At 42.9% G+C, this 60,948-nt stretch overlaps 4 protein-coding genes across 5 annotated transcripts; all 4 read right to left on the bottom strand.

Annotated features, from left to right (window-relative positions):
- Positions 1-26,818: 26,818 nt before the first annotated feature.
- On the bottom strand, positions 26,819-38,693 carry LOC132972959 (bromodomain-containing protein 1-like). Of its 2 annotated transcripts, XM_061036120.1 has the most exons (12): positions 38,182-38,693; positions 33,977-35,360; positions 33,725-33,881; positions 33,507-33,635; positions 33,151-33,279; positions 32,248-32,560; positions 30,919-31,671; positions 30,692-30,821; positions 30,382-30,512; positions 29,643-29,737; positions 29,181-29,338; positions 26,819-28,486 (listed from the first exon to the last, which is right to left on the bottom strand). In XM_061036120.1, exons 2-12 carry the CDS (start codon positions 35,347-35,349, stop codon positions 28,297-28,299), a joined length of 3,558 nt encoding a protein of 1,185 aa, XP_060892103.1. In that variant the 5' UTR covers positions 35,350-35,360; positions 38,182-38,693; the 3' UTR covers positions 26,819-28,296. The 2 variants fall into 2 exon arrangements, with proteins under 2 accessions (XP_060892103.1, XP_060892104.1); XM_061036121.1 differs by lacking the exon at positions 29,643-29,737 and having other exon boundaries at positions 28,332-28,486; positions 38,182-38,691.
- A 492-nt stretch (positions 38,694-39,185) lies between these two features.
- Positions 39,186-46,000, bottom strand: ftsj1 (FtsJ RNA 2'-O-methyltransferase 1). The gene is made up of 11 exons (XM_061036122.1): positions 45,869-46,000; positions 45,025-45,153; positions 44,760-44,829; positions 44,545-44,665; positions 43,912-43,990; positions 43,747-43,799; positions 43,616-43,669; positions 42,695-42,797; positions 41,938-42,021; positions 41,682-41,785; positions 39,186-39,943 (listed from the first exon to the last, which is right to left on the bottom strand). Exons 2-11 carry the CDS (start codon positions 45,143-45,145, stop codon positions 39,770-39,772), a joined length of 963 nt encoding a protein of 320 aa, XP_060892105.1. The 5' UTR covers positions 45,146-45,153; positions 45,869-46,000; the 3' UTR covers positions 39,186-39,769.
- Positions 46,001-46,923: 923 nt separating this feature from the next.
- LOC132972961 (serine/threonine-protein kinase pim-3-like) lies at positions 46,924-53,327 on the bottom strand. The gene is made up of 6 exons (XM_061036123.1): positions 53,024-53,327; positions 52,131-52,240; positions 50,873-50,923; positions 49,525-49,888; positions 49,071-49,247; positions 46,924-48,947 (listed from the first exon to the last, which is right to left on the bottom strand). The coding sequence occupies exons 1-6, from the start codon at positions 53,100-53,102 to the stop codon at positions 48,757-48,759; spliced, it is 972 nt and encodes a 323-aa protein (XP_060892106.1). The 5' UTR covers positions 53,103-53,327; the 3' UTR covers positions 46,924-48,756.
- Positions 53,328-54,807: 1,480 nt separating this feature from the next.
- On the bottom strand, positions 54,808-57,157 carry kbtbd13b (kelch repeat and BTB domain containing 13b). Its single transcript, XM_061037142.1, has one exon. The coding sequence runs from the start codon at positions 56,989-56,991 to the stop codon at positions 55,552-55,554; it is 1,440 nt and encodes a 479-aa protein (XP_060893125.1). The 5' UTR covers positions 56,992-57,157; the 3' UTR covers positions 54,808-55,551.
- Between the last annotated feature and the right edge of the window lie 3,791 nt (positions 57,158-60,948).

Below are 60,948 nucleotides of genomic sequence, written 5' to 3' on the forward strand. Positions count from 1 at the left end.
CTAACATAGTTAGCTCTAGCTCACTTTGCACATTAATTGACACAGAATGAGCGGGATCTAAAAACGTTTATGTGACATTCAAATAATCAGTGAGTATGTTCTTCTTCTTCTCTCTAGTCCTTCACTAAAACAGCTTTTATACTCAAGGGGAGGAGCCGGCCGTCCCGTCCATGTAAACACGACTCTGACAACAACACAGCCAGCGGGACTCGAGCTTCTCACTCATAGAAGAAGAAGAAGAAGAAGAAGAAGAAGAAGAAGAAGAAGAAGAAGCATATATACTTTAAGGGGAGCAACTCAGTGCTTAGGAAGTGAACTGGCCCCTCTCCAGCTACCAGACCAATTTCCAGACTTGGACCTTGAAGACGAACATTGTCTTCAAGGTTGAGGAATTTCTTGCTTTTTCACAGCAATCTCCTCAGTTAGGGTTAGGGCTTCAACTTTTTGCTCTCATCAGAATCACCTTTTTTACCAACTTGTGAAAACAATCAGTGATCTTGACTTCTTTTTGGATGTTGTTCTCTCTCTCATTGTCGGAGTGACACTACCACAGGATAGTCTTTTTTTTTTTTTTTAAATGCAGGGGGGCTGAGGAGAACAACGGGACGATCCGCGGTGAAGATCCAATATGGTGCAGCAGAGTGTAATGAAAAGCTCTGGTGTGTGTGGAGGAGGGGTAATGGAGCGTGATATTGGCCTGTTAAAGTTAAGTTCCCTGTAGCGCTGCAGGACAAGTGTCCGAGCGTCCGCTGAACAGATTGTGAAGGTGATGTCAGATTACCAGACGTCTCACATGTCGGGATGACGGACAGCTGACTCCTGTCATTACGATGTCATCATTTAGCAGGAAGTGACATCAATTTTAAATCACAGTGTAATACATTCTGAAATCATTAACCATGACAACATCGTATTTTGTACATATTGGTTTCAATTAGATCAAATTTCCCTTTTTTAATTTCTCACTAGTTATATTTTATTGTTGATATTCATGGTGTAGCTAATCTTTTTCAGCTTTACGCTCGGGTTGTTGAGATTTTTCAAAGTGAAGCCAAAATATTCTGAGCTCCCCCTGCTGACTGGCTGCAGTATAGGTCATAAGCTTCCGCCTCCTCCATGTTAGTAGATGGGACTTTGATCAAACTATAAAATCAAAATACACGTCAAACATCTTATCGATCTGTAAGGTAGACGTGTGCGTTGGTTCACAGAAGGAGCAAGACGTCGATTCCTTGGCTCCACCAGGACGCATTTTTGTCCAATGGAAAGAGATGTAGATGCACCGTCCATATTTATACACTGTCAATGTTTGAAGCTCAGAAAAGAAAGCTTTTAACAGCTGTTATAACCAGAGCAGATTTGAAAAGCTTTACCCAGAAGTTCTTAATGATGGAGAAGAAAAAAAGTCCTATTAGGACAAATCAGGCGCGTGTCCAGATCGGTCTCAGAATCAGTTTGGCCACCCCAAAATCCAAATCTATGATTGGCTATTTGCCTGATTAGAGGCGGGACTTGAGAACAAATCAACTATTCAGTGTTTTTTAACAGGCTAATGGTTGTACTTTCAGTTTTAATTAAATCATTTTCTCTTTCCTTAAACATTTCTAAAGAAGAACTTTTGCACTGTCTAACTTGTAATTGACTTAATTGCCAATAAATGTAATTTTGCAAGTTAGACAGCGTACAAGTGTTTACATGAAATTTTCAGTACCTAAATATTGTTTCTATATTTCATGAGGGGTAAAAGATTAATTCATTTTCATGCATGTGCCCACAGATTTCATGCCACCCCTGCATGAGCTAGGACATATGCAAGTGAAATATTTCTGTGACATTAAATGTTGTTGTTTAAATTGAGTGGAGACGTTTTAAGTAGTTTTGTTCTATAATTTAAGGGTTTAAGATGATCTAATGTTCTTCGCTTCATCATTTCCTGTCCATTAAAAGTCAGTGTGAGTTAAACGGAGGACAATGAAAGTCTTTTCTCCGTTCCCTCCCTTTGTCTCCTTCTCTAATAGATTTGTCTCCTTTGGGACTTTGGCTCTGATGTCTGATTTCATCCTCTCCGCTCCGTCTGTTGGAGTTGACGGACTGTATCCCTCCATCACCTGACCTCTGACCTCTGCAGCCGACCTGCTCGATCACAGGCTGCCCTGGACAGAGGTGTGTGTGTGTGTGTGTGTGTGTGTGTGTGTGTGTGTGTGTGTGTGTGTGTGTGTGTGTGTGTGTGTGTGTGTGTGTGTGTGTGTGTGGAGAGGTGGAGGGGGTTAGAAAAGCATTTATCTGTCAGTCAGTGTTCAGAGCTGCAGCAGACAGAGAAGGAAAGAGACTGACCGTTGATGTGGAAGTTTGAATTGAAAAAAACTCCATCAATAAAACAGTTTATTTATTATAAAACAGGAATTTAATTTTGTTTTAAGAAGTCAGTTTTAATGCGATTAATCTCATTCTATTTTGTCCCTTAAGGCTCACCGTAGATAGTCGTCCTCAGTGTCTCCCTGTAGTCTCAGTGATGTAAAAGAAGGACACTGCTGCGTCATTTCACTTTAACAAACTCTCAGACAGCTCAGCTGACGAGTCCAAAGTAATATCCACCTCATGACATCACACATTGACCTTTGTTACCGTTCTTTTGAGCTGTTTAGTTTGGGATCCCTAACCACTTCCTGTTTCTGTTCTTAAGTGAATGTGTAACCTTCGATCCACCAGAGGGTCCTTACTTTATTTCAAAATAAAAGCATGGTGGAATTCAAGCAGCAGGTAAAGTACTCTCAGCTCAAAACAGTATAAAACTTCAAAATAAAAGCCTTTTTACAAAAAAAAAAAAAACATTTTTAAATGTGAAATAATAAAATTTCAGTGTGACAGCACACTACAGCTAGCTCCATGTTTAACGTTACCAGTAAAGAAGTGTGGGAGATTTTCAGGCTTATCCTTAGAAAAAGCCGACTCGAGGACAGTTTGCAGAAAGGGCTGAGAAAGTCTGCAGGAAAGCTTTGATGCACTTCATGATTTGAATGTGGGGGAAACATAACCTCCGCAAACTGACTGTGAACGCACCACGAAGTCTGTGGATGTGAGTGAAAAAACACGCTCAACTCCCGTTCAACGTAAAACAACTGGGTTCTAAATCCCCCCCCCCCCCCCCCCAAAAGAAAAATCACTCAAGAAAATCAATAAGGACAGTGCTCCAAAATTATATTTTAATTGCCACACAGACGTTTTGTGCAGATGCTCTTCTTCACGTGTCAATGTGGGAGGGAGGACATTTTACAAAACGGTGTACTCTGTAAAATGAAGGATGCAAAGCAGCTGTTTTTTTTCTTGGTCTTTTGGAAAAACATGTTGCAAGAACATCAGCTAGACGTCAGAGTTTAGTCATTCACATCACAGGTGTTGGATTGCTCAGAATCGACACAGCTGAAGAGTCACCTCCGTTCCTGTATCAATAAAAAAATAGACTTTCTGTTTTAATCGTTTTACTTTAATAATCCAGACAAATCTTCCAAACGCTAAATGTCTAATAAGTTAATAAATATCAACACAAATTTGATCTTTAACAAACTTTTATGAATCTTTGATGGAAACGTTTCCTCACTAATCAAACACGTCCAAAAAAATAATCATTAAAAAGCCGACGGCACAAAACATGTCACACTGACGCCCGACGAAGCCAACTTCTATTACAATATGAAAAGTGAAGTAATGAGCAGATTTACGGGGTGGTGCTTATTTTCTCTTCACTTTAAGTAGGCAGGATGAAGGTTTGACAGGCGGCTGAGAGGAGATGATGAAGGGTTGGAGGAGGAGGAGGGAGAGGGAGATTCGACAGAGAAAGTGTTGCACAAATACGACTCGCTGAAGGTCAGCCTGAGGCCGAGTGGCTGACAGCGCCTTTTTAAATAATGAAGATATGAAAAATTGAAAATGAGCAATTTGATTATCCTCTCGTCAGCGGCCTCGGTGATGCATGGAGGACGGCCGGCCTGTTTGCACTTCATTTCATTACAGAGGAGGAAAAAATGAAAGCAGATAAAGCGAGCAGGTCACCGATTGAAGATCGAAAAGATGACAGCGGTCGGCGCTCAATTCAGTGACGGGTGTCGTCCTCTCTGGAAGATTGTTGTCTGACCTCGAGGTCCAAGAGAGTTTGTTTTTTTATAAACACTGTAAAGGAATAAATAAAATATGACCTCAAAAATGTTCCAAAATTATATTTACAGAAACAAAAGTTGAAATGCTTCTGCAACAGGGCGAAGCACTGAGTCACATAGGTCCAAATGGTGTCATATTATAAATGTTAATTTTATGCTAAAGTCTTCCATGATAAAGATGTATGAGGAGGCTTTGTTGAAGTTTGAATATTTCCTCATATAAGTAGCAGATAAGCCAGTGGTGGAAGAAGTATTCCTGTTTCAGAGAAAAGGAGGATGACTCATCGTGGTCAAAGATGACAAAATGTGAAACTGTGTTTGGTGCTCTTTGAAAACAGGAAAAAGTGATTCACACAACAAAGTCAGCATACCACGTCTGAGATTACGCCAAAAACTCGTATTTTGACCTTAAAAAAACTTTGCTGAGGTTTAGTTTGGACGTCCGACATAATATGTACGTATTTAAAAACATGGATCAGCATTATGGATCTTCTTTAATAATCCTAGACAACATGTGTGGACAAATTTTTTTTTTTAGGATTCAGTTTTTAGGTTTTGTCTTTTTTTGATAGGACAGTGGATAGAGTGGGAAAAGGAGCCACAGGTAAGATCAGACCCCGGATGGCCCGCTTGGAAAACTATAACCTCCATACATGAGGCGCGACATTACAGCGAGGCCACCAGCACCCGCATGAATTTGTTAAGTTTCCTTAAGCATGATTTCCTTTAGTGAGGTTGAGGGGAACATTCAGTGAATCGAGTTCAAACATGGCAAACAACCGCTGTGAGGTTAAGGCTTATCTACCGACTGTATAGACCATCATCTCCAAACCTTCATTATGACATGTGTCAACCTAACATAGCCACAGTGTTCACCTCCCCCCCTCCCTCCCTCCCCCTCTTGAGATGCTATCAGGCTTTCAGCGACCTGCCTCACAGTCATACATCACCTGTAGGTGTCAAGTCATTATCAGACCCGCGGTTGGGAGGGATGGGGATGGGTTGCTCATAAAGCTGTCTCAGCTCCGTCAACAGCTGCATTCGTATCTGCTGGGGTTGGTTGCTCCGGCTCTTATATCTCTACAGAGCTGCCCTACATGCGGGGAACAGACGCATGCTGGTTGGGTGTTGATGTGTTAGTTTGGGGTTGTTTAAAAAAAAGGTCAAAACTGTGGAGAATATTTTTGTAAGAAGCATGGTCCAACCTTCTGTGAAATTGTTTTTTTTTTCATATAATAGTTTATTCATTTGTGTAATTTGTCACAGTTAATGTTTCACTTCGATATGATTCTAATCAAGGCAATTTTATTTATAACGATGACAAAGAGAAAAAGCAACACATTCGAAGAAAACATCTAAACAGGTATTAAAACAGCCATTAAAGGGGTCACATTATGCCCTTTTATGGGTTCATATATTTAATTTATGTGCCTACTAAAGTACGTTCACAATCGCAAATGTCTAAAAAATGTGTCTGTTTTCACGTACTGCTCGTCCTTGCACCCTCTCCGCTCTGACACTGTCTGCAACATTCTGTCGTGCCCACACTGCAAGTCCCCACGTGGGTGAAGTCTGATCTGATTGGTCGGCCAGTCTGCTCTGTTGCAATTGGTCAGTCGCTCAGCACAGTTCTCGGAAATGTCACGCCCCTTTTACCATATTGGGAATGCAGCGAGAGCAGCAGGTAAACAAGCAACAATGACGGCGGTTTTCAACTTTACCAATCTGACAACGGAGAGGAGGAACAACCACCACAGCATTAGCATGATGTTTCGGTGTTGCAGGTATTTATTTTGCAGCCTTTTCAGATGTAATATGTGTGTAATTTGTGCTCATCGGGTAGCTTCATTGTTGTGGTGTACTGTATGTGTGGAAACTGCAGCTAACTGCCTACCCAAGCAGAAAATGTGTGCTGCAGAATACTAGAACCGGGATATAGCAACGTAGCCTATGTTACGTTTGTATCAAGTCTTTTTTATCATAAAAATACTCACTGTTATTGTGTTGAAAAATACGTTAGCCTCTTTCAATTTCACTGACTGGAGCTACCAACATATTTACCTAATCAATATATATCTTACTCGTGGCTTCACAAAGTTTGGCTTCAGTACAATATGATTATTGGCCACAGATGTGTTCTGTACAATACAATTTTTTATTGTATTTACATTAGTACTGTACATTGTTTATTGCAGCGACTCACCTTGTTCTGCATTGTGAATCTTCCCCTTGCTGTGATTAAAAATTAAATGAGCAATTGTAAGTATCAATGACATCATAGACTGTTAGTTACTTTGACTACAAAAGCCCAGGTGATAATCACGTGTTTGTTGGATCAATATCTCATGCAATAATGTTTCCTCCTCTGTCATTATTTTACTTCTCATTGAACATTATTTCATTTTAATCAGTTTCTTCTTCTTTCATCAGGAGAATAAATCCGCTGCCTGTTCCTTGTGTCAAAAACATCCATGACTGTTTAAAGCCATTTACACTTCAAAACATCCACAACATCTTCAGAAGAGAACATCACGGAGAACTGCAGAAGAGTATGTTCATTATAAATAATGATTTACATCTTCAATCAAATTCATTCTAATCAAACAGTTTCACTATTTCAGAGGAATAAAAGTAAACAAGTGAGAAAATCATTTGTTGAAAGTTCTTTATTCTCAGCTAAGGTTAAAAAAAATGTTTAAATAGGTAAAACTATAATTTAAACTATAATTTGTATTTGTCATTTGAAAGGTTTAAAAATAGATTGTGCTTTTGGGTTTAAAAAATAAAATAATTTGTAACTCACTGTATGTTGTTTCTGGCTTTTTTGGATTCGAGGAATGCCTCCTTATAGACCATCTGTCCTGTAGAGGTTGTTGCTTTATCACGTTCAGCATGTTCGTTGTTATGCATCACAGACAGCAACAAGCTACAATACAAAAAGCTAAAATCAGCAATCATGTAATGAAATCACAGTTTTCTGATATTCTTGCTCACATTTCAGCAGTTGGACAATTTTTTTAGGTGTGTGCGTACCTTTGCTTGTCCCTTAGTGTACCCCAGGCCAACTGTGTGTGGACTGATGACCCCTTTGGAGGTAGGTATGTCTGTGTGGCCTTTGAGACTTGTGGGGAGTCTGTCTGCCACCCAACCTCATCATGAAACCTTGGTACACTCGTTAGGATACTGGAGCTCGTGTTCTGTGTAATCTGCTGTGATGTACTCTGAAAAAAGAGACAGAAAAATAGCAAATTTAGCATAGCAATCTAACATGATTCAGAAATGCACTGTCTTCTTGTTCATAGCTAAATATTTAGACCACACATATCTTTCAAAACAAAGTGCCTGCTGCACACATCTTTACGTTTCTCGTGTTATTGAATTTATAAATGTATTATATATGGGTTAACCCATTATTTTGCAGTCAGTGCTATGATTAAACAACACCACCTGAACACTGGCCGAGCTGTTTAGATCAATTATCAATATTTTATCAATGGTCCGGCTTACTACATCGATAAAAAATCACCACGTAACAAAGCAGTTTTACACAGAGGTGGATAAGAGAGTAGAAAGAGGATAACAGAGAAGTTAGCAGAGTCTTACAAAGCTCAGATACTGTAACAAAGTGGATTTTACATTCATTAGACCGTCTCAAACCACCAATAAACAAATGCAAAGTAACAAAACTGTTTTATGAAGAAGTGGAGACACAGCAGAGTGGAGAGAGGCTGACCACAACAATGTCAGCCATTTGCAAAGTCCAATAATGCTCCTAATCTGTAAAAAGCTGATCTGGACCCCCAAAACACTACTTACATGTCTGAGGGTGGTTAACAATGCTATACCTGTTACCGCTTTAGGTGAAAGTTGATAAATAGTTTAGCCGAGGCTTACAGTTCAGCTACAGACAACCTCCACAGAACTAATGTTTCCGTAGCAGCTCAAAAGTTGTTTTCAAACAAATAAAAAAGACAATAAATGACACGTCCTTACGTGTTATGGTTGTGAACTTCCAGAAGCATCAGAATCTCCATAGCTGCCACAGAGAGTAGGAGCTGAAACTTCTTTCCAAGTCCGTTTTTTGCTCAAGCTAACGTGCATTAGCACCTTAGCACTACTGTGCTACCGCCGGCTACGGCATATCGTGGGCGTGCTACAGAAGTTTAATGGGCGTACAACATGAGCTGCTGGGCTTGCCACGACGAGCCAATGGGCTTGGATCACTAACATCACACTGACAAGACGTCACACTGGCAAAACATTTTTGATGGGGGCTAGAACCGAGCGTTACATGCAGCTACTGCTACAGCTAACAGGAGGACGTAGGCGACTTAACATTTTTGCTCATAGATGTGCCTAAACATGCACAGGACACATGGAAAACACACTAAAGAGCATGTAAAACCAGAAAAAGCATAATATGACCCCTTTAAGGGGGTGCCGGTGGCCTAGTGGTTGGAGTGCGTGCCCTGTGTGCGGAGGCTGGGGTCCAAAAGGGCGGACGACCCGGGTTCATATCCGGCCTGTGGCTCCTTTCCTGAGTGTTGTTCCTTACTCTCTCTCTCTCTCTCTCTCTCTCTCTCTCTCTCTCTCTCCCTGATTTCTGACTTTGTTCACTGTCCTGTAGCTAGACCAGCGGCAACAAATCCCCCAAAGGAAATAAAAAATAAAGATAAAAACTGGGGAACAAGAAAGAGATGTTTTGCAGTTTTTCTTCCTGGAGTCCAAAGTTTTTTTTATTCCTGTTGTATTTTTATATTATTGCAAACTGACTATCTTATACCTTACTTTTCAGTTAAAAGATTTAAGCTAGGTGTTAGCTGATAACTGTTTGGTAACCCCGAGCTTCAATCCGCCTTCTCCTTCTTTCTGGTCCAAAAAAACGTATATGACGACGTCCAACAAACACATTTAAGCCCCGTGTCCACCAAGCGGTCCGGTTCAGTTCGCTCCAGTCCATTTTACGGTGTTTCCACCGTCAAAAGTTGGGACTGGTACCAAAATAAGGGATCTGTGCCATCCTACTTTTTTGGTAACTTTCTGTTGGTGGTAACTTTCTGTTGGGGTGCCAAGGGTACAGATCAGACCTTAAAGGGTGCATTTTGTTTACTGTGTCCCTGTTCTTCTTGAACGTTGAACTTAATTAATAGCGGGCTACACTATGTTGGGCTGTCATGATGTCACACTATTACATAGTTGACGCAGCTATCTCCATCTGGCTTACACTCCGCTTACCAAATAAGGGAACTGTTGGCTGTGGAAACTCAAGCAAGCTCAGGGTTTACCGTACTAATCTAAACCAAATCGGACCGCTTGGTGGAAACGGGGCTGCCCCAGGAGAGCCGGTTTAGCCCGGTGCTTAGAGCATGCAGAGTCTACAGACCTTGCAGCCATTCGGGTTTCTCAACATCTCCTCTCTCTATTCCCTGTCCTTTCCAAATAAAGGTAAAAACCGCTCAAAAATGAGACATACATTCTATATAAGTAATAATTCATCAGGATTCATGTTCATATTACCTGCTGGGCGGGGCCAGCCTCATTGCCTGTACAGTAGTTTGTTCAGTTTGTGTGAAAGCCCAAGTGGTCTATTAACAGCGCTGTCAATCACACACACACACACACACACACACACACACACACAAATGACTTATTGATTAGCTGATTAATAAACACAGCAGGAAAATATTCAGCTGTAGCAAATTTACATGATGGAATGAACATTGAGTATCTGTCAGCCTGCACACACACTCATTAGCATATCTCACACCTTCAATTAGCTCTGACACAAGCGGCTACTGAGCATGCAAAAAATAAATCTTTGTACAAGGTTACCGACTCTGTGTGTGTGTGTGTGTGTGTGTGTGTGTGTGTGTGTGTGTCAACAAACTGCAGTCTAAGCAGGTAACATGCAAAGCAGCTGGTTCAATGAGAAAGTGACGAAAAGCGAGGTTTGACATTTTGTTTTTAATTTTAAACTTTTTTAATTAGATCGAACGAGATGAGGAGAGACATGAAGCCTAAGTTTAGGGTCGTTCCAGTTCACAGTCGGCTCTTAACCATCAAACCACCTGGGCCCAGGTGTTCAGAAATATTCTGATTTGATCAAATCTCCAAAATGGGTTCATCTCAAGCGGCAACCACCGGTCTTGGAAAATGAAGTGAATGATTGAATGATGTGGAAGTGCAAAATCCTGCAGCTCATCGAGTGTCCACGAGAGGCTGGCTCCAGAAGTCACATACACACCACAGGCAAAAAACTGTGTTTTTTACAGCGTAAATAAACATGTTTACAGCCTGCTACTAAAAACTGATTAGTTATTGTAATCACTGATCACACTGTACGGTGGTGAATTTTAAAAATTGGCTCTGTTTTGATTTTATGATGATACATGTTATCCATAGTTAGGCGTGTAGCTGACATGATGGACAGGTGGGCGGGGTGTAACGGTTTGTCAGGAGGCTTAAAACCCGCCTCAGCTCCAGCTCTCAGCCTGTCGTTAGGTTGACTGAAAGTTAGACTGAGACAGCATTTCCAACATGGCGGCTGCTGCCGATGAGCCTCCTGACACGTATCGGCTTGCACCTTCTTCACTGCAGAAGAAGAAGGCGCAAGCTGACACGCGTTGATGTATTTTAATGTTTGTATCCCAATGAATTAAAGGCCTTTTATTTTTGGTCTTTTTCCAACCATCCTCAGTACCTGGACCTGGATTATTTATACCGATGTTTTTTGGTCTCAAGTTTTCCTCCACTTTTGAAAAGTTTTCCCTTCCATGAGCACCGGTGGTTTGAGGGATACCAGAAGCGCTCCTGTTGTCCTGTTGTACCATGGAGAAGTGAAAGCTCTCCATGGTTTTGCATGTTACTTTATTTTTTCTGTTTCTGTGATTTTATAGTTTTCAGTAGAAAAGGAAAAACTGGACCTTCTCTTAAGCCTTAAATATTTCTGCATGAAAAAAAAATACTTTTCTTACATGCAAGAGAACCACATCCTGATTAGATCCTGCAACCTTATTTAGTATTTAGTGTGGAAGGTGTTGGTGGCAAAGTTACATCTCTTGTGGTTTGAACATTTCTGAGCTGAAAACAGAGCTGCATTAGTTTGACTGATGTGTGAACCACCATCTTGAGTTCAGCCATTACTGGAGTTCTGGCTTCTTTACAAGCTCGAGTGCAGACATAAGTGAACACCGAGAGTCGTTCTGATCTGCACGGGCGGACTCATCGATCCCTGCCTGTGGGGGTTTGGACAGAAAAGACTCGAGTAATTGGCGATTGAACAGCACCTCCATTCTCCCACCTGTTTAAAGGTTATTTTGTCATCAAGTTGAGCGCTAAATACCAACACAGTGCACCGCTCACTGACAGCTCTGAGGAGACTCTTTCAAAATGACATTTCAAAGTGTGATGATGCTCAAAGAGGATTCAGAAATCTTAGTGTGTGTCTGTAATGATGCAGGTTAAATTGACAACACAGTAAACATTTACACCTGCTCTAAACCAGACACAGGACTTCTAAACATACTGACTTTCATTTCTAAAGTAGAGCTGGTTTGTATGTAACCTGTAACAAGATGCTGTTTTTCAATTGGAGTAGATTTTTACATGTTTTGGTTTTGGTTTCATATCTGAGGATGAAGGTGCAGCTTTTGTTGAATATTTTTAATGGTTTCTCACAGAGTGACACGCCCACTGCACACAAGATGATGATTTTTCAGTGATGTTTATGGTCCTGGTCTTGTCTCGGTCTAGTCCTGCCTTGGTCTTGGTCTTGGTCTTGACTCGTCTAGATCTCTAAATGTCTTGGTCTTGTCTTGGTATCGGAGCACTCTGGTCTCGATTATTGTGGTCTTGACTTAAACACTATCTCACAGTCTTGTCTGATCCTGAGCTAGTCCCCCTTTCTGAAGAAGACATTAAACGCTGATGAAACCTCACAAAAATGGAGCCAATGAAAGATTGTGGTTTGATTATTTGTCACCAGTGTACTCGAGTCACTCTTCTTTTTCAGGAATTGGTTAGACAATCTTTCCAGGCAATCCAGAGCTTCACACGCAGGACAAAATAATAACATCCAATCAAAATCTAATGAAAGCTAATTGAATTATGGGACCACCTTTTTTCTCATGCGAAGTGAGCAGGGAGATGATTATGATTTGAATAATTCGCCTGGTATTTCTCCAGGAAACAGGTCCCTGTGTGCACACTCGTGACTCAAATCCACTCTCATAAATCACTGCTGTGAGGGCCTTCAAGGTAATTCAGTTCAGAGATAAAAAATACGCACTCATGCTCTAAACTCAGCTGGAAATACTTCAGAAAGTTTGGTTGCAAAATGTTGAACTGTTGAAGATTTGTTCCTAATTTAAGTACATCTTCAAGTAAGTGAGAAAATTCAAGACAACGGAGAGCTCATTCTAAAGAAATGGTGATGTTTGGAAAAGTTTTATTTACACTTTTTGAACTCAAAAACAACAACATTATATCAGAACCTGTGGCCGCAGTTCACAAAGGCTGCAGTCCTTCAAGCGGTCGACATCTTTAATTCCCCAAAAATTAATCTTAAAAAAAGAAGATAAATTATGATTTCAAATCAGTGCAGATGTCAAGATGTCCTTCCGAGCAGAGAGATCACTTTTAACACACCTCACACCACAGGAACATCTGGCAAGACAATCAGTAGAACCATCAAAAAGTTGTGACTTTGAGAGAGTCCGGCTTGACATTATCCTGATTATCTTGTCGTGTTTACCTTCTTATTGCATGCAGAATGAGACAAACGAGAGCATGTAGGCTTGTGAGTATTTGGTGTGAGGTTCTTCGTCGTGTAATATTTATATTTGGGTAAATCTCTGCAGGATTCACTGTCAGCAGAAGCGTTGAAAGTCTCACTTCAGAGTGCCGGTTTGACTTTGAGCAAACGAGAGAGAGGAGGACCTGTTGGGAGGCAGAGATGAAGTGAGAGGGAGAGGAGGAGCGGTGAAGTGAGCAGCAGCTTTTCCTTTCATGCGGTGAAACGTATCGCCTCTCGGCTGGTAATGTCTTGTCACAGTTAATGTTCGCTGCAGTCTGCTGTCATTTAGCGGCGGGGTGGAGGTTATTGTCGTAGCCTTCCCACAATCCAATGCTCCAGAAATAGCCACCAAACAATTGAATCAAAACGGAGTTTCATTCTTTTTTTCCCCCCTGACTGCGGCTGCTGCTCTCCGCGCCGTCGTCCTCCACCCCTTCCTGTTTTGAATCAGTTAACCTTTCTGTTCAGGGCGGCGCGGCGGGGTCTTGCTCCACAGATTAGCCACTGACGCATTTATCAAGGGATGACAAATGAGCTGTCCTTCCAGATGCCTGATTACTTGACCTTTATTGCATAGGAGCTGGGCGGTTAGCAGAGAGGGGCGGGGTGGGGGGGGGTCCTGATGGGAGCTAAGTGGTGCCAGTCTCGTATTCGCCGGCCCGTCGTGAGAGGAAACGCCTGGATGCAACACCTCGCCGCTGACGTGAACAAGAATTAAGAAAGAGGTTATTAAGATTGGCCGCCGCTGAGGCAAGGTAATTGAAACTCCAGCATTCTCCAGAAACAGGCAGAGACCCGGCACATCAGTTTCTATTTGAGGCCGAGAGGCTGATGAGCATCACACATTAAAGCCCGGGGAGGAAAATTGTCCTTTTAGCGGCCTCTGATTTGAGATCATTACACGAGTGGGACTGCTTCGGTCCCTGAATGTGCCATTTCTCCTTTTTCCTTCTGCCAGCTCATTTCTGGTTTTGTCTTGCAGCAGATTGTCATTTACTCCTATAATTGAGTTTTTTTTCTCTCAGCTGTTTCCCTGTTTCTGAACACAGCATGCACACCTGATGGTTTGAGGTTTCTTAAGGTGTGCTCCTTCACACAGACTGCTGCTCCAGCTGCAACCTGCAGAACAAAAACCTGCTGAATATCAGTGTAGCGGGATACAGCTTTTAAACGATTTCATTATGTGCATTAAATGTCCAAATGTATTCATTATTCTTTCTTTTGCAAACTGAAGGTTGCTTTAATTAGAGCCCGACCGATGTGGATTTTTTTGGGGCCGATATCGATATTAGGGAGTAAAAAAAATCACATATATCGACCGATATCTTTCTTTGATTTATGTTCAATCTGTAGAGATACATATAGATATGCACATTTACTGTGCTGATACCTCACTTGTGGAAAAGATATATAACAAAGAAAAGATGGTCACCCAACTGGAAAGTAACTGTGCATGTTCGTGCACCATCGCTCGACACTCTGGAGAGTGATGATGTTTGTTGTAATCCATATAGCGCCCTCTGCTGGTGAAAGAGAACTGCAAGTTTAATACAATGGAACTCAAATTAAATGTTTTTTGACTGGTGAATAAATCTAGTAATATCGACGCATATCTGATATAAAACTAGCCGATACCGATAGTCACTGGATACGCTAATATCGACTGATTTTATCAGCTGCCTGATTTATCGGTCGAGCTTTACTTGCAATATTAAAAACTTTTAAAAACAATTAAAAACAGTCTTAGGTCAGCACTTGGAGCAGTTTTTCCATATAACCATGAAGGAGAGGCACTGATCATCCAAACCTGAAGAAGTAGAAGAAGAAGAAGAAGAAGAAGACTTTATTATTCCCTGAGGGGAGTTTCAGTTTTTCACTCTGTCACTGGATACAAACACAAAGGACATGACTAAATATCTCTGAAAATGATCTGCAGATTAATGGAAAATAAAAACAACCTGACTTCTCAGTCTGCACACACAGACACTTTCACTGCAAGTCTGTAAGTCCTGCACTGCTCTTGCTGTAAACAAGTTTGGGTAACTTTTTCATATGAAAAGAGGGTCCAATAAAACACAGAGGATGTTGTTAAACAGTACCGAAGCCCTAAGAGGACATGCATCCATACTTTTGATTTACTCTGTTTTTCTACGCACTAACAAGTTAATTTAATTGCAGTTTCTTGAGGTCATGAGAAACTTACTCATCATAGTGGGAAAAGCAGTGTTGTATCTCAAGATAATAAGATACAGATCTCAAGAAATGACCCAGATTTACTTGTTGTCAAGGTAAATAAAAGGTGTAGATCTATGTCCTCTCAGGGCTTCCGTAGAGCAGATTGTCGAGCAGCTAAAGGGATTATTTGAGTTGTGTGTTGGGGCTGAAAGTTCACATTTTCTTGACTGTATTTGTGCAGCTGACATCATTAAAGGGGGGGGGGGGGGTCTTAATGTCTGTACTCACAAGCTACTGACGCGATTTGTTGTTGTCTTTTTCTTGTGTTTTTGTGTCCGTGAGAGAGGGGGAAAAGGGGATCACAGTAACCGTGTTTGAATGCAGCTGAATATAAGATCTCATTTACATGCTCTTTGTTTCTGTTGTCAGACAACAGGGCGAGTATTACATCTGATGGAGGCTCATAAATATCATGACGGCCAGCCGGCAGCACAGAGCTGCAGGGCTGCAGATAAAACGGTAACCTGACGACAAAGACAGAATAAACACAAACACAGGTTAATGAAAGCAGCCGGGCTCTGAAATCAGCTGAGTGACATTTTCAATGTGGAGACGACTAAAGGTTAACGCACAACAAAAGATGATCTTATTCACTGCCGAAAAGAATCCGTCAAATGAAGTGCTTAATATGTTCTTTTAAAACAAATGAAGAAGAAAAAGTTCACAAAACATCTCTGGACCGGGATAGAAATCTACTTTCATGCTCCATAAAACCAACAAAAAGCCTTTTCTTAAAGGGATACTTCAACCGTTTGCATTAAGCTTTGTTTCATTAGAAACCTGGTAGTCATGCATCCCGCCCTCATTTTCCCCTGAGACGGGAAGTCTCTGTATTTCTTGTCTGATTAGGAGCCTCTGATGACGCATGATTTTGCGTCATCAGAGGCTGCTTTGGTTAGTGGGGGTGAAACAACATCGCTAGTTCCTCATGTTTTCAACCCGTCCATGGGGGGGGGGGGGGGGGGGGGAGCTGCAGACCTATTACAGATCAGTGGGTGGGACCTCACTCCCAGAATCGAAACTCAACGTCCGCCATCTTGCTAGGAAGCTATGCTAACAGGCTCTGTGGAGAAATCTGAGAAGAACTAAAGTATGATAAAAGGATGTTTCAACTTCAAACTGATATGGATGAATGAGATTTTGAAGGTCTTGTGCTCGAATCGGATGTTCGTGGCTATCTCTACGAGCCGCAATATAGCGACGAGGCGGCTGCTGCCTCCTACCTCGCTGCTGCAGCCGAGGCAGAAGACCTGCCTGTCGGCGGCGGTGAGGACGAGGAGCGGCTCGAGCTGGGGCGGACTGGTGGTGTCAGTGCTCTCACTGTTTGCCTGTGGACACAAACATAGAGCCTGTTTGCTGCCAGGAATTTCCGGGCGTTATGAGACCGTCGTGGCGATGCTAGAAGACGAGGACACATTCCACCTCCTGAGCCTGCGCCTCCTCTGGGAGCTTCAATGGAGTCCTGCTCCTTCTAGCTACACTCTGCCCGCTCAGCTTCACTTCACACACCAGCGGTTCTGTTTCTTCAGCAGAAAATGTAATGTTTGCTCCTCCGACTTAAAGAACCCACCGATTAGACTGAGTGTTGGATTCTGACAGAACTGACTTTGAAGGAATTTGGAGATTTTATTTAATTGACTCCAAACAAACCTGTGATTAATTGAGAAACTAATAAGTCGAACAGGCACACATGGATTTGCACATGCCATCATACACTGAACATGTTGCACTGTTTAAATGGAGACTGCAGTATTTAAATGTGCTTCCTCTCATGTTTCTGTGCGGTCCACTTTCTTCAGATTCACTTTTTTTTTTTTTTTCATGAAGTCCATTTCTCATCTCTGCACTAAAACTTTCCAATTTGTCCATCCACTAACTTGAGCAGCCGTCTTCACTCCGAGCAGGAGGAGTATTTTTTTAATCCTGCGGGCTCTGAAAAGTGAGGTCAGGACTTCATCAGGGGCCTCCGGGGGCCCGCGGAGCCCCTCTCTGGTCTGTGTAGCAGATGAGGGGATCAGCAGGGTGTGAAATGGCCGCGGTGATTGCTCCGAGGCCACGAGGCCTCCAGCCCATTCACAGGCCTGTCAGCTCTCTAATAGAGCCGGTGGAGATTGGAGACGGACTCACGGTTACTGAACCCCCACCACCTCCAACGCCCCCCCCCCCATCATACTGTTAGAGGTACAGTGAAGCATAAAGATTGAAAAACTTGTGAGCACTGAGCTTCCTCATTCTGCTGCCTGCCGTGTTCAAGCCTTTCTTTAAGTTTCCAAAAATGTATATCTTGCACTGATAGCAACATATACGCTTTTATCTGCCTCGATTGGCTCTTACAGATTGGATATTTACGCCCCAGGTAAGCCACATGCTGCAGTGTGTTACACGTGGAGGCGAAACGGGGGGAACGCACTGGCAATGTGTGACGCAGGAGCCGGTGTTCTGTTGAGATGTGCTGCCTTACTGAAAAGATGCTTCCATGACAGAAAACGGTAGCAGAGGCTGTTCATATCTCCTATGAAATAATGCTAACAGAACAAAAGAACTTTATAATTATTCACTCCTCACTCATGCATAGTTGGAGTATGAGGAGAAAGTTTTGATACAGAGAGGCATTAGGGTGCGCTCTGATCAATCAATCAACCAACCAATCAAACCTTTATCTCTCGAAAGGACATTGAGATTTTCCCTCCATTGCTCCCTGCCTTGCTCAAGGGCACCTCTCCAGCTACCAGACCGACTTCCATATTATGGTTATTGGTAATGGACTTGAGCTTCTGACTGTGTCTTCTGACTACTCAAAGTGCTTTTACACAGCAGGTCACACCTCCACATTCACACCCTGATGGCAGAGGCTGCTGTGTTGGGAGACCATCAGAAGTAACTAATCCCATTCATACACATTCATACGCCGCCGACGAAGGCAAGGCAAGTTTATTTAAATAGCATCTTTCAGACACCAGGCAATTCAAAGAGAGCAGGGGGAGCAATTCAGGGTTAAGTATCTTGGCCAAGGACACATCGGACTTGTTGCTTCAGGAGCTGGGGATCGAACCCTCGACCTTCCGTGTGAGAGACGACCGACTCTACCAACTGGGCCACAGCTGCCCCTGATCCGCATCAGGACTTGAACCGGCGACCCTCCCTATACGGACTGAGCTACTGCCGCTTAAACAGTCGAAGCTTCAACAATTCTTTTTCTGCACAATAATGGAAAACCAGGTTTTCCAGAAACTAAAAAAGATGAAATGTAAACGTTCTTCCCAAAATGTTCAACTTCCCAAAATGTTCAACAAACCGGCTGCCTCAGTAGACATCCAATATTTACTGTGGGAACTAATATGTGAAATGATTAAGAATCTCCTGCTTTGTTTCTAAAAATAGTTCTAAACCCAGAGTCAGGATTATAATAATAATAATAATAATAACAATAGAATAAAAAGTATATGAAAGCAGATTTAAGATGCTCCTCTCCGACTGAAAGGGAGCTGTGCGTGGCCCTCAGTAAAGTGGGCCAGGCAGCTTTTTGATGTGTGGAGTGTAAATATAGCCCTCCGCCCTCCGTCTAATTGTAGCTGTAGTGTTGTTTTCATATTGTTGAATCTCAGAGATGTATAATTCATCACGCAAATAATCTGGAACAAAACAAACTCTCCTCCAAGCTCCCGAGAGGCCGAGCGTCTAATGAGTTCACTCCATAAAATATTCATACCTCTGCAAAATATACTGTCACTTCCCCAGCAACACACAGACACACACACACACACACACACACACACACACACACACACACACACACACACACACACAGACACACACACAGACACACACACACACACACACACACACACAGACACACACACACACACACACACACACACAATGTACAATATCCCATTAAATATAATAGCAGGTTGTGGGACTGTGACTGCCCGTTGATCACTGTCAACCAAAAACACTTCAGACTCTCACTGTGTGTGTGTGTGTGTGTGTGTGTGTGTGTGTGTGTGTGTGTGTGTGTGTGTGTGTGTGTGTGTGTGTGTGTGTGTGTGTGTGTGTGTGTGTTGACTGTTCAGTTGTTTTTTTATGTTTCATGTAGAGATGCGCTTGAAAACAATCCTGGTGAAGAAAGTATCAACTTTTACTCCTTTTAAAAATAACCAGATCTAAATGTAAAGGTAGTTTTTATGAATAATGATTTGCAGAAGAGTGGCGCTACTGTTTTTTGTTGTTATTACACTGGTGATGGCTGAGTTTCCCATTTGACAAAGACTTTTAGACGTTCAAATGAAAATGAATTTGGACACGTAGTTACGACTGGGAACTGAGGGACTTTTATTCATGTTTGTCTTGTCTCCTCTCGATAAGGCATAACCAAGCAGCAACCTCCGGTCTTGAAAAATGAAGCCAATGCAGAGGTACAAAATCCTGCAGTTCATCGAGTTTACACTAGAGGCTGACTCCAGGACCACCGGAAGTCACATACACACAGCACTGGTGAAAAAGCCTTTTTTACAACATAAATTAACATGTTTACAGACTGGTACAAAAAACAAAATAGGTCTGATTAGTTATTGTCATCACTGGCACACACTGTGCGGGGGGTGATTTTTGTAAACGGCTCGGTTTTGATATTATGAATCAATCAATCAATCAATTTTTATTTGTATAGCGTCAACTCATAACAAGTGTTATCTCGAGACACTGTACAAGAAGCAGGTAAAATACCTTACTCTTTGTCTGTTAACATTACAAAAGAGCAGGTAAAAATACCTTACTCATTGCTATGTTACAAAAAGCAGGTAAAAGACCTTACTTATTGTTATGTTACAAAGATCCGGCCTATCCATCATGAGCACTTTAGCAAAGCAGCAAAAGTTACAGTGGTAAGAAAAAACTGCCTTATTAAAAGGCAGAAATCTTCGGCCGGATCCCCGGCTCATGACGAAACAGTCTTCACAGCCGGTGAATGATCCCTGTTATCCATAGTTAGGTGCATATCTGACATGATTGACAGGTAGCTCATACTTTCAGGAGCTTAAATCCAATATTTTTTTTCTATTTTGTCCTTAAAAATCTGAAACCAGATCTTAGTTTCTTCCTTATTTTTCAGCTGAGAAATGAAGATTTGGACATTTTGAGCGACACACTTTTCCCTGATGTGATCAGTCTCCAGGCTGCGGGGCAGACAGGTGGAACCCGGAGCTTCATCCAATCACGGCCGATAATGACCTGTGGATCGAGAGATGAGAGGGAAAAAAAAAAAATCAAAGAGCAGGTTTTTCATTTTATGCTGAGACGCCGCCGCCGCCGCCTTCCTCCTTTGATTCACTTCTGTCTCAGAGGAGGGAATTAAGTCCAACGGCCTCTTCAGGAAATCATCTCTCCTTTTTTAATATTCTCCAACGCCGCGTGGAGCCGAGGTCGAGTACCGGGTTCACGATCGGCGGCCTCACAGAGAGCAAGGCGAGGAGGAAGGGGTCGGCTGATTTTCATTAAGATGGACTCCGGAGCGCTTGTCTTATTAGCGGGTCATTAGGCTCTCCGTGGTTGACAGATTGGCTGAACAGGAAGCAGGGGAGCAGGTAGAAGGTAATTGCACTCGGAGTGACCACACAGGTGCCTGCGCGCCCCGCGCTCCTTGATTGGTTAATTAGCGTGATGTCAATCAGCCCCCTCCAGCAGCTCGCTGTCGCTGTAGTTAAAAGGTGTGAGTTTGTAATGAAGCCTGAAACTTCTTCTCTTCCAGCTCGTTATGGATCCAATTAAAAGAAACATCTCGAACAAATAGAGAGGACACACAAACACCGGTCACACGTTTCAAAGTGTGACTGAGTTACAGGATGTTGGTTATTAAGCATCAGGATTTTTGTCATCAATAAATGCAGATTAATTCTCTTTCATTTTGTAACACATGTAGCATCTGCTCCTTCATTCATAGGCTTACGACTTAAAAATGTTCTAGTTTGAGATGATATTCCTCATGGGGTCTACTTTCTGTAGCTATGATAAATGGGATGCTTGCCATCTTGTGATATTTTATAGATTTTGTAGAAACTATGTCGGGGTAGAGAGCGGCGAGCAGGGAGACGGGGAGGCATCTGATTGGTTTATCAGATTGGTACCTCGTGGCAGACATTGGTTGACGTTTTTACAGACTTACAAACTGCTACAGATGACGGATTTTCCTCGTTCCTTTTTCAGAGAACATGAGTTATTAATTTCTGTCAGGACCTAAAGACAATTTCAACTAAAATCTTAAAAAGAAAATTACCAACCCTGCCTTTAATGTATATATAAAGATATGAGGAGGATATTTGTTAAACTTGAAGATTGTCTTCAGTTCAAAGACTGTTTTACTCCAGTGCTGTGTTCACTTCCTCTTAATCTCCGGGGCTCCATGATTAAAGAATATAATAACACTAAGACCACCATACATTATACAAACACTAAGTGTTTTTTCCCACCGCCCCTGCAGCTCCTTGAGGCAGCCGGCGTTCGTGCCCTTTTTTTTGTTTGTTCTGAACGATTAACAGCAGCTGAAGGCGGGCTGAGAACGGCGTTTTCTCTCTCCATTATGAAGCCATAATTGCTGTGTAATTACTCCTCCATTGTTGTTTAAGCAGCTGAGAGACCTCTTGTGCTAATAACATCAAAACTTCAAAAGGTGACACAATGACGCTGTCGTGCATGAATATTCACGAGGACGGAGATGGGGCGGCGTCGAAACAAACACACAGACCTCGTGTTTGTTCTCGGAGAGATGATGTTTTGTTTTGGTGTGTGACTGCAGACGAACATGTTTATTAAAGCGTCTCATTACAGGTAATTACTGTAAAATAAAACAGTCTGCTCTGTGTGGACCCGTTTGTCCCCCGACTGCTTCACGCCCTCATGATGTCAGAGAACACCTGTTTAGGGGTCAGACTCAAGACTGCTCCGGTTAAGATAGTAACGGTACCAGAACGTTAAACTTCGTTATGATACCAGTAAAAATCAAACAATATGGATATCTGCTTTCATACCATGGCAACAACAATAGAAGTCCTAGGCAACCCAATATTGGGTCATTTGTTTTTTAAATTATCAAAAATTACAATGAAACTCCGGCACACTGTCTCTACTTTACAAATACACTGGCAACTTTTTTGTCTATAATGTCACTATTTGCTCAAAGAAACAAATACAGCACGGTGCAAGAGTCTCAATCCAGTGTTAGATTTTAAAAATACTGTAATTCATCATACAGTTCATACAGACAGAGGTGCTGCTTGTCAACAGGCAATGCAGGCAACTACTTTGGGCCCCTGAGGACTGACCATATTTAAACGATAGCAATTGATCAGAATGTGCAAATTTTACACTGACGGAAACCTAAGGGGGCCAAATCTGACTGTTGAAGCCATTTTCTGTGTATGTATTAATTGTCATGTTGATGTATTTATTTTTGTATCTCAAGCTCAGACTTCAGGACACGATCATCCTGAAGTCTGAGCCAGACTTAATGCAGTGGAAACATATTTGGAGAGAAAATAGAGAGACAGGACCTAACCTTCACAGAGTCTAGACCTGAATATTACAGAGGCACTATGGGACCATATGCACAGAGAGAGAAATTAAAAGCAGCCAACATCTGAAGAGGAACTCTGAGAAGAAGCCTGGTACGATAAAAAAGAAAACTTCAAGACAGTCCAAAAGAGTTCAGGATGTGCAAAGAGAGGTCACACTACATACTGAAGAAGTCGTTTTGTTCTCTTGTTTTGATCTGATAAACATATTTTCTGGTTGTATCTTCATGAAAAACATTGAGTAATAAACATGGATAGTCTTAGGGCGCGGTCACACTGGTCATCTGTACCGTGCTGTACTCAAGCACAATTGCCCCCCCCCCCGCGTCAATCCCACGCTGGCCGGCACGGCCCGCGGTCATACTGGCCAGGACTAACCGTGCCTAAAAGCACGATTACCTCTTGTACATAACGTCGTAATACAACACATGCACGCTTTATGTTATTATGAAGCGTGCTCAGTTTATAAACAGGCGGACGAGAGAGAGAGAGGAAGAGAGAGAGAAAAAGAGACGCGCAGTCGAGTCCGTGTCTGCACATCAGAGAAAAACACAGAGAGCATGACAGCTACTTTACTGACTTTGCGGCTTATTTTAAGCCATTTTAATCAGACACAGCCATAAATAAAAAAATTTTTTAAATAGACACCCGCACATTGGAGAACAACACAGAGAACATGACAGCTACTTTGTGTCTTATATTGTGTCATGTTAGTCAGATACAGACATGAAACTCTGGATTTCTCCATAATGAAGGCTGTCAGCGTTGTTTACCCGCGTGCTTGTGCTCGTGCATGAAGTGTACCGTGCTGAAGCACACCTCTCCGAAGTGTGCCAAAGCCAAGGAAGTGCACCGTGCCTGAGCACGATACGGAGCGGTCACACTGGCCAAACGAACTGGACGTTAGCGTTGAAGCGTGCTTGGGCGCGGTACGGATGGCCAGTGAGACCGCGCCCTTAGAAAACCTCAGTAAAACAATCAAGCTAGAGGTGGCCACGACTTCTCCACAGTACGTAGAGGATGGATTACTAAACACATCCTCCGAGTGTTCAGAACTGATCTGACCCAAAGCGACTTCTCCATCTGCAGCCTCCGACGGGCTGATCCAGCTGCTGTATTAATGGAGACTGTGCAGAGGAAATGTGTTTATTTATGAGCTGGACACTGTTAATTACCCGCTTGCATGGGTAATTATATCCAACTTCAAAGACATTTTAACCCCTAGAGACCCACAAAGAGAGAGAGTGTGCGTGTGTGTGCGTGTGTGTGTGTGTGTGTGTGTGTGTGTGGCTAAGCCGACACGGCGAGCTCAGGACGCCCAAAATATCTGCTTGCTGCTAATTAGCAGGAAGTGATGAGTCATCAGAGAGATATTCAGAGAAATACACAAAATTCAGACTGAACACACGACCTGCAGCGATCCTGGACCACCAACAGCAAACACACGTAGCTGAATGAAAGTACAATCGTTAACAGACTGAGAACACACACACCGCCTTATAGGTCCGTTTTCTGCTGCTCATCCAGACTTTTCTGTAGGCAGGCACCAGGGATCGACTGATATGGGATTTATGGGGCTGTTACTGATACCAAAATTAGGGAGAGAAAAGATTCAGATACCGATAAAATGGCCGATATCTTCCCGAGATCTATGTTTGATAGAGATGGATTGATATTGACAGTTCTTTCACTGATCCCTTGAATGCTGTTCTCAAACACTATGAAGACAAGACTTCTTGATTTTAAATTGAGCGATTTTACGCCTTTATCGGCCAGAATACCAACAGCACACTGAAAAACTAATTTTTAATTAGAAATGAACAACTTTAAATAAAAACAATATAAAAATAAATAATAAAAAATAGAATAAACCTCTTTTTTAAGGCACATATCGGAGATAAAATGACCAGATACTGATGGTCGAGTGATATGCTAAAATCGGCTGCCGGATTTATCGGTCGGGTTCTGAAGCGGCACTGATACTAAACTGGGGTTTGACCAATACCTGGGGGTAGTTTTGGAGTCAAGACCACACTAACAGAGACCAAGACATACCCGAGACCAGAGTGCTCCAAGACCAGGACAAGATCAAGACATTTAAGGATCGATACCGATCATTATCTTGTGTGCAGGGTGTGTGTCACTCACTAAGGCCCGGGAAGGTCGCAGCCGTAACCGCGGGATAAAAATGAAATTATGAATGAATTAAAGTTATTTGTTCTTTTAGAAAGAGGAGCTTTCATTCTAATCACAGTAATGACGTGTATATATAGCCTTTCAGTGGTGGTCTTGATCGATCTTGATTTGAGTCTTGCCAGTCCGAGATGGAGACAAAAAAAAAAAAGGAGAAATGTCGAGAATAAAATTTAACTTTCAAGAAATTGAATTTAAAATTTATCTACGAAATTTCCGACGTTTTTCTCCCAACATTTAAATTTTATTCTCACAAAAAGCCCTGCTTTATCTCCCGTGTATTTCAAATTGATAATCAAAACTGCGCTCCAGTGATGCAGGGGACGTAACGGGGGCTATGCAGTTTTGAAAAGCGTCTTTAAGCTTCCCTTAGACCCGGTGCAGCGGCGTGCTTGCTCTGTAGGTCATCCATTCAAACATATTAACGCAGGGGAAATAAAAATCAAACATTTGACCGAGGGGAGAGACAAGTGAAAGAACATGACACCCTTTGAAAAGTTTCAGGAACGCTCCGGAACACAGGACCGCGGGAACATAGATTCACAGAGCGCAGACTGAAAATAATAAAAACACAGTCTTTAAGATACACTCACTGTCTTCACCTCGGTCAGAACTACAGACCACAAACAGGACAAGAAAAAGAAAAGGCCCGGGATGTTGTGCTGTGAGAAGATCAAAGGACACACAAGGCACTTTGAAGACAGCTTGAGGAAGACTCTGCAGTCTCTGCATCCAAACAGATTGTTATATTACTAATCATAAAGATAACATCCTGTGTTGGAGGCATGGCAGCTGAAGCATCGTGCTGGCAGAGATAAATCCCCTCAGCAGACTCTTTGAAAGAAAGGCATGTGAATGATGAGAAACACAGGAGGGAAAACCCTGATGCGGTCTGAGAAGAGCGTGCTACACCAGAAAAAAAATGGAGGTAGATATTGATATCACAATCATGTAAAACGTCACCACATCAAGGTAGAGGGAGAACTTCTGCTTTTCCTTCCTGCTCTCTCCTCACTGTCAGGTGTGAAATAACAATAAAGATATTTGAAATATGACCATGTCTTCCAAATCTTCCTGCGGAGCAACACCTGAAGCCAGACAGCTGTTTCTAATCTGAAAGAACAACAGCGCCACCCTGTGGTCAGCGGATGAAGTGCAGGAATTCCACAGAATCCATCAGTTTGTTGTTGAAGCTTTGTGTTTTTAATGAGTTTGTTTGAAGACTTTCTATTAATTTGTGACTTTTTTTTTTAATCAGTTATGTCTTGATTTTAAACTTCAGATACTCTCAGGATATTTTGGTTGGAGGTCAGATCTACTGAAGATGGAGAAACAATGACCTAGGTTCATCTTCACCTGAGAAAAGTTTGTGCTTCAGATTTTAAAAAAACACACCAGGGGCCGTGTTCACTAACATCCTGAGACTAGATTATACGATTGACTTTTTTTTCTAAATTTTTTAGATTAACCAATCACGGCTTCTGAAAAAATGTGTCATACCTAGCAACAGGGTCGAAACACCTCCTCACTAAAATAAAAGTATCAGTCTGTTACTGGCTCAGAGTCACTCTGAGAATATTCCTAAATCACTCCTAGGCTAAAAATCCTTGCTAGGATTTTTTTTGTGAATACGGCCCCTGGAATTTAAAATAAGCAAAACAGCCTAGACAAGATAAAGGTGTTAAAAAACAGTATGATATCAAGGTTTATATGGAAAGCCAAATTCAAAAGATTTTAAAAAGGTGGAAAAAATTATGCAAAAAAAACCAAAATGAACAGCTGATAAAACACAGAAAAGATAAAGAAAGAAAATAAGCTACAGAAAAATAAAAAGAGATAAAAGAGTCATTAAAAAGAATAAAAGCAGGACACTTGGATCGTGATTCAATAACATATTTTAATTTTCAGTGTTTTAGTATAAAAATCCCAGCGGCCTGCCGTCGGCTGGTTTCCGCTCCCGTTGGCTATAACTGTGGTTTTTTTCCCAGAGAATCAGCTAAAGTACCAAATCTATTTACACACAACATCCACATCCAGAGGGGCCAAACAAAACCTGACATCTACCCATCGCTACCCCGTCAAAAAAAAAAGAAAACATCAAACACTATCACCTCACCTCTCAGATTTAATGCTATCGATCAAAATGTTTTAAAAAAAAGTCACAAAACAACAGAAGAAGAGGCGCCTCTACACGCGGCTCCTCGTGTGCCCGTAGTATCTTCTTACAATACTCTCTCTATAAAGTAATGCATATACATTTTCTGCTTTACAATAAATTAGTACAGGCACATTCTCTTCTCTCCTACAGCTGACTGTAGCTCCGGTCAGGTGGAAAAGATGATTCTGTGACGCTTTACAGAAAGACTCAAACTCATCACAGCACGCAAACATGAGAGGCTGAAAAACAACCGTTAAAAACACATTTAGTGGGAACCTTGTGGGCAGCAGATTTTTTATTTTTTTTGGTTTCGGTGTGAATGATGCACTTTCGGCATTTTTAAACTTTTTGAGAGCATCTATATAGATTTTATATAAATATGTACAAACAAAAAAAAGTAGTCCAGTAAAAACATTCAGGTAAAAAAAAAAGAAAAAAAAAAAGATGCAAACACACAAAAACGTAATGCCAAAGACGAGAGAACTTTGAAGCTTGAGAACTCAATAACTTACAAAAACCGTAAAAAAAAGAAAAAAAAGGAGCTGAAATCAAAATGTTCATTACAGTATGCATGTTTGTTTTCTCTGTGTAGAGATAGCACCAGCAGAAAGGCCGACAGCGTCAGTGCCGGCGACGACGTGGATCATCACCTCCGACTGTATAAATATGTGAACACCATGTACCAAAACAAACTGAGGGAGTGAATAAATTAGTGTCAGGCCTTGTACAGGATATTTACAGGAGCTGCTGCAGTCGCACTGCTGCACGCTGATGGGTGTTTCTCCGTGGCAGTGGGACTGTCGCAGCAGTCTTGCAGCACATTAAAGGAGGTCAGAGGTCAAACTCTGACACATTCAAACTGGTTTAGACCCGAGACTTCTCGGTCCTCACAGCCCAGGTGTGATTTTTCTCACGACTCCTTGCACCCGCTAACCGAGTCGTTTACGTTGCATAGCTCTTTGACAAAACAAGATGGCCATCACAAGCTACAGTATTTCAGACGGAGGGGTCGATGTGAGGGGGGACATGAATCCAGTTAGCAGGAAATGGTAAACATGACAAGTGTGTGTGTGTGTGTGTGTGTGTGTTTGTGCGTAAGAGGCAGAAACTGAGCGTCTCGGCTGTGATCAAAACAAAAGGCTGAAAGGACAAGAAGGAGAGATGGATGATGGGAGGAGGAGGAGGAGGAGGGAGAGTTCAGTCCGTGACTGCGAGGGCGCCACTCAGCTCGTGCTCACTGCTAACACGGTTCAGGTGGTCCATGGCTCGTTCGAAGGCGAGCAGCACAGCTTTTCGGATGGAGGAGCAGCGAGCCTCCTTCAGCTTCATTCTGTCCAGCGTCTGGTTGATCCCGAAGGGAGCCATCTTGGATCTAGGAAGCCATTGCCTGAGGAGAGAGGAGACAGTGTGAGTGTGCAACAGTTATAAGATGTTGCTAATCCGTGCACAGATTGATGAGCTCTGGGTAAAGGAGTTTGCATGAGTCAGTTTTTTTCGGATTTTTCAGATCTGTAATCAAAGGGGAAAAAAACTACAGAAACTACAGAAACATGCACAAGGGGATCGATGCAAAAAACCTTTTCCAGAAAAAATAATCACGGGTGAAAGTCAGTGTGTAAACATGATCGACATAACATGAGATCGTATTTCTTTTTTTAACTTGCGTCAATTTGGGACAAAAAAAAAAAAAATCGGACAAAATAAAAGGTACACGAGTCAATTCCAACTACCAAACTGTTTTGCTTCCACAAAATCAATCTTCAACCCCCTTCTATCCAATCTGCACCGACTCTTATCAACATGCTGATGATTGGTTGGACTTTCCACTGAGGATGACAGTCCTATACCATGAGAGAGCTTTTAACAATGACGGGATGATCTCACCATGATAGAAAACACAGAAAGACATCACACACTTGGTGATCGATGGATTTTTGATGATGTGATTTCTTGGCCTCTGATCTAGAATTAATTTTCTGTATTAGATCAATCATCAAAAGTTTAGATTAAAAAAAGCAGGAGCTACAAAAAGCATGTCGCTGCAGCTTCCTTTTTCTAACATGAGTTGGTGATCTCCTCACCAGCTGCGCCTGCTGTCGAAGAAGTGGACGAGGAAGAGTTTCTCTGCGGACCTGAACTGCATCCGCTCTCCGGCTCTGAGGACGTCCTGTGGCGGCCGGGGAAGCTCCACCCCGTTGGGGTGCAGACGCGTCCTCCTCCGTGCTCTGGGATCCATGATCTGTGAAGGGCAGAAAGACAAAGAGAGGCAGAGACTAAGTGAAGGGGCCGCCTCGCAGTGAGAGAAGCCGGAGAGAAGAAGCCCGCACTCAAGAGACACAAACATGCAAGGCTGAGTCGTGCCGTGACGCTCTGAGCGAAGCGGCCAACTACACACACACACACACACACACACACTGAGCGGTCCATCATTGGCTGGCTGGCAGCTGCTGCATGGCTGTGAGCACGAATCACGAGCTACGGCACGCACTATGGCAGAGGGGCAGATGGTAGATGAGAAACAGAGGGCACTGACACTCACTCACCAGGGCGGGGTAGGAGGGATATCCACTACATTTAGCCCAAACTAGTTTAAGAGGCTCCAGAACAAATGGAGAAGCAGCGGAGGGTTTCCACACCTCTACAGAAACAACAACGAGCAAGTTATGAAGTGTTCACTGCAACAGACACAGAGCACAGTGAGAACATAGCCAGGCACACAGAGGGTGAGCTGAAGACACACACAGACTACTTTTTAAAGCTGGGTTGGTAACTTTGGAGAAACCAGGAAGGAGCACAAACATGACATTATGAAATAACAATACTGTAGCAATTTCCCTCACATCCCCTTACAGTGCAGGAGGAGTCTGTGAGAGAGCTTCAGCCTGAGCGTCAGTCTGTGGCTCTAGGAAATAAAGTGATTTTAACGGCCCACCAGACAGAGCCGTTTCATTTAAAGACACTAGCTGCTAAATAAAATACAGCCTGATCTTTAGAAGAAGATATTTATAGGAGGACAGGTTGCGCTTAAGAATTTATGGGAGTGGTTTTTTTTAAAAGGAAGAGCCTTTAAATCACCGATCCCACTGAGAAAACAACAGACTTCACTTCCACCTTGTCAATCAAAGGTTTCCTGTTCCTGCATTTCTTGCTTGTTTGCACTTCATAGACAGGAAGTAAGCCTTTCATTGCTGCAGTGGTTCGCTTTAGCCTGCGGCCGTTAAACAGTCTGTAATGCTTCATGCATGGTCAGTAGATGACACAAGAGTCACATGGTTCAATCACCTGTAGAGATCTCGGCAGAAGCGGTAAACTCGCCGTTCTCGATGCAGGTCATCAGAGCGCTTTTGTCGTCCACAGTACTCCGTCTGGCTGCGGCCGGCCGCCCTTTCCCACTTTTAGACACAGTGACGGTGCTGAAAGAGATGAGGGAAGCGAGGAAAGCATTTAGTTGCAGGGTTGGAAAAATCTTATGTCAGGTGTAAAAAATAACCAATGTCCGCTTAGTGCTGCAGCAAATAATTTTGATTTGTTAAAGAGGGAGACAAAATCCTCTGCAGTGTGCACAGCTCTAAATCTTCCCTTCTGGTCTCACCTGGTGCTGGAGGGGACGCTTGCACCGGAGGAAATGCTCGACTCAGAGGCACATCGCCGGCGAGGCTCCAGCAGACGAGGGGACGGTGAGATTTCCTCCTCCTCCTCTACCACAAAACCGTTAGCTATACCTGAAGAAAAACAACAATGAAGTTTGTTTTGTTGAAGTGGACATTTCTTGCTGAGAGTGAGGTTTCAGAAACAGACACTCCTGTTCTGAGTATGTACCTGTGCCGAGGCGTTTAATCGGCGACTCCTCTTCTTCCTCCTCGCCGTCGACACTGGAACTATGTTTCCTCTTCTTGGGCAGGAGGAGCGTCTCCAGCCGAGGGATCACCACAGACAGGAAGGTTTTGGCACCCAGGGGGGACGCCGGTGCAGCGGTAGCCTCCTGGGTCTTGGGTTGTTTCTGGGGGCTGGTGCTCTTGGATCTGCGAAACAGGCTGTTGGTCCGTCGGTTGCAGTCACCAGAGGCTTCGGTGTGAAGGTCGCCGTTGAGGAGCGCTGGTTCTAGGATGTGCCCATTCAGGGTTTCCGAAGGTAGCACTGAGGTAGAAGTGTCTCTGTCGTCGTCCAGCTCCATGGGAACGTGGTCAACGCTGGGTTTGAGGGATTTCAGAGGTGGCTCTGAGTTGCTGGGCGAAGTGTCGAGCGCTGACAGGGAGGTTAACAGTTCAAAGGTCGGTGAAGGTAAAGGCTCCTCCTGTGGCGTGGGAGTTTCCGCGGGGAGCTCTGGTAGTGGTTTCTCCTCTGACTCGGGGGGGGTTGATTTGGTCTCCTGAGGCGCTGGTTTCGGGCGGGACTTCTTCAGACTCATCTCGCTGCGGACCTCCATGATGGTCTTCTTAAGCAGCTTGAGCCTCTTGCTGCGGGACGGGCTGTGCTTCATGGCCGTGCTCAGGTCCAGCTTCTCCAGCAGCTCCTTCAGCTGATCCTCCAGAGGGGTCCGCTGACGGTACGCGGGGCTCAGAATACGGTCCACTGTGAGAGAGAAAGTCACACATCATGTTCAGCACAACTGTGTATAACTTCTTCACTTTAACATCTTACACAATTGTTGACATATTTGCTTAAATTTGTCCCTCACACTTTACTCTCTGCCTCCAAGTTAAGTAACATTTAAGCTACTTTAATCTTTTTAAATATTAAACTTTCAGCTTTTACTTGACAAAAGTTACTTGCAAAGCCTCTATGTTAAATCACAATTCAACTGCAGACTAGGCCCGGATGAAGACATCTCAAACAGTAATCCCCTTAACATTTGATCGTCTATTTAAAATCAGTTTCATGATGCTGCAAAACCAAAACGCTCCTATCTGAGAAGCGCTTTTTGATCTTTTGTGAACGTGATCATTCAAAAACTAGCACAAATGATTTACCAACCACTTTCAAGAAGTCTGTACAACTTTCAAGCAGATGTTTCGACCATTAGTACACACACAAAAAACCTTTTTGTGTGTGTAGTTCATCATGTGGGACACGAGCGTAGAACCAGAACTAAACAGTCTTGCAGCATCGTTATCAGATTTTCTCTTTCTTAGTAAGCAGTGGACTTACCATCCTCCCAGGAGAACGGGGGTAGAGGCTCCAGCTTTGGGGCTTCAGGCAGATGCAACCCGCTGGGGAAGTCAAAGCCGATTCTGTCGACCTCTCTGCGGGCTCTGCGGAGGATCACTCCTCCGTGGTCCTGCATCCGCTGAGCTGCCTTGTAGAAAAAGGTGTCCTTGGAGTTGTAGGACAAGCAGTTAGCGATCATGAGGTTGAAGTCGTCCTCGAACTCGTTGAAGCTCCCGTACTCGTGGCAGTCGATGCGTTTCCTCATCGTGGAGTAGTCCATGGGGTTCTTGATGTGGTCCCGGTAGTCGGGAACCTGCAGGAGACACGAGGAGCCCGGTTAAAGGGGGCGGAATGTTTCACTTCACTTTTACCCTCTGTTGTTGAGACTTGCCACACACACACAGGTCGAAATACACACACATGCACAAACAGGATCCCATGGACATGCACTACATGTATATATATACGTATTTGTGGTTCAGGAGGCAATCACATCCCAAAACTAACTGCACCAGACTAAGATATCAGTAAGTAAGCTAAAAATGTGTTCAAAAAAGAAAATAAAAATCTTTACCACTGTTTATCAGTAGAGGTTATTTTATTCAGATTTCAGTAAAGTGCAAACTTTTAAATTCTTTGAAACTGTTTTGAAGTTGTTGTTATTAAAAAGTATCCAGGCGTTTGATTCAATAACCGGAAGTAAACCTGTTGATGACTTCCAAAAACAAATGATCTGTATTCAGAACGCTGCAAATCTAAAAACACTTCCTGAATACGTCAGTCTGTTTACTCATTTTCCAGGAAGTCTCAGCTGCATTAAATAATTCTCCAGGAAAATAGACTGTTATCACTTGATAGTGGAGCTGATTTCGTCAAAGGTTGTTCATATTAACAGGGACAGACCTCTTTGGCGCTGACAGGCTGAGCGAAGATGCTGTACTGGTCCTTCTCCTGCAGCTGACTGAGCACAGCTCTCAGCAGGATGTTGAACGGGGTCAGCTGGACCTCAAGCACCGACTGCTGCTGCTTCATCTGACAGAAGAACACAATACTCAGTATGGACACACTGACACAAGCTTTAAACACACGCAAACGGGATCAGATTTGTTTTGATTTATAAATCCAATTCAATGAAAATTCCTGTCTTTGTATTTTGAGTTTGTTTGACGATAACAGTCAAAGCTAAATCTATCAGCATTCTAAAAATGAATTAAAATGGAGAACAGAAAACGGGGCAGTAGATGATGAAGTGACTCTACCTCCTCCCTCTTCAGCTTCTCTCTCTTCCTGATGAGCTCCAGCAGCAGGCGAGCTCGCTCCAGGTCGTGGCGGAGGCGGTGCCACTCCTTCAGCTGCTCCTTCAGTGCCTGGTTCGTCTCCATGCGCTCCTGCAGACAAACACATATCAATTCAGCAAGAAATACATTAAAACACCAAACGCTACTTTCAGAATCCAGTGAGTGGCAGCAGCACCGACCATCTGCTTGGTTTTGGGCGGCTGAGGGGTGGCCTGTAGCCGGCGTATCAGTGGCACGTTGTTCCTTGACTGCCTCTTCTGCACCCAGTAACTAAACACCCGCTCGACGAAGAGACGCTTCCTCTGAACCGCCACCTGGTTTAGAATGGTGTCAAAGCTGATCCACAAAGAAAAAGAAAACACATAATAATCAATACATACTCATATGTTTCTTTCGGTATTTAGAAGTGAAACAGTCATCTGAAACAGTACCTTGAAACAGTAATACTGGGGCCAGCATTTGCAGGTGTCTCAGGTTCTGGTTCTGGTTCAGGCTCCACTCTCCTACTCTTCTTCTTCTGCCAGCTCTTGGCCCGGGATCTCCCCCTCTTGTCAGCCCTCTTGAGGCAGGCTCCGTTTTTCGGATGCGGCTCGCCGTAGATGTTGAGCGGTCGGCGGTCGCAGCCTTCAGGCGTGTGGCTGCAGCAGTATGAGGTCTTCTTCACAGAGAAGGTTGAGGCACCTGACGACGTTACCTCTTTGACAGGCTCCATCTTCATGTAAAGGCCAGCCTTCTGGGCGCAGCTGACATGGAAGGCTGTGTAACAGTTGATCTTGTCACACTGGATGCAAGCACCTGCCCCTTTCTCCTTACAAAGGTAGCAGGTGAGCTTCCAGCGTGCCGGCGGGATATTACGGACACCGTCAATGGGCTCTATGAAAACTGTGTCAGAGAAGCCGACCTCTGGAACCCACAGAGCACATGCTACATGACCCCAGCGGTCATCATCGGTCTTCTTCAGGGCTCCGCCTCGGTTTGGACAGAAGACACACTCAGCTGGTCGCGACGGGCACTGCAGGCAGTGCCTGCACAGCCACTGGCCCTCTGGGATGTACGGCACGCCATAGCACTCCTGGTGCACGGCGATGTTGCACGAGTCACAGAAGAGGATAACATTACTGTCAGCTCCATCTCCGTCCATGCAGATGCAGCAGACAGCGTCCTCATCCACCAGTGACTGCAGGTCACTCTGACCCTGAGTGGCCATATACGACTCCTTCTCAAAGCGGTCCATGAGAAACTCAAACAGATTGTGTGACACCTGGCTGACGCCCTCGCTCTTCCTCTTCTCGTTGATTAGCTCCAGCCATGCATAGTCCTCCTCGTCCATGTCGTACTCCACCTCCTCGTCCAGCTCCTCTTCTGTCCTCTCCATATATTTGTAATAAGCCGCAGGCCTCTTTGGCACCACCGGCAGATTGTATTCAACCGTTCTGACCTTTGGCTCCAACAGGCCACTGGCATTGCCGTGTGTGCCTATGCCACCATGTGCGGCAGTGAGCGCTGCATTCTTCTTCTGCTGGTTGTTTTTGAGGCGCACAGAGCGCACCAGGACCTGCTGGGGCTTCTCGTTGTTCTCCTTGTTGCTGTTGCACTCCATGATCTCCTGAGCCGTGGGGTCGTCATCACTGATGACGTCCAGCTTGTCGTAGATGCTGAGCCGGTGCACACGGCCGTCCACCTCCAGCTCCACTATTCGCTGAGCCTCTGCATATGTCAGCGTCTCCCGGTTGGGCGAAGGCTTGATTGGAGAAGAATCTCTCTTCAGCACCGCCGGGCGGTGATGCCGACCCTTTTTCTTCATTCTGAAAGACTCTAAAAACCAAAGGAAGAAAACAATGTCAGTGATGTAATGTAGCAGCAACCTGCTTTAATGATTTACAGCCTTTCCCCCTCAACGCTGCCTCACAGGAATGATATATGGCAATATCTCTACTAGTAGACCACTGACTGCTTTTTTTCCAAGACATTCTTTTACGGAAAATAAGAATCTAACTTCCACCAAAAACAAACACTGTGAATGCTGATCAATCAAGAATGCATTTAGCTTCATGCACTTACTGTAAGAGCAACATAGACTAAGAATCAGTGTGTAACACTAATGCAGATCGGGTCACATGTTACAGCTAAGACTTTGTTGGCCCCACAAATATCTGCCAACATATTTGGTATGCTGATTATGTCTGACTACATTAGGGCTGTGTACAGAGTTTTGTTATTCATACCAAAACCAAGACTCTGGCCCGGGAATCAAAACAAATCTCCACATTATATTTGCTCTACATACACGTTTTTAAAAAATGTGTTAAATAGAGGTATTTGCTTGTAGGTTTAAAGAAAAAAGGACAACGGCTTTATTGCATAAATGCTTTGCATTTTACTTAAAAATTGAATCAATTCGCTTTTAACACCATAATTTGTCATCAGTCTATTTAACTATCTATCTGCTGAGTCAAAGACCATAAATACATTGCTTTAATAGTTTGTAGTCATATTTATATCCCAATTGTTTTCGCATGTTGAAGACGATCCACATATTGCCCTAACCTACAAACAGTATGCAGCAACCAGTTAGTTTTTGTGTTTATAATGTGCTTTCTGTGTAACTCTACCCTAAATAATGACGCACTGATGCTTACTTACTTTTCTTTGGTACGTTGTCTATATGTGTATCCTTCTGTAAATGTAGGTGTACAAAAACCATGTTCCATATTGTTAACACACGCAATGCAAGTATTTAAATTAAATTAATCAATAATTATAAAATAAAGAAGCATGGGACACCAGATAGTTAATCTAAAGAATAGTTGGAATTTTGCTGAGGAAATATTTTAAACAATGAGTCAACAATCATGTTATTGAACTGTTAAACATTATCCTTGTTAATGTATCATTTAAAATGAATGGATTCTATCACTCCTCTGTTGTAAACAAAACAGGAAAGTTAATGCAATTACAGCGGTATCCTCACAGGAACAGATGGGACACGAAGATCAGCTAAAAGCTTTAAATGAGGAAGACCCTGCGTCTCTCTGTGTGCAGTTTAGTTTATCAAGTGTTTTCAGTTGGCTGTTCAGTGTAACAAGAGTTGTCATTGCACCATATTTTTATGCACCTATGATACAAGTAAAGATCGCACAATATCAACACCTTTTTTCCATACCACCACATCAACAAAAATAGACATGTCCTAGGCACTACTATTGGGAAATTTCTTGTTTTTAATCATCAAAAACTGCAACCACCACCAATTCCTACACACGGTCTAAGTTGCACAATTACATTGGAAATGTTTCAGCACTGCAATGTTGCCAATGTATATGCGCAAATAAAAACGTGTGCAGGAATTTTCTTGTCATTTTTGTGGATTCATTCCTCTCCTACACACCTGTCTCATGCACAATCGATCGCAATGGCATCGTTATTGAAATATGAGCTTTCTCCAATAAACAAATTGCAAAATTCTGAATTAATCGCAATAAATAAAAATTATATTATTGTTAAAGACATTATTTTTCACTCGTGTTTGCATTATAAACCTTTTTGATGGAGGCCCAGGTGTCATGGTCATGCTTCAAAAACATGTTGATGCAGTTATAAGAAGCTGAAGCAAACTATCAGCTACCCTCAGATGAAATAGTACCAACTTAGTGTTAACAAAATGATTTTTGGCTTCAGGAGAAATGTGTTGCAAACAGGTTTTGTGAAAACCTGAAGAACAGCTGACAGGACGAAAACTGTAAATATTATGCATTCTTTCATACTTCACTTACCCCACACTTCATTTCCTTATCAATATCTTTAACAAAGTTATAACACATGGTACAACTTTCTAATGGCATGCAAGCCTTAGATTTACATAAAAAGCAAACTGCTATTATCAGGTTTGACTTTCTCTATTTTCTTGCAGATATAAAATATATCACAATGTAATTATTTGCCACTATAGTGCAGCTCTAAAAAATATGTAGTTTTTTTTAAAGCTTTGATCATTTTCAGTTGTGCTGTTCGTTAAAATAACCGAGAATGTATCGTTTAAAAAATGAATGAAATAATGAAAATGAAAATGTTGACAACATTAAATGTAACACCGTCAAGGGGGCGGAAACGGACTGCGCTTACGTTACGTCCACTTGATGAATGAAACTAATGTGCCGAGGGCAGCGCACCTACACGCCGACGAGAGCGAGCCCTCGGTCCGCTCCGTGAGTCCGCCTGGAGCCGCTGAGAGAGCCGCTTGTTGTCGAGTCTCCTCGGCTTCTCCATAACTCTGTTCAATGGTTCCTGCTAGCTGAGGCTAATGTTAGCTTAAATCAACCAGACCCCATCGTTCATCTCTGTTGTGAATTGTGTCTCTGTCAAAGCTATGTGCCAACTTAATGTCTGAACTGCCCGTCGATGCCCTCCTGTCGGGCGGTGACTTCCCAGGGCTTCATTTGAACACATTAGGACACTCCGTCCACAAACCGGGCTGACTGAGGGGGGAGGAAACATGGCGACCAGCACAACAAGAACCTGTTTCCACACAATATCTGCCTTTTCCTCACCGTAGTTTCGGTTGTTTCGGGATTGAAGCATATCCACACTTATAGGGCGTGATATTAAAAAGGTTAGGGCCGAGTGAGGCTGAACTTACCTCGGTGTTTTCACGAATTCAGCGTATAAATCCAGCAGCAATGGCGGCGCGGCCTGTGGAGCGAAGCGGCAGTTAAATCCACATTCAGTCCGCTCATCCAACGGCGGCCGCGGCTCGCGCTGAACCGAGTGAAACGTACAGGTGACTGACAGGTATCCAGGGCGACGGAACCGGTTTCGGTTGTTATACGGTGTTCAGAAGAAAAACACGGATCGATGTTACTGTTTGAAAGCAGTTAGAAGTGGCAGAGCTGCCCGAGCTTCTCTTCCCCCAACAACAATGCGGTTGTGTGAGTCTTTACGTCGTGACGTCATCGCGTATAGAAGGAAACCAGGAAGTGGAGGTGCTTTTTTTTTTTTTTTTGGGTTCTGGGGCTTCTTTAGTGGAAAACACAAACGGGTTGATATCTGAATATTGCTGACCATGCAAACGTGGCTAACATAGGAGGGTGAACACGGGTGATGCAGCAGGACATGAACAGAGTGTTCATAATATAAAACAATAACATTGGAAAATCATTAACTTCTGCCTGTGTAGATTCATTAACTTCAAGTCACTTACAGAAAGAAGTGAAGCTCTCCACAAAACGTTAAACATCACTTGTTGGTCACTCACTTATATCTGTATATATTCAGTATATGTAGCCTTCCTTTGTCATACATTTGTTATGCACTTTTTGTGGATATTTCTGTGGATATCATTATGGATGATGGAGGAAATCAGCATAATCTTATCCTAATTTTTATTAGTAGTATTTTTGCGCCAGTGTGAGAACACAGCTACACACTCACACATTACCAGGTAACCTCATATATTCACATTGAATGCTTTTGGTTTGATTGTTGTTGTTACTGTGTTGATTATTAATTATCATATTCACATATTTGTGTACAAATTATCTTACATATACGTCAATTGTGTTTTTTTTATATACATCTTGTTGATATTTTGATTATTTCAACAAATGAGCTAGTTTAGTTTTCTGCCTTTCCCTGCACTGCATATTGCCTTTTTATATTTTTATTGTGCAAATAAACATGTATACACAAAATGCAGATCACTTGTAAAATGAGTTAGGAACAGAAATAAAAACAATCATTAAAAAATAAATTGCTTTGGTCTAGAATATGGTCAACAGCTCTGACACGTTATAACATAACGGCAAAATTCAGCAGCAACACTAGGGGGCAGCACTCCGGGAGATTTGATGTTGTGTTCTTTCTTAGTTTTATTAATGTAAGTAAACCACAATGTCGTTTTTTCCTCCCAAGAAATTACTTTTATTTTCAAATATAAAATGTGAACCTCTGATTCCTGACGGCTCCGTCACCAAACGCTCCCCATTAAACCAGAGGAAATGATAAAAACATACGACTGATTGATAAAAACTGAGGTCCACTGCATGTAAAGCGTTGCTGAGGAGACAGACAGCATGAAGGAGGAAACAGGTTACACATGCGTCCAGTCTTTGTACTAAGCTGGATTGTGCTGGATCCACATCCACCATCTCATAGGCCAGAAAGAAGTCTTTCCCTTAGTCCAAGAAGATTCCCTGTGTTTGTTCCACAGATCAGGACAGTCAGAGGGATCAGGTGGACTCAGTTTGTTGCTCTGTCTCATCTTGACTCTGATTGGGAAAGCCAGACGGAGCATCCTCTCTGGAAAGCAGGTTGTTTTTGCGGAGGTGGCAGGCCTGTTGGTAGGGGGGTCGTATGGGCGGCTGGGTGGGTGGGGTGTACTGATACTGTTTACCGGCTTCCAGCTAAAGAAAGAAAACAGAAAAGCTTACCACAACTGTGAGATTGAGTTTGTACAAAGCTAAAAATAAAAAAAGGAGGTTTTCCAATTAAACAAAAATGTTTGCTCAAACAGGCCGTTTGGAGATGTTCCCTTCATGACATCACAAAGGGCAGTAACCCCTCCCCCAGGTTGGTGACACTCCCACAGCTAGGTGTTTGTTCTGCCCTGGTGATAAGCGTTCTGAAACTGCGTACGTGAACACTAGACAAGTTTTTGCTTTGGTTCTCATTGTGGTCTAAATTATTTTCTGCTCCCTTTTAAGGGATTTTTAAATGAATTTGTAAAACTTGGGAACAACCTCAGGCATTGCTAGCTTCCGCTGTGATGTCATACCAAAATGTATCACCTTATTAACCCCTGACACTCCAGTTTAAATACAGGGTTTTTCCTGGCTCAGAATGGGCCTTTGGGGGGTGACTATACGCGCTGTAGTAAACGTTCGACCTGCGTATTACAGTATAGTCTAAGAGTCTGTATTACCTTATTTGACAGTAATCTGTGCAATTCCTGTTATTTCTGACCATTTTAAATAATATTATCATTATGCTTAAGTTACTGAAACCCCAATTAAATCTGGTAAAGATTTTTTTTTTATTGCAACAGGGGAGGAGAAGGATTTTGAGGGAGAGGGGTGTAATGAGATTGAGAGAGGGGAGGTCACATCCTCAGTGCATTTCTTCCTCTTCCTATGATGGATGCTCTTTTGCTTTAAATTGTGTTTTCGTTTTACATACACATTTGTTTAAGTACATTTATTTGAGTTAAGGTATTTTGTCAAATAATAACAGATTTAAGTCACAGATGATTTGGATCATTTGATCAGATCAGGAACTTGAGAAATTATAAAAATATTTGCTGGCTATAACGCAGCACTGTTTGACAGTCTGTGTGAAGTTCACAGACTACAGCTGGCTGACGTTACGATTGTTAAGTTATTGATTGTTGATAAAAGCAGACACGGTGGAAGTGAACGGAGAAAAGTTGAATGTGCGTTCTCGACTCGGTCCATACGGATAGCAGATCAACCGTGTTCCGTTGCACATTTACACTACAAGTAAACAAGTGTGCGCGGTGGTTGGCGTTTTCCGGTGTGTGTGTGCGTTTGCAGCCATGTATGTTGGTGTGTCTCGTCTCAGCATGCCCCCATAATGACCCGTCTGCAGACAGCAGAGGAGCAGGGACAAGAAGCAGTAGTAGTAACATGACTGTTGGGATAAATATTTACCGCCATGAAGTTGATTGCTCTTTGAAATTAACTCGCTAAACAGAAAATCAACCCGCATTCAGCGCTTGTGGCTGTCAGCAGAGCGTCCTGAACCAGTCAAAAGAAACGAACAGTCAATCAGCTGGCTATCCAGCGCGAGCCGCATGCGTAAATGGATGAGAGGGGAGATGACTGCTAGAAGTCAGAGACGTTGTATTTAGGTTTATGTTCTGCTTGTTCAACAGTCGTTTGATGTATTGAAGATTTGATTTGCAATTTGAATCGTCTTTTTTTTTCTTTTGGCGCTCATGATTTTCTTTTGGCGCAGGGTAAAACCTCTTTGGGGGGCGCCAAAGAATTCTCTATGCAGGAAAAACCCTGAAATACCTTCATTAAAGCAGAATAGACTCTGTTTTATAGTGAAAATCAAGAAAACAAGAAGAATGATTCTGTTTGTCTCAGTAATGAGCAGCAGGATCAGCCCGGCTCTGCTCACCTGTAGAGGGTAGGTTCTGTCCGAGTCAAAGGCGCTGAGGTCGCCACACGCCAGGAAGGGAACGATGACACGGTTTGGCCCCTCTAACTGGTTAAAATCCACATCTGAAGGACAGAGACCAGAGACCAGACTGAGATGATATCCTTTAGATAAATGGCTGTGTATCTGAAGCTACTCTTTACCTTTAACTCACATGTATCTGTAACTTAGTAGTAAAAGTGAAACAGGCTAATTTTTTCATGAGCGATGCGGTTACCGTAGCAATGGTCGAGCAGAGGGTTGGACATGTTGGGGACGTAACCTTCAGGAGGAGAGTAATTCTGACACACCACGAAGGCCTCTGTAAACAGACGGAGAAACTGGATGAAAGGAGTTCATGAAAACATCAAAAGTACAGATATAAACTGTAAAAAAATAAAAGAGGGGGGGGGGGGAAATAAACTAAATTTGAGCTATTTTGTTAAAAAATCCTACATGTGTTATAAGTTATAAAATCACAGTCAGAAATTCTCAGTGAGGAGATTCCATGTTGCCCTTTACTGTGACTACTAAATGACAATTCCCAGGTCCGTAAGTCTGTATATGGGAAAATAATTTGGTTCTCTGGTCGAACTGTGCAAATAAAATCCTGGAAGGACAGTGGAAACCACCACAAACACGGTCATTAAATCACTGCTGTTAGATATATTGTCCTTAGAACTCTGTTGCACGGTCTCATGGTGCAAAGCTCTCTCAGCAGTAGAATCTCTTGTCAGCAGAAGGAAAGGATAAATGGGGAGGGGTGGCAGGGTGGGGGGGAGTCACTCACCAGGTAAACGAGAGCTTGGCATTAGGCTGTTTATATTGTACGTTTGTTTATGCATGTTCACTTATGGAAACACACGAGGACATACATGATGCATTTGAATTTTCTACACAGATGAAGATACATATCTGCAAACTGCTTGCTCCAAGTTAAGTTGTGCATTTATTTTGACTCAGGGGATTGATGATCGAGCGTTGATCATGCTCACCGATGCTGGAGTTCCTGCTGCTGCGAGGCTTGGCGCAGGTCACACCACTGAAGAAGATCTTCAGCTGGGAGTACAGCAGAGTCACGTCTTTTCCTCTGAAGATCTGAGACACACAGGGCAGGGCGGGGTTAAATAAAAAGAAGGTATGACCTGATGTAGTCCACGGCCCACAATGCACCACAGAATGAGACTTTTTATGCTTTGATACCAATCAAGAAACAAAATCCACACTTACTTTATTGATTCTATCTAGTCTGTATTTTTAACTTTAAAAAAACATATATACATTTTGTTTAGGGGGTTTTATCTTCTTAAAGTTCACATATTATCCTCCTTGAAAATAAGTCCTCAGAGCTCCACAAATATGTGTGAAGTTTCTTGTTCTAAATCCTCTCTGATCCTGTATTTGATCATGTCTATAAACCCCTCTATTTCAGCCCTGCTCAGAACAGGCTGTTTCTGTGTCTGTACCTTTAAATGTATATGAGCTGTGTCTGACCACGCCCCCTCTCTGGAATGTGCTTGGGTGTACTCTGGCTTTCTCGCTCCATGCCCTATTGTTTACGGTGAGAAGGCAGACTCAGAGGGCAGAACAAACACCTAGCTGTGGGAGTGTCACCCACCTGGGGGAGGAGTTACTGCCCTTTGTGATGTCATGAAGGGAAAATCTCCAAACGGCCTGTTTGAGCACACATTTTCTGAAAAGTGGAGCAGGCAAAAGACGGAGAGGATGGACTTCACTCATCATTGGGGGGCTTGTAGACAGACTAGAGACACATATTAGAGTTAAATCTAATAGAAATATAATGACTCTTATTAGAATCGGTTTTTTTTGTTAGGATTTTTGCTAACGGACATGTTTCCAAATGACACAGATTTTTATCATCCACATCGATTCAGATGAATAACAGTTGGACTCACTTTAGCCACAAACGTGCCTCCAGGTTTCAGGACGTGTGTTGTGATGTTCAGAGCCTGAGAGAGACAAACAAACAGCTGTCATCGTGACATCACAGACAGACAGGTGAATAAGCAAACACCTCTTTACTCACAGCCAATAGGAGCTGAGCCTGGATGTACTCATCCACATCGTGTAGACCGGTAACTATGGAGACAGAACAGGATGTTATCCTTACAACTGAATGCATGAGTCTTGACGGGGACAGAGGAAAGATTAAAACCCAGGATAGGACATGGACAGAAAATGAGCGCCTCACCATCCGGAGCTCCGTCACACACCACCAGGTCGGCCGGCTGACCCTCAAAGTGACGGATGATCTCCTGAGCTGTCGACACCTGACAGGAGGAAAAACAGATTCATGTCGGATTTAAGTTATTTAAAAGGCAACAACATTGTAGCCCTATTCAGACTGTGTTTCATGCCGTGATATTCACACTCCTGTGACGCAATCTGAATGTTGCAGAGGTGTAATGGGGGGGGGACAAAGTGATCCCCCCTCTGTACCGTCTTCAAAGGTGGTAACAGAGGCGTTACAGAGGCAAGACGATAACAGCAGAGCCAGCTGGGGTGTGTGTGTATGTCTGTCAGTGTGTGTATGTGGAGCTCCCACTGTGCCGTGCTTGGAATTAAATCACAGGGACACCAGTAATCAGTATGAATCTACAAAGGCGGGATGATGACTGAGCCTAGTTACGGCACTTTTGGGGAAAAAGGAGGCTTCTGTTTATCATCTTCTGTGGAGGAGAATGAAGTCCTCCACTTTTACTAGGAGTTTGCTGACACTAAAATTAAGACTTTTTCCTTTAAAAAAAAGAAAGCATGTCTCCCTGCTGCTTTCAGATGTAGTAGATAAAGATCTGAGTTACATGTGTATTCATGTTGTCCTCACCTTGGTGATGTCTCCCTGAATCTGAGTGACTCCTGGCAGAGGAGCCATGGCCTGCAGGTCCACTGCCACGATCTTCACCTCCTCGTCTCCCTCACCCTTCACACCCTTCTCCTCCCCCCCTCTGAGAAGAAAAAAAAAAAACAATTCATGAAACAAAATGTGGAACTGTAACTAGGAGCTTCAATCCAAAGAAAACCGGTTTGTAGGAAGTGTACCTGAGTTTCCGACTGAGGACCTGACTCCAACTGCCAGGTGCTGCACACAGATCCACCGCTCTGTTCACACCTTAGAGACAAAGTAGCTCTTACTAATTAACCTTTGACAAATCAGACATTAAAGAGCCAGAGAGAGGCAGAGATAGATACAACAAAAAAGGAAACCCAAACAAGATGAAGATGTCAGGGAGCCCATTGTCCAGTAACCTATGAATGAACAGTGGGTATAAACAGTGCCTTATCTCAGGTGTGTCATTACACTCACCTGAGAACAGGTTGAACTCTTCGTCAAGCTGCAGTAGCTTGAAGGCGCTCCGTGCCCTCCAGCCCTCCTCTTTGGCCAGACGATAGTAAATATCCCGCTTGTCTTTGGAGGAGCGACCCATCCTGACTTCTGGAGGAAAACACACACATACACACACACGTCAAAAATACATTTAACCTGAATTATTCAAGTATTTCAGATTTTAAGTGATAAAAAAAGTAGTTTTTCTGATAACTTGCTGTTTTATGACAATAATAGTTTTAATGTAAAGAGGAACACCTGTACATATGTCAATAGCCTTGTACATATCAGTCTTTTTTTATTTTTTCATTATTGTGTCTATTGTTGATATTTAATGTTATACCTTTGTACAAAGAGAGCACAGTTTACCAAAGTAAATTTCCTTGTGTGTTTAAGCCATAGACTGTAAGGTTTAAGCATACCTGGCCAATAAAGCTGATTCTGATTCTGATCACCACCAAATCACGCCCATTAAACCATATTACAACCAAACTAAGGTCAACACTAAACGATGTTCAAAATGAATGTTTGGCTGTATTATGTTGGCCGAATTGAAGAGGGCATTGTCCTGAATCTTAAAATGTTCTTGTTGATAACGTGATGAACACTGCTGACATGCTGCAGATGGACTAATCTAGTCTTGAATATTTTTTAAATTGAGTTCGGCATAGAGAACAACAAACGCGTCATTTCGTGGCTGCCTGAGCCTTTTTATTTAGGTCAGTTAATAACTCTGGGTTGAATATAAACACATGTTAAAAAAAACAACAATATATCAAATTTAAGAAGGCTTTATGAACCATTTAAACACTACAATACGTACCGTAAGCGTGCTGCTCCGGTGTTGACGATGGAAGGACCCCTGAGTGTCCACAGCTGTCCGCGCGGTGCCTGATGAAAATGAAGTTGCCAAACCAGCTTAAATGTTGAAAAGAAAATAAAGATGTGAAAATAATTATTTACGGAGATTGTCTAATATATAAAAATGTATTTCAAACAAATGTATGACTTAAAAAAAGGATACTGCCACATTTTTTGTAACGTTTTTCATACGGAGGAAATACCAAATGGGATGCGATACAACGACGGCCACACGGTGTCGCTGCAGAAACACAAAACATCCCTCATTAAACTTCACGAGAGGCATTTAATCATGAACTAGAGCAGGGGTCCCAAACTTTTCGGACCCTAGACCACTAAAATAACAGTGCTTGCACAAATATGCATATCCAAACACTGGCATTAGAGCAACACAAAGGGATTAAGCACGAAAAAACTATCATTTATAGACTGTGACTAAATGGACAAACACACTTTAATAAGCAGACACAGAAGCAACGTGTGAGAGCAACAGACACCTAAATTATTGCTGTCATGTGCAAAAATACATTTTAAGGATTTTTAATGTATTACTTTGATTTCAGCATAAATCTAAATGTTTAATTTTAAAGCATTTTATATTTAATTTGTGACTCCCCTCTCAATGTCTGGCACCCCCCAGGTGTTTCTCCCGCTGCTTCATCAGCAGTGTATGAATGTGTATGAAATAATAATAATAATAAATTAGATTTATATAGTGCTTTTTTTCTTCTGATCAACTCTTTACACAGAAGCCTCTACCATAATTGTGTGAATGTGTAGGTGTGACCTGCAGTCTAAAAAGAGCAGAATAGTCAGAAGACTCAAGCTCAAGTCCATTTAATAAATGTCTTGTGAAGGTGGAGCAGATCATACGAGGTTGTTCTTCCTTCTGCTCCTTTTCATCCAAGATGCAGGTTTTCATGATTGTATTTCATTGCTCTGTTTGGTCGATGCATTAAATAAACTTGTATATTTAAAAAAAATAGAAATAAAGAAAAGCAGAGGCCACACAGGAAATCAAATTATATACAAAAGTTTTAATTTGAAATTTCTCCATGAAAAACAAAATACTTTTTTTTCTCTGAGAATTATTTACAACACCAGAACATGAAACATACAAACGGATGATCTGAGAACAAACTGTAAATCTGATGTCAGAAAAACCAGAACATGAACAAACCTCGTCCTCATGAGAAACTAAAAAAAACACTTAAGACAGGAGACACGTTGAATAAATAACCACAGAGGGGATGTCTCTTCTTCAAATAAATACAGAGATATATAAAATAAACATACCGGTATATATATAAAATACGTACACAAAAAGAAAGACATTTTTGCATTGAATGTGCGTTTCACACCCACAAACGGACAGCTGGAGGGACTCGGATTTTCAGAACAAAAGTAGTGAGACACATTGAAACAATTGAGACACACAGGACCGCCGTTTTTTTTTGTTTTTTTTTTAAACTGACTGGACTCAAGAATGATCTGAAGCATTGATGGGGTCTCAAAACTGAAACTCAGGTACCACGTCTAAACATTTCAAGGGAGAGAAGAGGAAACGGTGAACAAGAACGTAGCTGGAAGTTCAGCCATGAAGGGTCGGGTCAACAGCAGCACCAGTGAGAAGAGATAACAGTCAGACTTACTGCTTAAATAAGACCTTTTCTGAATTGTAAGTCCGGAGAGCCCACACGTGTCCGTTCTCAAAAACATCAAAAGGAAAAAAAAAAAAAAAAAAAAAAAAAAAAAGGAGTCAGGACAGAAACTTGAAACTCCACAGAGTAAACATCTTTTGGTATCCGAGCAGAGTCATATGTGGCCTCCTGAAGCGGACTCCACAGAGGTGTGTGTCTTTAAGAGTGTAGATTGTGTGTTTTCAAGTATCCCACTTCGACAGCAGGTGAGGGTCAACATGAGGGTCGGGGTGCGTTGGGAAGCCGAAGTCAGTTCCTCACAGGACAGTTTTTAAACATACACGTCGGTTGATCTTTTTGGCAGTTGTTCAAGTAAGCTGAAAAAGAAGTTGCAGCTTTTCTGTTCTTATCAGAAGTTCTTACAGTTCGGTCTGAATTCGCCAAAGAGAAGATAGCTCTCTTTTATTCTGAAAACCCAGAGCACCATGTTTCTCTCTCTCCTCGGGGCGAACCACACCTTTCTCAAAGTAATGTCTGAACTGAGTTGCGGGCGTCCCCACTTGACGAGGCCAGATGTTGACTTGAAAGAGAAATGGTGGAACATGAACGCCCTGTGAGGTTTACGTTGGTGCTCATCGATGTTTTTTTTTAAATAGGGAAACGAGTTTCATTGTAATGATCGATAGTTTTAAAAAGTACAGACACTTTGAAAAAACTAAAAAAAATCTTCAGTTATATTTGACTGAATTGCACAAAGCCTCGGCACCAATCTGTTGAAAATGTGTTTTTTTGTGGTAATTTAAAACGTTTGCAGAAGTTTACCTGCATTTCTTAGTTATAAAAAAAACAGAAAAATGGCCCAGCAATGGGTGCCTAACACGTTTTATTGTTGTCATGGTATCAAAACAGCTAGCTATATCGTTTGAGTTTTACCAGAATGGAATCGGGAGTTTTAAAAAATTGGTACTTCGACAACCCTAGAACAAGCCCTGACATGAGGTTCGTTGCCATGGCAAAGCTTCACCTGCACAATGTTTTTAATCTTAAGGCACTCTGAGGCAGAACACAGGTGATGAGGCTCTATAAGAGCTACTCGCTCCAATCACATCTCGAGACGACCAGCGTTCCCAAGCAAACACCACCAGAGGAGGACTGTCAATAAAGTCCATGCCCCGCCCTCTGGAAGCCTCCGTTTGACCAATCAGACGCTCTACTGGCCAGAGGAGGAGGAGGAAGATGATGTAGAGGAGGAGTCAGCTGTGATGGAGTGGAGCGTGATGCTGTTGTTGTCCGTCTTCTGTCCAGCGCTGCCCGTCACCCACGGGTGGAGGAGGATCTGCTCCACGGTCGGCCTGTTAGACGGCCGCTGGCTGAGACACCATCCAATCAGCTGCTGGCACTCTGAGACACAAACAGAGAGGATGAAAAACCATGAGACTAAAGAAATCTTCCATTTGATCCTGTTATATCTCTGTTTTAAGAGCCCCCTCCTCTTCTCCTCTAACTCCTCGTCTTTGTTCTTACCTGAGGAGACTTTTTCTCTGAAGCAGACCCGTCCTCTCAGGATCTCCTCGTCCTGTTCGAAGGGGATGTCCCCACACACCATGTCATACAGCAACACGCCGAGCGACCACACGGTGGCTGAGCGACCGTGGTACCTGCGAAACCGGATCCACTCTGGAGGACTATAAACCCGCGTTCCTGCAGGGAGGAGAGTGGGGGCGTAAGTTTAGAAAAAGGTAAACATTTTGCTCAAAAACATTTCCCAGGATGCAACAGCTGTCATGAAAGACGCACAAATGTACAGCGAGTCTGTAAACGGTCAGTGGTGACAGATCACCATCATGCTATTTGTTAGTGATGTAAGCAGGCGGTGTAAACATCTATTTCTACATATTTCATAGATCTAAGAAAGATATCGGCCAATTTGATCGGTATCTGATTCCTCCCCCCATACCCGTCAGATTCTCAGACTCACCATCAAACTCTGTGTAGGCGGTCTCTTTGAGGAGGGCTCCCGAGCCGAAATCGATGAGTTTGATGTGTCCCGTCCTCAGGTCCACCAGCAGGTTCTCGTCTTTGATGTCTCGGTGGATGACGCCGCAGGTGTAGCAGTGACGCACGGCCTCCAGCACCTGCAGGAAGAAGCCGCGCGCCTCCGCCTCTTCCAGGGCGCCGCGCTCTGTGATGTAATCGAACAGGTCCTGCCCCTGCTCGAGACGCTCCATCACCAGCAGCCAGCCGTCCGACCGCTCCCACCAGTCCAACAGACGCACAACGCCGCCGAACGCCCCGCCCACCTTCTTCAACAGCACGATCTCAAGAGGGACCACCACGCCACACTGAAGATATCAGAAGAGGAATTACAAATGTTTCCATTGTCTCTCCATAAAATGAAGAGCGTTTTTTTAAATCAAACTTTCTATTTTTGGGGAAAATCTCCCAAATCATTTGATTCCAGTCTCTAAAGTGAGGATAGTGCTGCTGCTCTTCACTGAAAACATCTGAACTTTGGGCTGTTGATCAGACACAAAACAACACATTTATGTGTGTCATTACACAGATTTTACAAGTCTGACAAATTAACTAACCAGGAGGGAAAGACCTGATTACACAGCTAAGAAGAGCATCTTGTTCTACAGCTGTTAAATCAGTGGTGTAGTGGAATACTCTTAAAGTCTGTCCCCTAAATGCGTCCCGTCCAGCAGAGTATAAACAGTCTCTGTTAAAAACAGTGACATGTAAGACTTGTATTTTAACATTACACTCAACTTCTGCTGCTTGACTTAAGGGAGTTGGGATTGTTATGAAATCAACATTAGCCTCAGAAGAGAAGCAGATTTTATCATTTCAACTGGCCAACATAGTTACTGCATTTTGAGTGAACTATTTCTTATTCCTGAATAGTATTGGGGGGTTATGCGTTACAAAGGAATGCACCGGTCTACTCAGATTACTTTTTTTGTTACAAGTTATATAACACATTAGTTTTACAATTCAAGTAATCAGCTACTCAAAGTTACATTTTCAAATAAGCAATTTTACTTTAAAATCCCTGATTCCCTCTTTTTATTGCCACAAAAAAGAGAAATCCCTGATGCATTTGCAGTGTTTGAATCCTGTGGTTGTAACTTATGTAGCTCAGGCTGAACAATCACAGGGGGCTTAGACATGGGTATACCCTCTGGAGACTGAAAAATAAGTGGGTTTACTCCATACACCCTTCACCACACCACTGTATAAAATATTTAATTATAGAGAGATGGCATGACACAAGTTAAAAATCCATTTCAAGATTGATGTAAATAGTGCATTAATAATCTCACCAGAGAGCCCCACTCAGTCACCCTCTCCCTGCACACATGCTTCACCGCCACCTGTGAGACAACAAAACAACACTGTGAACATACAGATTTAATACATGATGAATACTTTATTAAAAGGTAGGGACTTTAATGCTCCTTCAGAAAACAAACAGAACATTGAAGTAATGGATTCAATTATCTGTGATAGTCCAGTACAGTACAAGAAGCCTTTTGTTTGTTGCCCTGGCCTATGAAGGGTTTTCTTAGTTGACAAATTGAGAGAATTTTCACAACAGTTTTGGTGCCCGCATTGAAAATGTAATTTATTTTAAAACCGCTTCTTGCTCCCCACGTGTCAAAAACAGGATTTTTTTTCCCTTCACAATAAAAAGGAGATCAAAGCGGCATTGACTTTTGTTCTTTGTGAAAACAAAGACCACATGCCAGACAGCACTGAGGTGTGTCAAGCTCGCCAGCTGACACACATGAGACAGGAAGTAGAGAGCATAGACACTGCCTTCCAAAATAAAAGCACACATTTAAAACAAGCAGGTGTTCGGCTCATGATGAAAAGGGCAATGTGCAAAACATGGGAATTGGGATATTAAGCACAACAAATCAACACAGTTTAAGGCGTACATAACAGCTCAGTTTCTGTGTCTTTCTGCTGCTCTTCAAGCTTGACACAATTTGAGTGTTTGCCACATGAATCCAGAGGCTTTTTTTCCCTGCCACTTTAATGACCTTAATTAATCTGAGGGTAGGTGAGAACTTGCTTAAACTTTTCAGTCTGCATCTAAATTGTTTGAAAGCATGGCCCACATCCAAAAGGGAATTTAATGTATACTGAATGAGAGCGTTATTTAATTTTCTCACTAATTGTACTAAATTATAAATACGGATGCACATATGCACCACACATGAAGCAATTACAAAGTAAAATAGATCAAATTAACAATTACAAGTTCAATTAAATTAAGAGGACAATGCCCAAATACACTGCCCTAAAAGTTTATGCAAATTACAATTCTCATCTCTTCTAAGACTGACGGGTGTTGAATAGTGAATTATTATCGTTTATGTAATCATGTTATTTAAAAGTAATAAAACTACTTCTTGTAGCAATACTAAAAAGAAGATTGATTCAGTGCGGCTTTTATTTTGAAGTATTGACAGGAAGTGTGTGAGCTTCCTGTGTGTAACTTGAGGCTTGGAGCCGCCATGTGGCGCCGGGCGGGGACACCGGGACCAAAACAAAGCATCACCACCCCGCTCTTACCGGCAGCCCGTCGGCGAGGCGGATAGCCGAGTACACGGTGCCGAATCCTCCGCTGCCGAGCACCGGACCCAGCCGGTACAGCTTCTCAAAGGGCTGCTTCTCCGTTTTAGCTGAAAAAACAAAAAAAAGTTAAATCAGTGTGCGCCAAAATGTTTAACCCCTCATTAAATCAAAAACCAGCGTCTCAACCGATGTGCTACGGTGTCCTTTAATTATAGAATGAATACACACGATTAACATGATTAATTACCAGCGAAAAACGAACAAAAATAAACACGGTCACACACCGAATAAACACGGTCTCACACAGCCCACTGTCCTCACATGACCCCCGTTGTTCTTGCGTGAGCCGTTTAAAAATGGAGGATGCACAACAGCAAAATCATCTCCACCGACACAGACCACACCAAATAAACACACACAGACTACCAACATGCAGCTTTTATTTACAGAAAGACATACTACACCAAATAAACACACACAGACTACCAACATGCAGCTTTTATTTACAGAAAGTTAAACATTTTGACACCAAAACTGGCCTTCAAAGTGGTCCCACGTCGTGTTATTTAAACGGTCATGCAGTAAAAAAAAACTTGAAATGTGTGAATTTAAACGATTATTTAAATTATTTTGTAAAATATATCAAACGTAAGCTGTCTCCGCCTCTACAGTAGTACATGTTATTATTATTACCCCGTTTTAATCACTAGTTTGAAAAGAGGTGTTACGCTGTATTTTGTGACCCTCCTGATTGTTTGTCCTGACATGACCCAGCTTGGGTTTTTTTTTTTTTGGCAATGCATCCCTCTTGGGGTTAACTAAGGATACACAATCAGGTCACAGGAGATGGTAAAACACCCCCGTGTTGTCGTTATCACCGTGTTTCTTACCTTGCTGGAGATGGAGCTTCGCCGGTAGCTCCATGCTTGATGAAATGTGGGACAACGAGTCCAGCTTGGAGAGCAGCATGCTGCTCGTGATTCCTCCCCAAAGATCTTGAGTACACCAGGAAAAAAAAATAGGCCTACACACGTAATAAAATCCAAAATGGCAAAACTAGTCCGTTAGCTGTTCTTACGGGTGAAATAAGACACAAGCACGGAAAAAATCCATCGGTAGGCCGCCGGTAATTCACACAGGAGATCAGTCAAATCGTCCCTGCAGCATCTACAGAAGCGCGCCACTCTGCCTCCCCCTCCGCCGCTGCCAATATTTACAAATATTAGATAGATCCTTCCGCCCACGTTGTACATAAAGTAACGCCTCAACAATTCCCTCTCACACCCACTCTGACTCGCCCAGATTAATTTTGGTGCGCCAATGATTGGTCTGTGGTTTTTTTTTAACGTGATGATGTGGAAACGAGCCCTAAACGTAAGAGAAAACAACACGGACTACTTTAACGTAGTAGGACAAGCGCAAGGATCCAGGGAGAGCGCAACAGGGCTGCGGCTCGTCAGCCAGTGGCGATTCTAGATCAGGGGTTACATATGCTGTTAATTCATTTGTTTTTAATCAGTGAATGGATTTTCCTAAAATCATTATATTGGTTTGTTGTGGTGCAACTTTTTCAACAACATCATCTTCACCATTTTAATTATAACCTCTATCCAGATAAACAAAATGAAGCATGCTTTGTTGTAGGCTAAATGTCATGTTTTATAACCTTTTGGCAATGCAGTCGATTTTGTGCCTTGAAAGCATCATCACTTGATTTGGTGGTAATTATATAAAGCAAAAAGGTATTTATAACATTTATTAAATGAAACAGGGTGTTAGAATAATCAGAGTCTTACATTTCAAGCAGAAATCAGGAATCAGGAATTATTAATATAAATACAGTCCTGCCTTTAAATCACCATACTACTGTACTCTGATAACCTGATTAACGTCGTCCACAGACACACACGCCCGTCCATCACTGAGTTAAAGCTCTGGTTCCTGGCTTCAGTCCCAGACTGACGCTGGAGGTTGTGGAGGGCGTCGGCCTCTGAGCCGTGTCCCTGCCTGACCCAGGCGTCCCTCTTATTCTGGGTCGGATTTAACATCGCTGGCTGCTGCTGGCTTCCCGCTCAACCCTTCGGTGCCTGGCTCTGCCTGCCGTTCCCCTCCATCATCATCATCATCATCAGAGGAAACAGAGGCTGCTGCAGGAAACAGAAGCGCCTCTTGAGGATGAACACTGGAACTCACACAGAGACAAATACATCCTTATAATAGGCTATAAGAGAGGGCACATAAATCATAAGCCATACAGATTTTAGTTTTTCTCCTGAATTCCCCCTCTGTCGTATTCTGTCCTTCTGTACCACAATGTCATTTGAATTGCCCGGACATGTAACCTTGATATCTTAAAGGAAACTGCTTCGTCATGTTTTCAGGTCATCACTGTGTTCTTCTCCGCTCTTTTGTCGAAATTGTTAATGTCAGCGTTGATATAAAGGCCAAAGTTGTCATCATGCGTTAAACTTTGTTGCTTCCTGGTAACTCGCCTCCTGAGATCCCCCCCCCCCCCCCCCCCCCCCCCCCCCCCCCCCCCCTCCTCCCTCCCCTGCCCAACTGACAAGTATTGTCTCTCGCTTGGTAAGGTGCATGTGTGAACAAGCGACTCAGGAAGATTTCAGAGGCAGCCTGCCTGAAATTTTGGAGACATTTTCCGGAGTGATTATGCTACAACGGCATTTTTTTTTAAGACAGAGGTTTAAAAGAAACATGCAACTTTGTCATGATTTGTAATAACATTTTAGTTACTAGCCACATATTTTCCTGGGAGCTCCTGAGCTCTCATGTCTTGTAGGTTCCTCTGGATGGTTGGTGAGGACAGCCTGCTGCTCTGGACCCCCCCCCCCCCCCCCCCCCGTCCCCCTTCTGTGTCAGTGTGTTAGAAGCCCAGAGTCCCTTGACTCTCGAGTAGACGGAGCTGCCCCATCCTTCAGCGAGGTGATCTGACACAACTACCACCCGACGTCACTCTCGGACTGTGTCGTCCCCACAACCACTACCGTCCTCTTTCATGTACGGCCTGCTCCGACCTCCACCTTAGTGGCAAGGAAGTGTGGACAACAGGAACGCGAGGAATGCAAAGGAGAAATCCTTTCTGCATATTATCCCATCTCCCATATCCCATTTTTCTTAACAATGAGTACGATCTTTTACCCGCTCTTTTTGTAAAGAGTCTCGAGATAACACTGACATGAATTGGCGCTAAACAAATAATGATTGATTGAAGTCATCTTTCACAGGAGAAACAAACCTTTAAGCAAAGCATTGCAAACAGTCAGTGTTGACAGACATAATGGTCAAAACTACAAAGACCCAAAGCAGTGCTAAACCATCGTTTTCATTTGTATTTATTAAAATAAAGGTGGGTAGAAAAGAAAAGTGGGAGTGTAAAAAAACAATCAAAAAGAAAATTTAATTATTCCTTTAGCATGAGATTGTCTGGCAGCTGCAGCATGAACGTCCACACAGATCCACTTCTGGGGAAACCCTTCATCTGCCGTCGGGGTTTCCAGGTTTTCCCATCGACGACGTACTCCAGAGTCATGCTCCTGTTGAGCGTGAACACGGAGTCGCCTCTCACCACCGCTGTGAACAGAGAGCCTTTGCTGTTGGCGAAGTGTCCGGGCAGAGTCGACCACTGACCTGAACTCAGACTGTAACAGTCCATCAGGCATCTCAGGAAGTCGTCCGACGGCCCGTTTCGCATGACGTACAGGCTGTCTCTGTGGCCGACCATGCAGTGACCGTAGCTCTGTTTTCTGATCAGCGTGGTCACAAGCCGCCACTCGTCTCTTCTGGAGATGTACTCGTAGATCTCTGTTGTCTCCATCGGCTTCCATAGACACACAAATATCCTGCTCAGGGCTTTGGTGCACGCCGCTCCCGCTGCAGGTCGAGGTAAGTGTGCCGCAAACTCCCACCGTCCAGTCTTTACATCGTAGGTCTCCACGGATGACATCACTGTTCGCTCGCATTCTCCTCCAATGGCGTAAAGACGACCGTCCGCACCTACAAGGCTCAGGTTATATCGACGCTGTGCTGGACTTGAGAACCTGCTCCAGATGTTTTCTTTAACATTGTAGCAGAAACATGCATCCACCACTTGGTTGTGAAGTCTGTGAACTCCTCCGACGATGTAGAGTTTGTTGTCTAGAATAGTCACTCCCGCCATGGAGGTGCTGGCCTGAACCGGAAGATCTGTTAACACCTTCCAGTTATTGCCAGATTCGTCCAGGTAGCAGACCGTCCTGGAGGCAGCGTGGACGGTTTCATCCCCAGCGCAGGTCACATGGGCCCCAACCGCCACGAAAACACTCGGGGTCAAAGACTCCACGTAGGAGATCAGCTCAGACGGTAAGGATTTCCTCACCTCCACCTCCAGGTCGGCGTACATGTTTCTGATAAACAGCGCGGCAGCGTGGTAAAGCTCCATGAGTCCGAAGGTTGCCGCAGTGTGAAACATCAGCAAGCAGTTTTCTGAGTCAATGAGGTTGATGAGATGCTTGGCGAGCAACGGCACTTGCAGGAAAGCAGCACATTCAATGGCTTCCACGATATCGTCGCCATCCAGGGCGGGCTTCTCACCTCGTAACACCGCCATTGCAAGAAAGAAGCCCCGAGCATGCAGAGACTTGAGGTGGATTTCTTCCTGCTGACACTCCTTCATCCCTGAGCGATACAGAGCTCTGAAATAGTCACAACTCTGAACAAGTAACATCTTGTCCTCGGAGAAGTGAGTGTCTCCCACCACAATGGTCAGTTTGGCCGAGATAAGACCAGAGGCACAACATGGCAGACATCTTCCAGCACTGTCACAGCTGCTGCCCTCCTCTGCGTCTCTGCTGTTTGCTGACATTAATCTTCTCTGGCCGTGTCAAATATCCTCCATGAAAATCACACGACACGTTTCCCGAAAGTTGCAAAGCGGAGCTGGAGAGGAGTGACTCAGGACGAAGCCGCTTCACTCTTCGGGGGGGGGGGTTCAGTTGTTTCACAGCTTTCAAAATAGACGCAGCTAAATATAGAACAGAACAAATGACCTGTGTCACATTCATGTTGGTGACAGGAAGGGTGGTGATATCTGCTGCTGCAAACTTGAAATGGAGATATGGTCAATTCAGAGATTTATTTTTGGGCTTTTTGTGCCTTTTTTGGAGAGATAGGGCAGTGGATAGAGTCGGAAATCAGGAAGAGAGAGATTGGGGAATGTCATGCGTGTAAGCAGTCACAGGTCTGATTCGAGCCCTGGCTGCATGCTTGGAGGGCTATGGCCTCCATACATGGGGCGCACGCACTAACCACTGCGCACGCATAAGAGGTAAGGTAGAGACCCATTTGTTTTGTTTTGGGTCCTCAATAACCAGGTACAAACGTTTTTTCATGCTCCTGTAAATCCAAAGAATTTTGTGTGCCCTATATATCGGCTTGAGAACAACATGAAAGGCGTTGATTCATTTTAGACATCAATGGAAGAATGTGCAACATTTATAATTTAGAAGAAATCAGGTATATCCTGTGTAAATATCCATCTGAGTCATGACTGTCTACAATGAGTGAGAACTGTTCTTCTTCTTTATGACATCTCTATGATCTTGATACGCATGTATGTGTACACCTATGGCTGTACATGTGTACGTACGTATGTATGTGTATGTATATGTGTATGTGAATATTTATTATTATATATATATTTATTACCATCACCTCTCTTTTTATGATGGTCACATTATTACATTTATATCATTTTATCTTCTCTCCATTAATGTTTACATGCATATATACTATATATTTTTGTTTGTTTTCTCGCTACTCCCCACTAAATTCCGCACTTTAATGCATTACGCTGCCAGGAACACATTTCGCACCTTTCTAACACATTACCTGAACATAAAAATCATTGCTTGACTCTCATCTCATTTAAATGTATTTTGTCTGTATTGTCGCTCTGTATCTTTGCTTATGTTTTGCTATTTTGTATCTATTTTTATTTTTATTTTTATTTTTTGTCTTTGTTTGTTTGTTCTCGCTTTAGTTGTCATGTCTATATATTCTTGTTTCATTTTGTTCACCTTATCACCAATAACAAAAAAAAAAAATATATAGTGAGTGAGAAGCTCGAGTCCCACCGGCTGTGTTGTTGTCAGAGCCGTGTTTACATGGACGAGATGGCCGGCTCCTCCCCTTGCATATTATAGCTGTTTTAATTAAGAAAACAAAAATAACATATAGCCTACTCACTGCTTATTTGGATGTCACAAGAGCATTTTTAGATCAAGGTTATTCAAATGTGAAGCTACGAGCTAACTAAAGAGCGCTAACATTAGCATGCTAACACAACAATGCAGGCCACAGGTGATAGCAGCTCAAGTCAAGGAGAAATTTGTCTGCCGCTTTTACTAAACTAGCGCAGAACAGAAGAGGAGGGTTGGAGGTGTGTCACTGAAGGAGATCGGAGCCTTTTAGTACGACAGAGGTGCAGCCAAACAGCGATTTCTTTTGGTTTACTGCAAATAAAAAGTCGAGCTGAAGAGCTCTCTGTTACTGGTATCAAAATACATCTTCATCTAACAGTCTAAAGTCCATCTCTGTCAGGACATGTTTGTAATAGTGTTCGACACTTTTACTAATAATCTGAGACTATCAGTGACAAAAACAAGCACTTAAAGTGATTACTTAAAGGCTTTATATGCGATTTTTTGATCCAGCAGATGTCGCCCTTGAGCACCAGCATGAAACCAAAACAACTCGCAGTGCATTGTTGTGTTAGCATGCTAATGCTAGCGCTCTTTATTATGCTCGTATCTTCACACTGCATGTAAATTTACCCAAAATGAGCGTGATCTAGAAACGCAGTTAAGCAGTGAGTACAGTATGTTATTCTTATTTTCTCAAGTCCCTCAATTAAACAACTTTTATATGTGAGGGGAGGAGTCAGCCGGCCGTCCCGGCGATTTACACAAACTGAAGATAGGATTCGGAAAACTCTGAAAACATCACAGACAGTGGGACTCGGGTTTTACACCCACTGTAGACAGTCATTACTCACAGAGTTATTTTCAGAGGATATACTTGATTTCTAATACATTTAAGTGTGACAAATCACATATAAAGCCTTTGAACAGGTTGATTTGCCTCAAAGGATTACATTGCTACCATAACAACCAGTCTTCAACTGCTGGCTGAAGTGATGTAGAGCTGTTTTCCCATTTGCACTCCTGAAAATATCTAGATAATTTCAGGAGGACTGCTCCGGAGACTCTCCTGACCTGGCTGTTCACATATGCTCCTCACAGCTGGAGACTATCCGTGACAGACGGGAGGGGGGGCAGGGGTCTCCTGAGGTAAGACATGACGTCAAAAAAAACAAGGGGGATAGAGGATGGGGCAACAGACTCAGCGATACATTTCTATAATGAGAATATTTGCCTTTATACAAATGCAATGCGTAGTTGCGATATCAATAAAAGAGTGGAGAACAGAAAACATCGAGCTGAATTGTCCTGATAATATCCTGCTGCGTTCTCACATCAGCTCACTCTGACTTGCTGCAGAAAATATGTCCTGGTTTTATAATTAAGCTTTAAAGGGAAGTTTAACCAAAACATGATGTTGTGTAAGGACTATAGCTCAGTGATGTAAAGAGTTAAAAAACAAGCTGTGATCTCTAATCTCCTGATCGTCATGTGAGTGGATGTCAGTTCAGATCCCTTTAGAGATGTTTGTCTCCAAAGAACAACAGCAGCTCTTCTGATCGTGTCCTTAAATCTGCTTTCTGTTGATCTATCTTTACATTCACTTACAGTGCGAGGAGGAGGGGCTGACCCACATATCCACTCTGTGGGGTCATAACATAGACCGCTGCCTCCTTAGTCAAAACAATCCCACCGGCCAAATTAAGCAGTTTGAGAAGGGATTTGATCTTTCTGTATGGCTGCTGTACAGTCGTGTAAAGATTTAATGAAAACCAGCAGAATAGCACAGGAAGTGATTAGCTGGTGAACAAAGAGGGACATTAAGCAGCTTAAGAAACAGATACCACCCTGAGTAGGTGGTGGAGACCAAAAGCAGACCCAAAAGAGAGGGAATATTTTCTTTGCATTCATCATATAGACACAAACACGACTCCAGATGAACGTTGTTGGGGCCTATGCCACCCCTGGCCGCCACTCTGGACCATAGACTAAATATCAATGGACCAAGCCTGAGTGACGTCACAAACCTGTTCCTGCAGGGGGGCTCCGGAGGCTCATCAGCGGCATCCGCCATGCTGGAAATCCTGTTTCATTTCAGTACAACCAGACGCTGAGCCCTGAAAATGCTGAGCTGCATTTTGTATTTAAAATGGGCTCTGCCAGCACATAAGACGGCCTTAGTGGACACATGCCCTAATAAGGTAACAAATAATGGAAATGAAATAGCTTACCCCAAACATAACCTGCTCTGGAGCCGGTTAGGTGTGTAGCTGAAGTTACCATGGTGATCTACCCAGGTAAGACGTGAACCACCTTCATAGTCCTGAAAACCTCAAGTTAACCCTGAAGTTCATAGTACAGACCCAAAGGTTCAGTTGAGCACAAAGCATGATGGGAAATGAGGCATGACAGGCCTTCAATGACGCATATTTTCATCATGTGGTTGTACAAAAACAAAAGTAGTATCCCAGTTTCAAATCATAACAGAGAATTGCACCGGGCTAACTAAGCTAGTGGTTAGCTTGGCGCTGTTTGATGGTCCTCTGCAGCTCCAGCCGAGTTTCTCACAGGTGAGCTGGCGGCCTGTAACGGCCCATCCCGAGAGCAGGAGGAGGAGGAGG

The sequence above is a fragment of the Labrus mixtus genome, chromosome 4 (assembly GCF_963584025.1).
Source record: "Labrus mixtus chromosome 4, fLabMix1.1, whole genome shotgun sequence".
Classification (NCBI taxonomy): domain Eukaryota; kingdom Metazoa; phylum Chordata; class Actinopteri; order Labriformes; family Labridae; genus Labrus; species Labrus mixtus.

What these genes read in the sequence shown, in the direction of transcription:
- kbtbd13b (XM_061037142.1), bottom strand. Translation starts at nt 56,991, where the DNA reads ATGTCAGCAAACAGCAGAGACGCAGAGGAGGGCAGCAGCTGTGACAGT.
- LOC132972961 (XM_061036123.1), bottom strand. Translation starts at nt 53,102, where the DNA reads ATGCTGCTCTCCAAGCTGGACTCGTTGTCCCACATTTCATCAAGCATG. An exon ending in GCCTCGCCGACGGGCTGCCG is followed by an intron (nt 50,924 to 52,130) that starts GTAAGAGCGGGG and finishes GTTGTCTCACAG; the next exon opens with GTGGCGGTGAAGCATGTGTG. An exon ending in TGACTGAGTGGGGCTCTCTG is followed by an intron (nt 49,889 to 50,872) that starts GTGAGATTATTA and finishes TGATATCTTCAG; the next exon opens with TGTGGCGTGGTGGTCCCTCT.
- ftsj1 (XM_061036122.1), bottom strand. Translation starts at nt 45,145, where the DNA reads ATGGGTCGCTCCTCCAAAGACAAGCGGGATATTTACTATCGTCTGGCC. An exon ending in AGAGTTCAACCTGTTCTCAG is followed by an intron (nt 44,830 to 45,024) that starts GTGAGTGTAATG and finishes TTTGTCTCTAAG; the next exon opens with GTGTGAACAGAGCGGTGGAT. An exon ending in TCTGCTCGACCATTGCTACG is followed by an intron (nt 41,786 to 41,937) that starts GTAACCGCATCG and finishes TCTGTCCTTCAG; the next exon opens with ATGTGGATTTTAACCAGTTA.
- LOC132972959 (XM_061036120.1), bottom strand. Translation starts at nt 35,349, where the DNA reads ATGAAGAAAAAGGGTCGGCATCACCGCCCGGCGGTGCTGAAGAGAGAT. An exon ending in CCCAGTATTACTGTTTCAAG is followed by an intron (nt 33,882 to 33,976) that starts GTACTGTTTCAG and finishes TTTGTGGATCAG; the next exon opens with CTTTGACACCATTCTAAACC. An exon ending in AGCCTGTCAGCGCCAAAGAG is followed by an intron (nt 32,561 to 33,150) that starts GTCTGTCCCTGT and finishes TGTCTCCTGCAG; the next exon opens with GTTCCCGACTACCGGGACCA.